Genomic DNA, 72,089 nt, shown 5'->3' on the forward strand with positions numbered 1-72,089 from the left:
TTCTTCTTAAGGCAAATTCTGAGAAACAAATACTGAGTTAAACATGGGACCTTTTTTAAAGCTCTTCTGCCAAGCCTGGTTTGCCTGAAAGACATGGTGAGAAAAACTGCTTAACATCTCATGATGTTTTGTAGGCTAGGATGCGCCTACGAGTTTAAAGGACTGTGGCCTGGCTGACACCTTTCAGAGTTCGACTCCAGAACTGAGAAACATTGAGTTTGTTCTCTGTGTTTTGATATAACAATGTCTGCAATGTCTGTCTGTTGTTGGGCATTTCAACTTTGGGCATTTAAAAAAACTTAATGTATGTATCTATCTTACCACATTCACAAGCATTTTCACGGGATTCATTCCTAGATTATAAAGTTTCTGAACATTTAAGACCCTCAGGGTTTGGGATTGCATTAAGTTGCCTCAATATTATAATATTCTCTCCAATATTTTGTAAGAAACTATTTTGACAAGTAGACTTTGTGGATTTGTTTGTTTTGAGACAGGGTCTCGCTCAATAGTACAGGCTGGCCCTGAACTTTCAACCATTTTCCTGCATCAGCCTCTGAAAGGCTTGGAGGAGAGGTGTGTCATCAGGCCTGACTTTTGTGTTATTTTGTACACTGGCTTACGTGGGGTCTGGGGAATTGACCCTGGTCCTTAGGCTCCCCATGTGCGAGCCTTAACTGCTAGGCCCTCTCTCTACCCCTTGTGTTGGTTCTTAATCACCACCCAATCAACCATGATGTCCACACAAAGATCTACCAAAGTGAGCTGCAAAGAATATTACAGGCTCAGATACTAAAAAGATTCAATTTAGTTTCCATGTTTCTAGGTTAATCTGGCTGGGAAGAGGGGACAGTTACATACTGTGTCCAAGAACACACTCAGACAAACCAGTCACAGTGGAAATAAATACCAGCTTTATTAACACTCAAAGTGCCATTCGTTTCTATTCGTTCTATGTCCAGGTTAGAGTGAGCCTCTGCACAACTTTCCAAAGAAGGAACTTGTAAGAGACAGTGTGTGTCACTATGCTAGTGACCGCAGGCCCTCATGCATTAACTCTAAACAAAGATGTGTCAACAACTTACACATGGCCACATAAACAAAGTCATTGAGCACTAACAAAACATGAACATGGTTTCTTTTATATTAATTTTTTTAAAAAGCCATTTACCAGCAAGAAAAAAAAAACCAAGTACATAGAAATTGTAAAACTCAGGAATTTTATACATTTTTTTACAAGCACAATTTTGAAAGAACACCACAAACTCAAAATGTGTGTGAAATATGGCACCAACCACACTGTGTCTGGCTTCTGGTAAAGTCTAATCGCACGGGTTCCTCTCAACATAATAAGCTTAGTGATTATTCACTTCAACAGTGGACTTTATTCCTAACACAAATAATTTTACATGATACCACATATTCAAAACAAAATTTTCATTAAGTACAGTAACACTGTCACATTGGAAACCTAATTTCCAATTTTTTTTCTGCCAGTTGCTTAAAACACATAGTACAGTGCAAAGACACAACAGTGTATGTTTGGACAGTCCTAACCCAATTCAGAGTCAATGACAGAGAATCACACAATATGCCAATGTGTTTTTTTGTAAACCCAGTCTGATTGTACCCCAAGGAAAAAACTAAAATTTGAAACTTCTGTGGTAAAGGAATCAAAAACAGTATTAGGACAGGCCAAAAGCAACTGGAGATATAAAAGTCTCTACATTTCTTCAAGACAATTCAATTTTTTATAGCTCTGAGAAGTCAAAGGCCATGTTTAGTGGACAGTGTGTTTTACTACTGCTTTAAATCTCCCCCCTTTCCTCTTCAATGTTTTTTCTTGCACAAGTGATTTTAATTGTATAATAAGTAAAATCTGCATCCAATTCTGGAAATACAAATGCATCTTGAATGGTTAAAACAAAATTAAAAAAATAATTTTGATCAGCCAGCTGAAAATATATCCAATATAGTAAATAACCTCTCAGAAAACTTTTATATATATTTAATTATCTTAACTAAATAGTACCCTTATAAAACAAGTTCGTAAAAGTATAGAAATGAAATGGAAATAAGAATTTACTTGGATATATACATGTTCCTACAGACAGAAGACATCACACAACAGACATCCTTTGATACACACAGTAACAAAGAATACTTTCAACTTAGTGACTGACTTCAGAATACATTACAAAATCAGAAAGCAGTATTGAACTCCTGAGTTCTCCAACAAAGACGGAACTATAGACAGGTAACTGTAAAAGCAAGAAGATCCATTTAGGTCAGTCGCAGCAGTGCAGTCCCCAAGGGCTGCACCTGGAACGAAGCTCACACAGAGACACAGACAGTAGCTCAATGCACACATTCACAATGCTCATACACTCAACAGTTACTGGTCAGAGTAAATCAGTGTACAAATCAATCATTTCCAAAAATGTGCAAAAAAGTCAACCTCAATAGGAAACAAAAAACTATCTTTGTACATAATTATAAACTGCCCAGCATTCAACTGAGATTAAAAACATTTACTGAGAGAAACCAATATGTTAAATATAAAGAATTTAATGGCTACATTTAAAATGTACATTAAAAGGTAAATTTACAAACTGGTAATCATAGTTTGCAAGTTAAAAGTTTATTTTCAAATTTATCCAAGTTTATTTTTATTTACAGTGAATAAAAACAACCACATGAAATATAAGATGTCAGACATTAAAAGTATTTTTGGTATTAACTCATTTAGGATATTTCAGAATGCAGGGTAGCAAATTTTAAAACCAACAGCAATAGAAGAAATGTAAACCTTTTACTTACTAGTCATTAAAACAACTGTCTTTAAAGAAGTATTCTCATCTCTAGACACTACTTCTAATTGACAAGAGTATAACTTCAGGGTTCTGGCCCACTTTCTTTTGCCCATAAGCCTTTCCACAACCCCACTCTCTTTATTCCAGGTGGAAAAAGTCTTTGGAATATTGAGAACATTTCAAATCCATTCTGGAGCTAAGTAATAGCGTTTAACATGTAATTACTTATCCCTCCCTTGCAAATAATGCAATGCTAAAATTATCACTAGTTACACAAGTGTTTTTTTTATTTAAAAAAGTTCTAAAAAAATATAAATAAATGAACACAAAAGTGCTTCTTCAGGACAGTCATAAACTTTCTTCTTCTCAATTGGTGTTAAAAGATTCAAAAATCCTTAGCTGGGGCACATTCTGCATGTTTAAAACTAACAGTGGATGCTTCCTTCGGTTCCAAACTGTGTACGGCACAAGGCAGACATCAGCCCGTAGCCTACATTTCTTCACAGCATTGTTGAAATGCCCCTCAAGTCAAACACAAGCTCATAACTGTTAAGACACTAGGAGAAAATATGTCGACCTGAGGCATCAGACGTCAGTATGAACCCACATCCATCAATGGTCAAGTGGGTGTAATAAGATTGGCACACACACAAGCTTAAGTCTATAATATCTATGTAGCTCCATAACAGCTGCAGTAATTCTGCATGTCTCAATGCAAACACTGAGCACCTGTCTTTTTCCTTGAAAGATAGATGGGGATATAAATTTTACTAGTTACCTGCTTTACCATTTATACACTAAGAGCTTACAAGTGGGCAGATGTAATAGGGCTAATCATTTTGGCTATGTGTGAAGGGAATATAAAAGCTTTGGTTTGAAGTGACTGAGAATACAGACTGTGATACAGACAAAAAGTCAATGGACAGAGGGACTAAGAGCATTTAGATGTTTAATGCCTTTGCTGCTATCGATAAAAATACCATGACTGTCAATTAAAATACACAATATGAAAAACAACAAAACTTATCTGAAACTGTATACAGGCAACAGATATATTTATTCTTTTCTTCACTATAGCTATGACTCCTCCCTTGACCACTCGCACCACTTCTGAGAAGAAAAGATCTCAAGGCTCCTTGGAGCTCTGAAAGATCAGAATGGAGAGAAGGACAACCCCAGTCCTGCTCATACCTGTTAGGGAATCCTGTCCCAACCGTGGCAGAAGTCAAAGCAGCATTAAAGATGACCATGACATAGAAACGGTGGCTTTACAGCACACCTTCCCCAGCCAACCAAAAGAGGTATAAGAGAATTTCCTTCTGAATACTTGGTAAGCTAAGGAAGCTTGTTTTAGATGATGTCTGGCAGAATTTCTATTCCAAAAAGTTCACGAAGAAATATCTAAGATCAATTATTTCCTATTTAAGAATTATATCTAAGCTCATTATTATACACACAAGCACACAAATTTTCATCTACTTTTAGCAACTAAGCGCTTGGCAATTCACAATAAATACCATTATTAATAATCATGTGCACTAGCTACTCAGGGAAATGTCCTTGTGTCCTACTTGAGGAGGATTACTCTATCCCACATCAGTAGGTCACAGGGTTTTCAGTTGTTCTTCAAGAACAGAAACTGATCTACTTAGACAACACAGCTTTCTTCCCCTGCCCCGACTCCAAACACACACACACACACACACACACACACACTCTCTCTCTCCCTCTCTCTCTCTCTCTCTCTCTCTCTCTCTCTCTCTCTCTCTCTCTCACTTCACAGAACAGTAAGCTAGAGTATTAGTCAAAATGTTAGCTAAAAACTAAAGATTAGAATTCTCTTCACTTGTCACTGTGTTTCTTGCTCATTGCCCTAAGTCTTATTACCTCAACAATGGCAAACCATCTAAAAGACCTCTTTAGGGCAAAAGCTACCACACCAGCTCGCTATGGAAATCATAACTGAACTGTGATACACCAAGAACTTGGGACAGTACCAGTGAACTTGAAAATCAAGTAATTGACCCAGAAAACAATTTACTGTATGTTTTAGAATGAAAATAACTTTCTATGCTCATTTTAAGAATTCATGTTTAGTGGAGACTACAGCTTATCACAGATAAATGCTCATGTTTCTCTCCCAATGGTTAAAAAAAAAAGAGGTAGAAATGGTAGGAAGAGGAAGCAAGCATTAGGAGACAAGTAAGACCAAACGAACTCTTGAAGCCTACTAGTTTTGGAAAAAAATTTTCATTTTTGTTTGATAACTTGAATTAGAAATATAAAATAAAATTAAGGCATACAGAGAAAAAGGCACTACTAAAAATAACAAATTGCTTTCATTGACATTTAACCAATGTTAAAATTCAAATAAATATGAATACTACATTTAAAACAAATGCCAAATTTAATGATAAAATAATATGGCCTCAATAAATTGTCCTGATCTTAGTATAAATAACATTTGGTAGAGTTTAACTTCTAAAAAGCATTTTGTTTTGGGTATTTTGATACCTTAAACCAAAAGAAGTATTTTTTTTCTTTAAAAGAAATAGCTGGGTTGGGAGGAAACCTATGACACTGTGCTTTCTCATTAAAAAAAAAAAATTCTAAGATTTCAAACATCATTGCTGCATGTTTAGATTAGAATTTGTTATGAATTATCTGTTTGCACATATTCCTACTAGACTTGACTTGCTGAAGGAGGGTCATTTAGCATCTGACAAAGTTACAATTACTGAATAAGCAAATGAAAACTATTCACCCTTTTTTTTTTTTAAAAAAAAGGGTAAACTGGGTGTGATGGCACATGACTGTTCTCCCATCACTTGGGAGGTATAGGCAGGAACAATTCAAGTTTCAGGCCAACCTAGAACAGATAGTGAGACCATGACTCAAAAAAAAATTTTTTTTAAAGAAAACAGATTTGTCTGACTCCAGCTTAACTAGTATCAAGCTTCATATGAGTTCCTAGACCCCAAATGAACTGGTCAGCATGAATTCTGCCATGGGCCAAGGAGTATGCATCAGGTTGGATGAGCATGCCAACCTTCAGAGCTAATTAGAAGTACAGATCAGCCCTGACCTACGTCAAAGCTCAGGGGTAGAAAGCTACTCTAAAAATGTACTTTCACCCTTTCTATGTAATTTCTACTGGGCATTAAGGTAATGAACTCTAATTTAATTTATTCTGAATAAAAGTTTGATTTTTCTCTTTTGTAGCCCAGCATGTGCATTGATATTTAATCTACTTTAATATATTATATATGAATGACTGTGCCTTAAAAGTTTTTCTAAGACTAAGTCATTCTTAAATTTGCCTTAAGTAATTCTTAGTTAGAAACATGTTTTGTAAACAAGGAAAAGTATTGAAAATTTCAAGATATTCATTCTGAAATTTTCAGTCTGCATACCTTTAAATACAGTTTAAAGAATTAACAATCCATCAAAATTTCCATTAGTCATTATATTTATCAACCCTTCCATCCAACATACTTCTGTGTTTGCCATATTGGAGGTTTTCTAAGGTCATGCCACTTTGAGTCTCTCAAGACCTGGGTGGAAAGCTATTTCCTGAAAAGCACATGTAAGACTGCTAGTGAATCTTCTCCAGCACCAAGTCTGCCACTGCCCAAGCAGAATGCATATGAAAGGCACAAAGTCAGCAGTCTGGCCACTTTCCAGCCTCAGGAGAAAAAAAAAAAAATTACAGTATCAAATAGTTGTGCATTTAAACAAAGCACATTTAGAGTCATTTTCATTTGTTGAATCATACCACTACTAGAAAGAAAAATGGAATATACTACTTAATTTCATTTAATAATAGCTCTCAAAGATTTCTTTTTAAATTTACTTTTTGTCTTCACTGTCCCATGCTTCCAAATCTTCAAGCTTTTTTGTTCTAGTAGTTTTTGTTTTTTTTTTACATCAATTGTTTTTTGTGGTTTTGGTACCTTCACAACCCGTTTGAAATAAATTCACATCACTTTCTATATAATAGTTCTGTAAATTATTAGCCTATCTTAAAAGTGTTAACATAAAAAAAAACTTTCCTGTAGCTAACTGTATTTTTCTTATAAGAAAAGGTGTTCTTCAGCAGTGTTTAAAGAGTAGTTGTTTTCAGATGTCTTCTTTCTCTATAGAATTTAGGAAAGAAAAAAGGAGACTGAAAAGGCTAACAGTTTGCTCTGGGTGCTGGTCTCTGCAGAGCATGACTCCTGTTCTGCACTGCTGGCTACCCTGACAGACCAAACATGAGCCACAGGGAAATCACAACCATGCAAGATGAAGAAATGAAGGAAAGGCCCACTGGTCCAGATACCATGATCCTAGGGAGCTCAAGTAGAAGAGAGGTCCTCACTCATGAGAGAGTCAAACCATTAGAACAGACCCACACACTGGCGCTGGAGGATTTTGTTTCTAGTGTAGACTAAGCAGCTGGCCTGACACAGTGGAAGTGTTCTTTGCCCAGGGCTTCATTTTCAGAATATGGGAGAAGCATTAATTCATTTTATGCTCTGACTCCCAGACTAGCTAGTGGAATTGCAAACATTCAGGGAATACCAAGTAAGACCTTGCTAGTAAACCCAGATCTACATAGCTTCAGAAACAAAGAACCTGAAGGGTCCCTAAATAAACATACATTATAGCAAACAGCAAGACTATCTCACATTTAGGGCCTCCAGGAAGCCTATATTTCCTAGACCTTCTAAATATTTAGCACTTGGTTTAATATGCTGAAAAAGTTTCAAGTGGCCACATTGCTGGCATCCTCATGTTTTTCAGTAGCATAATTCTACTGGAAACAATGTGGGATCTTTCCCAGGTATGTCTTCCCATTAACAACCTTGCTCTTAGTAGCTACACTACATGGATACTTGGCAGTGTTTAACCATCTTGCTGGTAGTAAACACTTTGTTTTGATATGCTTTTTGACCCACAGTGATGAGCTAATATTTAAGGAAAGAACATACATAGATGCTGAGTTCAAAAGACCTGCACCTGATAAAGAACTATTACTTGCTGTGTGTTGAGATAATTCACCCAGTGCTGCATGTTAAAGAAACCCTCCTCTGAAGTACACCTTTTCTGAAATTTCCTTCTGCATTTATTGCTTTGTAAGTGCTCTTACTTTATATTTCAGACCAGCCTTTACCAGGGTTTCTCAACCTAGGCACTTTTGAAATTTAGGCAGGATAATTCTCTGAGGATGGTTCTGGTGAACTAAAGTCTACTAAGCAGCGCAGAGGCTTCTACCCTCTAGATTCTAGAAGTACCTTCCCAGTTGTAATGCAGGCACTGTCACACGCCAAGTGAAGTGCGTCATCACCACCACTGATAGCCGCACTGTCTGGCATGATGCTCTGCTTTGGTGCCTGAGTATGCTAGGGTCCCAGGAATAGGGCTTCATACTATGACACTGGCTTTAAAGCTCCTAAAGACTGCTGAGGAAAAGTTATGGGTGAGAAATAGGAAGATAGTATACACAATTTTTATTATTTCTTAATTCCCTTAGTTTCTGGACTTTCCCCCTCAAATAAAGAACATCATTTAAATACTCTAACATTTGGGTTGCTTTTTTCCCCCATTATTTATGTTTACTGGCAAATGTGGTCTCTTCTATTGCTACACATGTGATGACAGCAGTCTCCTTTTGTCTTTTAGTTGCATTTACTCATTGATTTCCCATATTTGCTTCCAAATACATTATTTTTTTAAGCAGAAAGCTATTCCTCAAGGTTCATAGATTCCAGTAACACATCTATTATAGTGTATTCCTTATTATACTGCTTAAGATTAACAAATAAACATACCTCTTAGAGATTCATATTTTTTATCCAAGATTCCTACTGAACAACAAAAGCTTGGTAGACAGAGGTTAGGATCTAAAGAATACAGATATAAGAAGGAACCTATATTCTTTAAGATGAGTACCTACCCTAAACTCAAGTTTAGGGCTTAACCCCACAAATGAGGATCTATTTAAATACTATCACTGAGAACTACAAATTATACATCATTTTCTTATCTTCCATGTCTCCCCATCATCACCACTATGTCAGTGATACAGGGAAGGACTACAATCTTTATGTATTTCAAATGATTTGTTTTTACTAAAAAGAGTGACTATGTACTAAAGTGCTTTATCTCTCTGAACCACATCAGCACATTATAAAAATTAAAAAAAAGTTGTTTCAAGTTCTTGTAAGGAAGAAGGATTAAATATAAAAAATTTAGGTTATTATTATTATTAAACAAACTTAACCAAGAATCAAGAGAAATAATTTCCCTCTTGTCTTTTTCTCGCCATCTCTCTTTTTATACAAAAGGAAAGTGCAGTCAGAGAGAAGGTGAACTAGCGGCCAGAGCTGCTAGAGGCACAGGAGAGGCTCGCCGCTAGTGGTAATGCACAAACAGGTGCCGCAAGAGTTCATCAGCCGAAGGCCTCAGCTTGGCCTCTACAAAAATCCGTTTGAGGAAGTCTCGAGTATGGTCTGAGATATGAGGTGGCAGCTTTGGGTTTGTTGGCTGAGTAGCAATCTTAAAGATGGCAGCCATGGCTTCAAATTCAGCCCACGGTGGCTTTTCAGTTAGCATTTCTACCACAGTACATGCTACACTCCTAAAAAGAAATAAAAAGAAGCACATTACATAAGCAGTAACACCAGGAAAGCAAGCTGGTTAGCCAAAAAAAAAAAAAAAAAAAGAGTAATTGAAGCCCACACAGTTAAATATTACTTAATGTTTTTGTTTTGTTTGTTTTTCAAGGTAGAGACTCGCTCTAGCCCAGGCTGATCTCAAACTCACAGCAATCCTCCTACCTCTGCCTCCCTAGTGGTGGGATTAAAGGCATGTGCCATCACACCTGGCACTTAGTGTGGATTTAAAGTTTCAGTATATAAACTTTGAAGGGCAAAGGATGCAGGCTAGTGGTAGAACACCTGCCTAGTATGTGTAAAGGGCTTGGGTCCCATTCCCAATAAAACACACACACAGTGAAAACAGACCACACACAATTGAACTACTGTCACAACTTACATGGTTAGGTGAAAAATATGATTTTTGTGTCATTTTCTAACTTAATATAAATGCTTTGTGTCTTGATCTTACACAAAAAACAAAAATTGTAAAACTGTTTGTCTTCAAGTACCTAAAATGAATGCCTACTATAATTTCTTTTCTCTGGAAGTAGGAAATGACCCTTTTATGTTTTAAATTAAAATTATTAAGCAATATATGAACTCATGAATACACAGCCCCTTCTATGGCAGGGCTCCCCCAGAGCCACAGACACCAGCTCAATGTCTGCTTCTTCTTACCTAGAAGGCTCTAGCACCTTCAATCATTCAGAATCCAACCATGTAGTCTCCAAATGAGAGTAAGAGCGCCAAAAGACAATAGAGCTAATCATATGTGAAACCCCAAGAACACCAGGAAGTAGTGCTGTGCCCCAACTGGACCTCACACTAACAGTCTTTTTAAAAATCATTTTTATTTATTTGAGAGAAAGGAGAATGGGCACCCCAAGGCCTCCTGCCGACATCTGCTTTTATGTGGGTACCAGGCAACAGAACCCAGTCCAGCAGGCTTTGTAAGCAAGTGCCTTTAACCACTGAGCCATCACCCCAAACCCGTCTTTACTTTTGTATAGTAATTAACAACATATGTATAAATACTTAAACATTTGAGATTCAAGATCCTTGGAAAATCCAATATTGCACTTAAAACACATGTGAGCTACTGTGGAAAATAAAAGGTCTTTAAAACACATAAATCTCTAAATATGATGAACCATTTAGGACTGCAATACTTCACTGCATGGATTTAATGAATTACTTTACATCAATTTCCCTGCTTGAGGTAAGGTTTGTGCATGCGTGTGCATGTGCACACATACACAGGTGTGCACACATTGGTACTAAGTGGCTGGAGTCAGTGGTGATGAATTAACTTTCTCAGCTGGATCTCACAATCATTTGTACACCAACATTATGTGCAGCCTCAATAATGACTCATACATGTAGCCACTATCTCTTCAGATACATTTATATACCTTTGTGATTAAAAATACCTGTTCATAAAAAAAAAATTGAGAACCAAGAGTACTTTTAAAGTTCTTCAGGGAAGTAAGACCATTTCCTAATGTTGAGGTTTGCTTAAAATAAAATTCCTCCCAAAGAAGGAGGATGGGTATAGAGATTCAAATATTTAGTCAATTAAAAAAAATTTTTTAGACTGATTGAGATGGGGAGGGGATATGATGGAGAATGGAATTTCAAGGGGGAAAGTGTGTGTGGGGAGGGTATTACCATGGGATTTTTTTTTATGATCATGGAAAATGTTAATAAAAATTGAGAAAAAACTTTTAATACAAAATAATTTAAAAAAAAATTTCATAGCTTTTTTTTATGAGAGAGAGCAAGCGGGGGAGAACTGGCATGTCAGGGCTTCCAGCCACTGCAGCCAAACTCCAGACGCATGCAACACCTTGTGTGCTTGTGTCACCTTGAGCATCTGGCTTACGTGGGACCTGGAGAGCTGAACATGGGTCCTTAGGCTTCACAGGCAAGCACCTTAACTGCTAAGCCATCTCTCCAGCCCCATTTACTCAATTTTAAGCCTTATCACAGTAAAATTAAAATGGCACTAATCCTTACAATTTATACATCCTATTTCAAAAGTACAAAAGGCAATTCAAATCTAGCTCAGCTCAGTACATTCAAACATTAATAAAAATATTAAGTTTAGGGTCTTGAGCAATGACTTAGTGGTTAAGGTGCTTGCCTGTGAAGCCTAAGGACCCATGTTCAACTCTCCAGATCCCACATTAGCCAGATGCACAAAGGTAAGCAAGCACCAAGGTCGCCCATGCCCACTAGGTGGCACAAGCGTCTGGAGTTCGATTGCAACGGCTGAGATCCTGACATGCCAATTCTCTCATTCTCTCTGTCTCTCCCTCTCACTCTCTCTAAAAAAAATTTTTAAATAAAAAATTTAAATATTAACTTGACAGGCAAATCTCAAAAGCAAAACCTACCAGATATCTGCTTTTCTGCCATAGCCTTCTCCACTGATGACTTCAGGGCTCATCCAGTATGGTGTGCCTGTGACAGATTTCATCCCTGTGCCTGAGAGACAGATGGTCTGAAGCCGTTTACTGGCCCCAAAATCTCCTAGTTTGACATTGCCTGTTGAGTCCCGCAAGATATTTGCTCCTGAAAATAAGAAATAGGCTTATTTCATTGATTTCACTGGCAATATAGAATACAGTATAAAAGGCAAGTGACACAGAATTACTTAGTAGACGCTAATCTGTCTGCCAAATTAGGCTACTCTCAGCAGGCCCCGGCATCCCATCAGTCACAGTCGGGCCATTCCATTTGATTTCATGAAGGATTTGCTACGTGAACATTAGTCAGCTGTGTATGCTTCAGGCTTCTATGAGGTCCTCCCACAGTAAAGGGCAGAGGCAGGGGCAGGTGAGGTGGAAAAAGGAGAGTGGGGGACTAGGCATGAAGACTGGCAAAGCACCAAGCTTTATGGTTCCATTCTTTGTCATAAAGAACAAACCCATGACTAGAGATTATTTCCCTGAGAAGCTGATTTATCCTCAGAAACATCCAGAAGTTTCATAATTAAACTTTGTTTAAGTTTTAATTTACCTAATAATGTACAGACAGATTCTTATTATGTAGCCTAGGCTCAAACTTGTGTTCTTTCTTTCAGTCTAGAAAAGCCTCTTGAGTGTTGAAATTACAGGCATGTGCCACCACACTCAGCTAATGATTTTTTTTTATTTATTTTATTTTTTTTAATTTGAGAGCGACAGACACAGAGAGGACAGATAGAGAGAGAGAGAAAATGGGCGTGCCAGGGCTTCCAGCCTCTGTAAACGAACTCCAGACACGTGCGCCCCCTTGAGCATCTGGCTAACGTGGGACCTGGGGAACCGAGCCTCGAACCGGGGTCCTTAGGCTTCACAGGCAAGCGCTTAACCGCTAAGCCATCTCTCCAGCCCAGCTACTGATTTTTTATTTTATTTTACTTTTTGGTTTTTTGAGGTAGGGTCTCACTCTAGCCCAAGCTGACCTGGAACTCACTATGTAGTCTCACGGTGATCCTTCTACCTCTGCCCGACAAGTGCTGGGATTAAAGGCGTGCGCCACCACGCACGGCTTAGTTTGTTTTTTGAGGTAGGGTCTTACTCTAGCCCAAGCTGACGTGGAATTCACAATGTAGTCTCAGGCTGGCCTAAAATTAATGACAATCCTCCTACCTCTACCTCCCTCGTGCTGCAGTTAAAGGCATGCACCACCACGCCCAGCTAATCTACGTAGCCCAGGCTGGCCTCAAACTCCTAATACTCCTGCTCCCACCCCTCTAGCAATTTCTTACAGGCTAATTCTTTTACATTCTGTTTGCCTCAAATTAATTTTACTTCTCAATTTCTCTTGCACATGGGGGGATGCCAGCGTCTCTTGCTATTATAAATGAATGCCAGAGGCTCACACCACTTCTTCTACCTGACTTTATGTGGGTCCTGGGGACTTAAGCCCAGTCCACCAGGCTTTGCAAGTAATCGCCTTTAGCACTGAGCCATCTCCACAGCCTCACTTCTCAATTTCTTTTTTTTTTTTTCCCCTCGAGGTAGGGTTTCTAGCACAGGCAGACCTGGAATTCACACTATATTCTCAGGGTGGTCTCGAACTCATGGCAATCCTACTTCTGCCTCCCAAGTGCTGGGATTAAAGGCATACACCACCACGCCCAGCTCTCAATTTCTATCTTTTAAATAAGCTTTGAACTTAAAAAAAATTGTTTATTTGCATGTTTCGGCACGCCTCAGTCTCTTGCTGCTATAAATGAATGGATGCCCATCTGGCTTTATGGAGTGGCTAGGGGAGTCTACCCAGGTAGGCAGACTGTGTAAGCACCTTTAACACGAGTTGTCTTCCCAACCCTGCTTTGGCTTGTGGCCTGTTTTCAAATTTCATTTACCTGTATTTTACATGCATAGGGGAGGGTGATTTAAGATAGTCCCACTACATGGCCCAGGCTGGCCTCAAGCTAGCCTCTTCTTCTACTTCCCAAATGCTGGGATTACAGTGTTTATTACCATGATCGATGCTTAATTTACATTTTTTGGTAGTTCTGTATTGAACAGAGCCTTGTGCAAGCTAGGCATGCACTCTACTACTAAGTTCCATCTCCAGCTTCTTCATATGCTTTTATCAGCTTTTTTTTTAAAAAGAATCATCTTTTTAAAAATATTTTTTATTATTTTTATTTATTAGAGAAAGAAAGAAAGACGCCGAGGGGGAGACAGAGAGAGGCAGACACATGCACCACCTTGTGCATCTAGCTTATGTGGGTCCTAGGGAATTTAACCTAGAGACTTTGGTTTTGTAGGCAAACGCCTTAACCACTAAGCCATCTCTCCAGCCCCTTTTACAACCTTTTAATGGACAGCTTGGGGCATACAGAATTCCTGTATGGATACAAAAGCTCCCAGCATTCTACTTACTCTCCACAGTGGTGACATCATACATTAAGCTAAATCAGAACAGAGCAGCACACCTGTAATCCTAACACACAGGACGCTGAAGCAGAAGGATCAGCACTGTGACGCCTTTTGAGTTATCCCAGAGGCCTGGCCAACTTAACAAGTTCAAGGCCATCCTGAGCTTGTCATAATTAATGGACAAATATTGACACACTGCTATTAACTAAAGCACAGACTTTGTTCATGTTCTCTATTTTCTCCTAATATCTTTTATCTGTTCTGGGATGCTATACTCCATTTAGTCTACGCATCTCCTCAGATCCTCTTACATTTAACAGTTTCTCAGACTCCCCCATCCCCATGCCTTTTTTGGCATGTGTATGTGGATGATGTGCATGCATATATGTTTGCATGCTCATGTATGTGTGTACATGTCTGCACACAGAAGCCAGAGGTTCATATCACTCAATCACTATTCACTCTTCACCTTATACAACATGTATCACGGAACCCACAGCTGACTGGCTGGGCTGGATTAGCTAGCCAGCAAGCCTAGGGCTCCTCCTATTTCTACCTCCCCAGGGCTGGGATTGCAGGTGCACACTCCCACATCCCAGATCACAAAGCACTTTTTTTTAAAAAAAGTTTTTATTTATTTGAAAGAGAGAAAGAAGCAGAGAGAGAGAGAAACAGAGACAGACAGAGAGAGAATGGGCACAACAGGGCCTACAGTCACTGCAAACGAATTCCAGACCCATGCGCCGCCTTGTGCATCTGGCTATGTGGGTTCTGGGGAATCAAACCTAGGTCCTTTCGCTTTGCAGGCAAGTACCTTAACCACTAAACCATTTCTCCAGCCCTCACAAAGCCCTTTAAGCTATCAGATACTGTATTTAACAACTAAGATCTACCTGATATGGGTCAATCAAGAGCCATGTTCCCATCCTCTCATATTCATGAATAAACTCAAACTTAAGTCATATGATCGGTCTCAGGAACTCTGCAGATCAGAATTTTATCATCAGACACCAATCAGCAATACTCTTCTTGGCCTAAAATGGACAGAGCCAAGATGCGCCACACCTCAAGGAAGAAACAAACAGCATGCAAGCTATAAAGTAAGACCCTAATGCTGAAGACTCCACATGCTTGGGCTGCAAGGTCACTAAGAAATCCTACTGGAGCTGAGCTAAAAACCTTCTTCGTGTGGACTAGCCGACAGAAATCTGGGAAAAGCTTTGCTGCATGCAGCTCCATGGGAGAGAGAGAAGTCATCAGTGGAGATAAACAACAGTGGACAATGCAAGCCTTAAGTTTGGCCAGCAAAGCCAAATGAGCCACCAGGTACAACAGTGGTAGGTCTGTTATGGGGAAAACCAACTACTCTCTAATTGGACTGGAGGCCCACTCCATGGGAAGGAACACATGCCTAATACTGAAAACCTATGACAGGGGAAGCCATGAGTTCTAGGGTTATAATGCCCGCTGGTGTCTGACTAAATACATATATTATCCTCACCAAGCTGCCTGGTAAGCACCTCTCTTAATGCTCATACCCATATACTAATGCCACTCTCACTTCTGGTTAGAGAAGCTTCTATTTTCAGATGGCAGTGACCTGTGGGATGACTCAAAAGGCATCACAGTGCTGAGCAGAAGTGACAGAGGAGTGCTCAGCACTGAAACATCTCTATCAGAACTTCCAAGGCTCAAGGTCCACTGTGGCAAAAAGAATATAAGAGCCAAAGGAAGAGTAGGACGCCTTACAATACAATCACACAAACACAAAATGGCCTGGATATCCATGACCTCACAGTGCCTGATACTTCCTACACAAGACCATCAATAATAGGAAGAAAAGATGATGACATCAAAATAAGAGAGAGACTGGTTGAGAGGGGGAGAGAATATGATGGAGGATGAAGCTGAGAAGTGGAAAGTGTGTGAGGGGGAGGATTACCATGTTTATTATCTATTAATTATGGAAATTGCCAATAATAAAAAGAAATAAAAACAGAAGACACAAAAAAAAGCATGGAAGCTTCTAAGAGTGCCAAGGCAGACCAATGAGTAATACATTTATACATATATACTTAACATGTCTTTATCTATTTTTTTTCTTTTGTTTTTTTTAAGGTTCAGATCTCACTCTAGCCCAGGCCAACCTGGAATTCACTATGTAGTCTCAGGCTGGCCTCAGATTCACAACAATCTTATCTCTGCCTCCCAAGTACTGAGATTAAAGGTGTGAGCCATCACACCTAGTTTAAAGTTGTTTCTAAATGTGAGGTCACAACCCAGTTTTTATAGACTCAGACCTCCAAGTAGGCTCCACAGCACATAGTTTTAACACTCTTCAACTGAACACTTCCCTCTGCTTGCCTTCTTCATGTCCTTACTTACTGATCCCTGAAAACAGCTGAGTTTTTTAGTTTAGATAGTGAGTTTACCCAAGCTGGAGTTCATCAAAGTTCAGTCTTGGGCTCTTTCCTTCCCTCCTCTCTTAATTCCCTAAATAATGACATCTGTCCCATAAATTTAAATACAATCTCAACATAAAATAGCTAATGTTTTGAGTGCTTTCTAAGCACCAGGCTTGGCTTTTAAGCATACTGAATACATCAACACATGTAATCCTTGTAAGAGACCTGCAAGTTAGAATCTATCAACACTCTCATTTAAAAATAAGGAACTCAGGGGCTGGAGAGATGGCTTAGCTGTTAAGCTCTTGCCTGTGAAGCCTAAGGACCCTGGTTCAAGGCTCGACTCCCCAAGACCCACATAAGCCAGATGCACAAGGTGGTGCATCTAGAGTTTGTTTGCAGTGGCTGGAGGCCTTGATGCGCTCATTCATTCATATTCTCTCTCTTTGCCTCTTTCTCTGTCATTCTCAAATAAATAAAAACAAACAAAAAACTTAAAAAAAATAAGGAACTCAGAGGACAGCAGTTGTGGCTCTGTGGCAGGGGCGACCTAACATGTGCAGGTCCCTGGGCTCCATCTCCAGAATTGTAGAAACAAATGAAACAAAAATAAGGAAAGAGCCAGGTGTGGTGGCACACACCTTTAATCCCAGGACTTGGGAGGCAGAAGTAGGAGGATCACCGTGAGTTTTGAGGCCACCCTGAGACTACATAGTGAGTTACAGGTCAGCCTGGGCTAGAGTAAAACCCTACTTTGAAAAACAATAATAATAATAATAATAGTAATAATAAAAATAAGGAAAGTAGGAAAAGAAAGGAGAAGAAGGGAAAGGGGAGGAAAAACAGGAAAAAATAAAGGGACAAAAGTATTGAACAATTAAGGAATTTGTCCAAAGTCAGTCAGTGGCAGAAGAAGCTAGAATGTGAATCCAGCTGCTTGGTAGCAGAGCCTACTCTCACTCACTCTACTCTACGGCCCGTGCACGACAGAGGAAAACATGGTCTAACTTACATCATCTTTGAACATCTACTGTGAACCCTCACAGTGGAGCTACTCCTTCCTGAAGGCCTGAATACCATGACAGCTCTAATAGGACACTGACTGAATCCATGAGAAAGCTGGAGAACTGTCTCCCTGGGGGACTTTGGAGGTACTTTATTAACTTAAATGTGCAATGATTTCACCATATCACTTGTTTCAATCCATTCACAAAACTTACCTTTGATATCTCTATGGACAATCATATTACTGTGCAAATAATGGACACCCTCCAGAATCTGACGGGTATATTTCCTAGTCACATTCTCAGTAAGAGCCCCGTATGCTTTTAATTGGTCCTTAATTGAACCCTAGGGAAAAAGAAAAAAGAAAAAAAACTACAGTCTGAACATTTTTTAAATTTTTTATTATTTATTTGAGAGAGAGAGAGAGAGAGAGAAAGGGGGTCAGATAGAGAAGGGGTGTGCCAAAACCTTCAGCAGCTACAAATGAACGCCAGACACATGCACCACCTTGTGCATCTGGCTTTTCGTGGGTCCTGAGGAAGTGAACCTGGGTCCTTTGGCTTTGCAGGCAAGTGCCTTAACTGCTAAGCTATCTCTCCAGCCCCAAATCTACAGTTTGAAATAAAAGCTGCTATTGAATCTTTAAGAAAGTCTTAGTTCATAAGTAGGAGGCTGTAACTGGGGAGGATAAGAATTCTCAGAAAGGTCACTAATATTCCCCTTTGCTATCACAGATAATAGTTACATAAATATACAGTTTCTACTCTTTCAGATTACTTCTGCAGAAAAAACTTCTGTAAGACTACCAAGTCATAAGGCTTCAGTATTTTAGGACCTTTACTGCATCCCTCAATTTGGCTTCAAAAAAAGAATGTTTAAAGCTAACATAAATTGAGAAGAGAATCTTTGAAAATATGGAAGTGGTAAGTAAAGCCAGTGAGTGAGAAATGGTGTTGCTATAAACAATTATTCCCTAAGGTAAGAAAGTCTCAGTCAGGATAACACATATATTTTCAAGATGCCATTTAAGATGAGATGTGTGTGTGTGTGTATGTGTGTATTTTTTCAAGGTAGGGTTTCACCCTAGGACCAGGCTGACCTGGAATTCACTATATAGTCTCAGGCTGGCCTCAAACTCATAGTGATCCCCTTATCTCTGCCTCCCAAGTGCTGGGATTAAAAGTATGAATGACTACTCCCAGCTCTGTTTTATTTACTTATTTATTTGAGAGCGACAGACAGAGAGAAAGAGGCAGAGAGAGAGAGAGAATGGGCATGCCAGGGCCTCCAACCACTGCAAGCAAACTCCAGATGCATGCGCCCCCTTGTGCATCTGGCTAACGTGGGTCCTAGGGAATCGAGCCTCAAACTGGGGTCCTTATGCTTCACAGGCAAGCGCTTAATCACTAAGCCATCTCTCCCATGCTCTGTTTTATTTTTTTTGAGACAGGGTAATATCATGGACCATAGGAAAACTGGTGACCTTTCATCTTTTGCTTACTGAGTACAGGGATTACAATAGTGCTGTACTGCATCTGGTACCAGTTATTCTGATCTAAATATATTAAATTTTTTGTTACAAATACATTGCCTTTTTTTCCTACTTCCAAGGAACTTAATTTTACCACTAAATTTGTTCTGTAAATTCTTTTTTGTAAGTTCCCTTCTTCATGTGATTGTGATGAACACACTCTCAGGTACTGGCGCACACATGACATACAACCCGTATCTTCTCTATATAACTTCAGTCAGCTGTGCATAGAAAGACCCAGAAATCAAAAACTCCTTTTTCTTTTGCATGTGTAAATGTGGGTTAAGCGTATGGGTATACATGTGTGCAGGTGCATGCATGGAGGCCAGAGGCTGATGTCAGGTGTCTTTCTTAATAGTTCACCACTTTATTTACTGATGCAGGATCTCCCATTTGACTCCAGGGCTTGCTTGTTCAGCTATTCTCGCTAGCCATCCTGTCTGAGGAATCCTATCTCTGCCTCCTAAGCACACTTTTACATCAGTGCTGGGAATCCAAACTCCATTTCCCAAGATTGTGAAGCAAGTACTTTATCCACTGAGCCTCTCCCCAGCCCGCAAACTCATTTTTCTAACATATGCTATTAAGTTACGAGAATACATCTATTTTTTTCTAGATCGTTTATCATGTTGTCTAGACTGACCTTAAGCTTGCAATCCTCCTGCCTTTACTTCTTGAGTGCTGGGATGACAGATGTGTACCCACACCCAGCTGAATGCAAGTATCTTTTCTTTTTTTAATATATTTTTATTTATTTGAGACAGAGAGAGAGAATGGGCATACCAAGGACTCCAGCCACTGCAAATGAATTCCAGATCCATGCGTCTCCTTGTGCATCTGACTTAAACTGGTCCTGGGTAATTGAACTGGGATCCTTTGGCTTTTCAGGCAAAGGCCTTAAATACTAAGCCATCTTTCCAGCTCAGAATGCAAGTATCTTTAAGTGAGTAATTACACCAACCACTATCATGAAAATCATTATAATTAAAATGTACAAGCAATAAATAAATAAATAAGAAAGAGAAGGGGAGAGAGGGAGAGAAAGAAGGGAGGGAGGGAGGGAGGAAGAGAGAAAGGAATGAAGAAAGGGAGCCAGCCAGCCAGGTGTGGTAGCACGCCTTTAATCTCAGTACTTAGGAGGCAGAGAAAGGAGAATTGCCATGAAGTTCGAGGCCACCCTGAGACTACACAGTGAATTGCAGGAGGTCAGCCTGGGCTACAGCAAAAACCTACCTCAAAAAAACAAAAATAAATAAATAAATAAATAAATAAATAAAATGTACTCTATCAACCCAAGACATTATATATTAAAAAGTCATAAATTTTATCTTGACCCTCCAAATAAAATCGCTAGCTCTAGCCACAACTATACTTAAAAATATTAGGTGCGGGCTGGAGAGATGGCTTAGCGGTTAAGCGCTTGCCTGTGAAGCCTAAGGACCTCGGTTCAAGGCTTGGTTCCCCAGGTCCCACGTTAGCCAGATGCACAAGGGGGCGCACGCGTCTGGAGTTCGTTTGCAGAGGCTGGAAGCCCTGGCACGCCCATTCTCTCTCTCTCCCTCTATCTGTCTTTCTCTCTGTGTCTGTCGCTCTCAAATAAAAAAATAAAAAAATATATATAATCCTGAAAAAAAAAATATTAGGTGCATGGTTGAAAAGGAACTTAATATTCATTTGTGCCATGTTGATCTGATTATTTTCTGGTCTGCAAGAAAAGCCAAAACTTTATTAGGACATAGTCATCCTAATCTTCAGGCAATCTTAGCATTGCCAGAGTGGAATAACCAGAAACCCCAATCTCCTGATGCAAGCCAACACAAAGCACAAAGCTTCATCTACAATGCAGCAGATAAAAAAGGGTGAACACGAATGTGGTTTTGAGTTAAGATCTAACTTGGAGTTTCCAAATATAAAATGTACATATAGTACATAAATATAAAATATAAAATAAAGGGCTAGAGGCTGGGGAGATGGCTCAGCTGTTAAAGGAACATGCTTGCAAAGCCTGTCAGCCCAAGTTCAATTCCCCAACTACCCACATAGAGCCAGATGCACAAAGTGGTGCAAACACCTGGAGTTCAGTTGCAGTTGCAAGAGACCCTGGTGTATTCATACACACACTCAATTTAAAAAAAAAAAAAATTTAAGGGTTAAAACAACAAATTAAATAAAATCCCATGAGGATCCAAGTAGAAAAATCTATGAGTTAAGACTGTTAGCAGAACAAGTATCTTGGTTTCTTACCATGTATAAATGAACAAAAAGGAGCTGGGCGCAGTGGTGCACGTCTTTAATCCCAGCACTCGGGAAGCAGAGGTAGGTGGATCACCATGAGTTCAGACCACCCTGAGACTACATAGCGAATTCCAGGTCAGCCTGGGCTAGAGTGAGACCCTACCTCAAAAAACCAAAAAAAGGAAAAGCCTAAAAAAAAATAAAATAAATGAACAAAAAGAGAATTTAGTGATATAACTATGATATATGTCCTTAGGCTGGATCCTTGTTTGGATAAATCAGCTACAATGAACATTTACAGCATCTAGGAAAATCTGATAATGCATTGCTATGATCTGTAACCTACTTCACAATACATCAGCATTAATGAATTCAAAGCCAGATGACAGATGAAAAACAGAGAAAAATTATTACCCAGCTCTAGTTTAAAGCTCTTTAAAAATGCTCATAGCTCGGGTTCATATTTTGTAACCAAAGTTTACTGTTGCTCTTCTTTCCTCAACTGCCTTTTTAAGTCATATGCCTCCTTCAAAAAGATGGGTCAACTTACCCCTGGCATATATTCCATAAAGATGGAAAGGGTTTTCTCCTGGGGATCCCTCAAGCAGCCATAATACTGAACAATCCTCTCATGCAGCAAGTTCTTCAACAACTGAATTTCACACTCAAGTGCATTCACTTCCTGAAAGATACAACTCTGCATAAACCCTTCATAGCACTCTAGTCAAAACAGAACGTTCTTACCTCATGGACTAGCAAGGTGACTTCCTTCTAAAATATTTATTGCCTGGGGAGCATTTTTAAATTTATAACCTGAGCTCACTCTGTAACTCAAGCAGACCTCACACTCATGGAGGTCACATGGAGACCACAGCTTCCCAAAAGCTAGGATTAAAGGCACGCACCACTGCCAGGTAAAATGAATAACTTTTTTGATAGTCTCTAATAGTATGTTAAAACAACATTAGGTCAGACTAGGAATATAACTGAAACACTAAAAAGTAAAAATCCTGGACTGAAGAGATGGCTTCATGGTTAAGGCGCTTGCCTGCAAAGCCTGAAGACCCATGTTTGGCTATCCAGATCCCAGGTAAGCCAGAAGCACAAAGGTGAGGCAAGTGTAAGGTCACACATGCCCACTAGGTGGCACAAGCATATGGTGTTTGATTTAGTGGCTGAGGTCCTGGTACACCAATTCTCTCTCTTAAAAAAAAAAAGTAAAAATCCTCTGTATAAAGTAGATTCACTTATCTAATCATCAAGTATGTTATTTTTTCCTTTTCTTTTAAAGTAAAAAAAGTTTCTGTATAGAGTGATTTTTACCTTGCTGGTCTCCGGGCTATCAGGGTCAAACTGAACTTGCTTAACAGCCAATTCTCTTCCAGTATCAACATCATAACAAAGGTAAACTCTACCAAAAGCTCCTTGGCCAAGCAGTTTGCCCAATCTCCAATTGGTTGGAGCTCGTGGTGCTGAAAAAAAAGAACAACACTTTCTTAAAGCAGAATACTCAGATGGTATATGAACTCTTAAGGAATGAGCCTGCTGTGCAGTAACATCCTAAATTGAACATTCTTAGACATAAGGGAAATCATGACCATTCACAATCACCACTATCTTTCTTGGTCTAGTCAATTTTCTAAGAATTCTAAACTCAAAATTATCTCTCATTACTAATTTTTCTTAGAGATTTTTCCCAACTACAAATATGACAGCACCTTTCCTTCAATCTAATATCCCACCAAATATAAAATGCACTATTTTCTTTTTGTTTGAGTTTGGGTCTCACTCTACCCCATGCTCACCTGGAACTCACTCTGTCGTTACAAGGCTAGGCTTGGACTTACAGTGATTCTCCTACCTTCTATTTCCTGAGTGCTGGGATTAAAGGTGTGTACCACCATGCCTGGCTAACATGCACTATTTTCTAACCTTTTAATTTATTTATTTGCACACATATGCACCAGGTTCTCTTGCTGTTGCAAATGACAGACACATGTGCCATTCTGCACACAGCTTTCTATGGGCACTTGAGAATTGAATCTGGGCCAACATGGTTTGCAATCAAGTGCCTTTAATCACTGAACTACCTCTTGAACCTCTACATTCAGATTTTTACTGCAGCAAGAGCATCAATCCCATCCCCTTAAAGTTTGTTTGAGACAGGATCTCACTAAGAAGCTACCCTGACTGCCCTGGAACTTTCTACGTAAACTAGGCTAGCCTCAACTTGTGACACTCCTCCTGCTTCTTATGTTCCTGAGTACTGGGATTACAGGCATGCACTGCCACACCTGCCCAAAACTAAAAATCCTTTTCAAAAACATGGCAGGTACCCAAGCATCCTGAAATCTAAGGAGAGACAGGTAACAAGAGATGGTAGAGCACAAAGACCCACTCCCACAGGTGAAGAACACTAAGCTCCACTGTGAGCAAGCGTGGGCTGACACCACAGCACTGAACATAGGGAAATCCAGGTGCACATGGAATCAAACCTACTCAGCTTCTTTCCTGTGGACTATCGTTGCCCTCATCACAGCCTAGACCAGAGTCTTCTCTGATGAGCAAGCTTAGAGAAGGAAATGGCCTTGTAGAACCTCCCAATCCTTTCCCCTAAGAAATAAGAGCCTTAGGGTTGGGGAGATGGCTCAGTGCTTAAAGACACTTCCTTGCAAAAGCCTGCTGGCCCAGGTGCTATTCCCTAGTGCCCACAGAAAGCCAGATGTACAAAGTAGTGCATTCATCTGGAGTTTGTTTACAATGACAAGAGGCCCTGGCACACTCACTCCCCTCTCCCCCTTACTGCTTGAAAAATAAATTATACACACCCACACACACACATTGGAGAGATGGTTTAGCGATTAAGGTGCTTGCCTGCGAAGCCTAAGGACCCAGGCTCGATTTCCCAGGACCCACATAAGCCAGATGCACAAGGTGGTGCATGCATAGGTAGTTCGTCTGCAAACAAACATGAAGGAGCTGGAGATATGCTATGGCTCTGACCATTGAGTTTTTTCTGCTCTACGAAAATGGATAGGATCAATGAGAAAGCCCATCTCTGAAAACTGTAGAGACAGCCTGTCCAAGACTGAAGGTAGGCCAGGAGAGAACCTCTATTCCGTCTCCCCTAACCTGAGCTAAAAGGAGCAGAAAGGAGTAGAGTGAGAACAAAGAAACTCTCCCAAATAAATAAAAATTTCAAAAGGGATCTAGAGATGTGGCTCGCTGGTTAAAGGCACTTGCTTTCAATCTAATCTTTGATGGCTAGGATTAGATTCCCCAGTATCTACATAAAACCAGTGGCACATGTGTCTAGAGTTTGTTTGTAGTGGCAGGAGATCCTGCTGTGCCAATTCCTTACTCTCCTCCTCCACCAAATGTATGTATGTGTGTGTGTGTATATTATAATATATTCAATACATGAATAATATATGTATGTATAATATATGTAATACGTGTGTAATGTGTGTGGATGTGGTTTTTGTGTGCCACGTGGTGAGCACACAAGGAAGGCCAAAAGCTAAAGGCAGAGCGGCACCGAGACTTCTTCTCTCTCAGAGTAGTTCTAGAGGAACGTGAAACGTGAAGTGTATGGTATACAGGGAGCACTGTAACAACAAAATGCAAAGCCAGTTTACCTGTGAACTACTCTGACTCAATCCTCCACAAGAAGAGTCTAAGCAAAAGAGCTGAGCATGGGCTGGAGAGATGGCTTAGCAGTTAAGGTGCTTGCCTGCAAAGCTAAAGGACCTTGGTTCCATTACCCAAGACCCACATTAGCCAGGTGCACAGGATGGTACATGCATCTGGAGTTCATTTGCAAGTGGTTAGAGGCCCTGGAGAGTGCCCACTCTCTCTCTCTCTCTCTCTGTGTGTGTGTGTGTGTGTGTGTGTGTGTGTGTGTGTGTGTGTCTCTCTCTCTCTCTCTCTCTCTCTCTCTCTCAAGTAAGTAAAACTAAAAAGAACTGAGCCTATTTCCAGTCATAAATTCTATTCATCTCATTCTCCATGATCCTATACATGATGTCTGGCACTCTGTAAAATTGTAAGACACCCATCAGTGGACCGTATATGTAAAACCATACTGAAATGAGGCCATGTCAGCATATGTGAAGACAATCCAGTTTAAATTACATGAAAGCTATGGTAATCCCTTAAGAGTTGTTACTAAGCCTCCACATAAAATTACTGAAGCACATAATAGGATGGTATTGCATATATGTAAATAGAATAACAGATTAATGGGGATGAATCAGCCTAAGTGAGGTCAGGGAAAGAGACTGAGTAGAGGAAAGGTGGAGGGAGGGCCAATCAAAATCTAAGAGGATATAAGTAAGTCATATGGAAACTACATTTTTGGACAATGAAACACACAGGATTGTTACTGAAGATTTTCAGTGCCAGGGATGGGATACTTTCTGGTGAGTTGTTGGCCAGGGAGGTATCTGATATCCCCAAAACATGCAGGCCATTGCTGATGCCCTTGGTCTCCCACCAGGAATTGATGGTAAGACCCTATTACTGAAGACTCCACATACTTGGACTGCAAGGCCACTGAGAAATCCTGCTGGAACTGAGCTGATAACCTCCTCCATGTAGACCAGCTGACAGAAAGCTGGAAGAAGCCATTCTACATGTAGTTCAATGGGAGAAAGAGAAATCACTAGTGGAGATACTCAACAGTGGACACTGCAAGCCTTAAATTAGGCCAAATGAGCCAATGGGTAAAATAGTGGCATGTATGTTATAGGGAAAACCGACCATTCTCTAATTGGACTGGAGGCCCACACCATGGGAGGGAATACATCCCTAATCCTGAAAACCTACAACAGAGGTAGCCATGAGCCCCAGGGGTATAATGTCTGCTGGTATCTGGCTAAATGTATATATTGTGCTTATCAATCTACCCAGTAAGCACTTCTCTTAATGTTCATACCAATATATTAATGCTACTCTCACTTTTGGTTACACAGAACCTCCTCTTTTCAGATGGCAGTGACATTAGGATGACTCAGAAGGCACCATTATGCTGAGAAGAAGTGACAGAGAAGTGCTCAGCACTGAAACATCTTTCAAGGCTCAGGATCCATTGTGGAAGAGGTGGCGGAAAGAATGTAAGAGCCAAAGGAAGGGCAGGACTCCTTACAACATGTTCCTCCAGATACAAAACAGCCTGGATATCCATGACCTCACAGTGCCTGACACTACCTTCACAAAACCATCATAATGAGAAGAAAAGATCATGACATCAAAATAGAGACTGATTGAGAGGGGGAGTGGATATGATGGAGAGTGGAGTTTCAAAGGGGAAAGTGGGGAGAGGGAGGGAATTACCATGGAATATTGTTTACAATTATGGAAGTTGTCAATAAAATGAAATAATCATCAAAATATTTTTCATTGGCCCTAATGAAAGACCAGTCACCCTGTATTATTTATTAGAACTGTTCTCAGACACCAATGCCATGCTGGAGAAAAAGATAGTGGTTTCAGAGTTCTATGATGAAATGATGCTTCAAGACCCAACAGCAATGATGCAACAGTTATTAACAACATCTTGTCAGCTAACATTAGGAACCTATAAGCATGAAACAGAATTTGAGAAGTTGAAGTGAAAACCAGAGAAAAACTAGAAGCTGCCAAGAGAAAAAAAATAAAAATAAAAAAAAATAAACAAGCTTTGAAATTGCAGAACTTAAGGAAAGATTAAAAGCAAGTCGTGAAACTATAAATTGTTTAAAAAATGAAATTAGAAAACTTGAAGATGATGATTAGACAAAAGGCATATAAACAGTGTTGAAGAGAGCTTGGCAATAAAGCAGTCTGGAAATAAGGTGACTTTAATGGAGGAATGAACTGAATGAAAAAACTGATGCTTCTTGGAAGAACTGCATAAATAGTTGTTGACCATGGATTTCTCAGCAGTGAAATCCAAGTATTCATACTACTTAAGCAATCATTGGGAGAAAATATATGGATGTCCTAAGAGTGGCTGCTATATGGGCGTTCTGCCAACCTACTTTATAGAAATTCCCTGTGTTGAGCACAATTTCTTACAATTTTATTGGAGTATATGTGTAGCTTATTTTCCTTTAGAAAGGTATCAACATTTCACTACAAAGTATAACATGCAAATTTTGTTCTTCTCTTCTAGTTAGAATTAATGATAAGCTTGGTGCGTATATTTAATTTTGCAAGTACCTGTCTTCCCCATTCTACCACTTTTGTATAATTATGTACCCAATAAGTAAGTGTAGCTTACTGATCCTGAAAATAAATAAATAAAAGTTAAAAGGGCTGGAGAGATGGCTTAGTGGTTAAGGTGCTTGTCTACAAAGTCTAAGGACCCATGTTCTACTCTCCAGATCCCACATTAGCCAGACTCACAAAGGTGCAGCAAGCACAAGGTCGCACATGCCCACTAGGTGGCGTAAGCATCTGGAGTTCGATTGCAGCAGCTGAAGCCCTGGTGCATCAATTGTCTGTCTCTTTCTCCCCCTCTCTAAAAATAAAATAAATAAATAAATGAAGGAGAAGTAAAGGCCTTTCAAATGGTGAAAGAATTTATTACTAGCAGACTTGTGTTACAAGAAAGATTAATTATTCAAGGAAAAAGAACTCAATACCTGACTGAAATGTGGGTTCATATAAAGTTCCACAGAAACACATAAACTGAAGATATGTACAAAAAACATATAAAAGATTTTCCTGAGGCTGGAGAGATGGCTCAGCAGCATTTTGCCTACAAAGCCAAAAGACCCCAGTTTGATTCCTTAGGACCCACGTAAGCCAGATGCACAAGGGGGAGCACACATCTGGAGTTCATTTGCAGTGGCTGGAGGCCCTGGCGCACCCATATTCATTCCCTCTCTCACAAGTAAATACATATGTAAAAATATTTTTAAAAAGATTTTCCTTTCTTATTTTCGATCAGATAGCAGCCAAGAGCAAAAACAGTAATGCAGAGTAGGGTTATCAAGGCAACACTAAAGTATGACAACATGAGCACAAAAAAGAGTTCATTATCATACAAATTCTGCTACCATAATTTTTTTGCCATGAATATCTGAAGGTACTGTTTATATGATAAAGTTCAAACTGTGCAATCTACCATCATTTACCACTATAATTTCCTATAACTATCATTTCACATTAAGAGCCCCACCTCAGCAAAAACGAACTATTTCCCATTTCAGAATGTACAATGATCTCTTGAATACACTGCCTACTTTAATGGTTATCATCAACTTGTTAAGAACTATTAAGGCAGGACTAGAGAGTGGTTAAGGTACTTGCCTGTGAAGCCTAGGGAACCAGGTTCTATTCCCCATGACCCACATAAGCCAGATGCACAAGGTGGTGCATGCATTCGGAGTTCATTTGCAGTGGCTAGAGGCCCTCGTGAGCCCATTCTTTCTATCTGCTTCCTTCCTTCCTCCCTCCCTTCCTTTTTTTTTTCTCTCTCTCTCAAATAAATAAAAATGAAATGAAATATGTAAAATAAAAATAATAAAAATTTTAAAGGGATAAGGCAAAACCCATGGATGTGTCTGTAAGGGTGTTCCCGACAGGCGTAACTGAAGAGGGAAGACTCACCCTGAATTTGAGTGCCACCAGCCAATGGATTAGGGCCCCAGACAGAATAAAAAGGAAAAAGACAGCTGAGCCTCAGCACTCAACTCTATACTTCCTGATTGTAGATACAATACCCTCTGTAGATTGAAGATACACTCTGCCTTATGCTCTCATTCACATTAAGAATGCACATCTTCCAGCCATGAATCCAAATAAATTCTTTATTATTTTGTCACAGCACAGAAAAGTAACTGATGCATCTCCTTAACTAGTGTTGTGCTTTGAATACGAAGAACTTGCCCATGTATTGTCAAATACTTGAACCCCAGCTGGTGGTACTATTTGTGGAGATTCTGGAAACCTTAGTAGCCTAACCAGAGGAAGTAGGTGACTAGAGGTGTGCCCATGTAAGCCATGTCTTCAGTCTCTTTTTCTCTTTCTGTTCACCATGAGATTAAGTGCTCTCTACCACATGCTCCCACCACTATGATTTTCTGCCTTACCAGACCCAGGGACTATGGACTATGGACCTCTGAAACCATGAGCCAGAAGTAAGTCCCTCCTCCCTTAAGCTGTACTGTAACAGTCTTATGAAAAAAGAAGAAAAAAAAATAGAACCACACTTATACCTGATACCTAGCCACCTTTTAAAACACACCTATAATCTTTTTATTTTGTTTTACAGAGGTAAGGTTTCACTCTAGCCCAGGCTAACATGAAATTCACTCCGTAGTCCCAGGATGGCCTTGAATCCACAGTATCTTCCTACCTCTGCCTTCTGGGTGCTGAGATTAAAGGCATGCGCCACCATGCCCAACCCTATAACCTTTTTTTTTTGTTGTTGTTTTTAACGTAGGGTCTCACTCTAGCCCAGGCTGACTTGAAATTCACTATGTAGTCTCAGGGTGGCCTCGAACTCAGGGCGATCCTCCTACCTTTGCCTCCCAAGTGCTGGGATTAAAGGTGTGCACCACCACGCCTGGCTATATTATAACCTCTTTTGAGAAACCTGTCTCTTCCTGAAAATTGACTATCCATGTTCCTGCTAACATTATAAAATTCTGCAAAGATTCTGCTATTCATTTGACTACTTACAACGGCTGGGTGGGCTGATGTCCATTACAGTCAAAGTAGGATTGTCTATGTCACTTCCCCTTCTTCTTACGCGACTGTCCTCGTACTCTGGGGTAAAGATACTGCTTCCACTACTAGTACTTAAGGAGTGATCAGTAGGACTAAAACTCACAGGAGACCGGAAGCTGGTGCCTTGGGTTCTTCTGGCTCTTGGAAAAGTTTTACGACCTACAAAATGCAAATAGAATTACATTATTCCTGTTATTAATGTGCTGTACTTTTAAAGACACCTAAACATTGGGATATATGGAACAGGTATTTGCCCTGCAAGTCAGCCAAAAGCCTGAAGTAATAATGACTATGTGCAGGGTGGTGGGGGGGGGGCAAATTAAATACAAATTCAAACCGTCTCCTACGATAAATTACACATACATGCACGTGTACTTGAAACCACAGGAAAAACACTTTGATGATGGATAAAAAGAACAAAAATGCCTTCTTGGGCCTAGAGATGGCTCAGCAGGTAAGGCTCTTGTCTATAAAGTCTAACAATCCAAGTTCGCTTCCTCAGTACCCATGTAAAACCAGATGCACAAAGAAGCGCATCCAGAGTTCATTTGCAATGGATAGAGGCCTGAGGTCAGCCTGAAACTACATAGTGAATTCCAGATCAGCCTAAGGCTAGAACAGGACCCTACCTCAAAAAAAAAAAAGTATTATAATAAATATATTTTATGCATATATATGAATAGATATATAAATAATATGTATTATATAATCTAATATATATATTACATATATGTATTATACATAATTTTCTCATTTCCAATAACAATTTCAAAATAAACATAAAATTGGCAAGTTATTGGTATCAGTTTTATAAAGGGATAACTCAAGTATGATTTCATCATTGGGGAATAATTTTCGTTTTCCTTTTTCTTTGTGTGTGTGTGTGTGTGTGTGTGTGTGTGTAGTGTATCCATGTGTGTGCAGATACAAGTACTCCATGCACATACATGTAGTGGACAGAGAACATGGGTGTCCTTTATCACTCATCCTTAAGATGGAATCTCTCACTGAACCTGGAGTTGCCACTTTCCATCAGACTAGCTGATAAGCAAGTCCCAGAGAGTCTCCTGTCTCACCTCCTCTTTACAGGCAGATGTGGCCACGCCCAGCACTTTTTTTTACCTGAGTTCAGGAGGTCAAACTCAGGGCAATTCAGGCCCTCAGGCCCTCATGACTGCACAGCGAGGGGACTTAGCCACAGAGCTTTCTCTCCAGGCCCTTAGAGAATAATTTTCTAAATAATATCATTAACAATTATTCCTGTGGAGGGAAAGTTAAATATTATAAAGTGACATAGGTCTGCAATATTATTTTAGTTTAGTTTTCTAAAAAGTTTGATATTTTGGGGGTGCCAGTTTAACTCAAGGTCTTACATATGACAGGCAAGTGTTCTCCCAATGAGGTACAACCCCAGCAAAAAGGTTTTATGGTGGTGGTTTTTTTTGTTGTTGTTGTTTATTTGTTTTTGGTATTTCAAGGTAGGGTATTGCTCTAGCCTAGGCTGACCTGGAATTCATTATGTAGTCTCAGGGTGGCCTCAAACTCATGGCGATCCTCCTAACTCTGCCTTCTGAGTGCTGAGACTAAAGGCATGTGCCACCATGCCCAGAGTTTTTTTTTTAAACAAGTTTTAGAAAATGAAATGACGTAAGAACAAATTTTTGTAATACCACCATATTAATATGCAATTTCAATAAACTGAATTTATTTAAAATATTTTGTGATTGCACATGGACATGCATGTGTGAGGGTTCCATAGTATACACATGTGTAAAGGTAAGAGGCCACCCTAAAATGTTAACCCTTGCTTTCCACCTTGAGGCAGGGTCTTTCATTCACTGTGACTGCCAGGCTCGCCAGCTCATGAGCTTCTAGGAAATTCTCCTGTCTCTGCTCCTATGTCGCCATTGGTGTGCACTGCAATCACAAATGCTCATAGTGCTGCACCTGGCTTTACATGGGTTCTGTGGATCAGAACTTAAGTACTCATGCCTGCACAGCAAGTGCTTTACCTGCTAAGCCATTACCCCAGCCCAAAATTTGTACTAACTTTTATTATTTTTGATATTGTTAATCTGTCATTGTCCCAATTGCCAGAAACTGACCATCATTATACTCTTGGTGATGATATGAAACATGGTATCTTCTTGGGTATGTGCCTCCTTTTCCGAATTTCTCAAAGATAGGGTTATCATAGTCTGTTAACAAATGGAAGAAATTATGTTACAAAAATGTCAAATACTTTCAATAAAAAAAGCAAGTAATATTTATAAAGTTCTATTAATCTTGCCCTCCCATTCCTAGCCAAAGCATTAACCTATGACATAGCATTCAAGCATGTAGAATTTATAGACTAACCCGAAAACTCCTGATGATTATCTGGGTAGCTCTGGGCCCTTGGCATTCGTGATTTTGGATAGCTTTCTCTATAAATAGAAAATGTAACATTAAATTGAGAGGTTATGTAATAAATATACATGTATGTGTGTCCATAACAGAACCTACTCAAATATTAACATGACTTAAAAAAAAAAAAAAAAAAAAAGCTTTGCCGGGCATGGTGGTGCACGCTTTTAATCCCAGCACTTGGGAGGAAGAGGTAGGAGGATCACCATGAGTTCAAGGCCACCCTGAGACTATATAGTGAATTCTAGGTCAGCCTGGACTAGAATAAGACCCTACCTCGAAAAACCAAAACAAAAAACAAAAACATGCTTTTTTTGAAACACCTCAAGATATAGACAAAGGGCCTGATTGTAAAAGTTAACCAAATATAGTCTGGAGTCACAAGTGTTTAGAAGCACCTATTTTTCAGTCTAAGCTACGTGTAATATTGGCAAAGGATACTCCTGAGACTGTTTCTGCATCTATTCAAAGGACATAATAATTCTGACTCATCTAATGTACATAAGTTCTGGGATAGTGTGCTACAAAGTTTCTCTTTTTTTAAATTTTTTGTTTATTTTTTATTTGAGAGAGACAGAGAGAGAAAGAGGCAGAGAGAGGGGAGAGGGAGAGAATGGGCATGCCAGGGCTTCTAGCCACTGCAAATGAACTCCAGATGTATATGCCCCCTTGTACATCTGGCTAACATGGGTCCTGGGGAAGACAGTCTCAAACCGGGGTCCTTGGGCTTCATAGGCAAGCACTTAATCACTAAGCCATCTCTCCAGCCCAAGTTTCTCTTTTTTTTTATATTTTATTTTTATTTATTTATTTGACAGAGAAAGAGGGAGGGAGAGAATGGGCAAGCTAGGGCCTCCAGCCACCACAAATGAACTCCAGACACATGTGTCCCCTTGTGCATCTGGCTAACATGGGTCCTGGGGAATAGGACCAGGGTCCTTTGACTTTGCAGGCAAACGCCTTAATTGCTAAGATATCCCTCCAGCCCCAAGGTTTCTTTTTTTAATGGAGGGGTTTCACATATACAGATGAGAGGAAAGTAAATGTGAATTCCCAAATACTATTAGTTTCTTTTCAGAATTTGTTTTCATAAAGCAATCCCTGGGTAGACTAAACATGTGAAGATGTTCACATTTACTTTGTGTTATAAGGTAACTACCAAGATTAAGATCCTACTGAAAACCCAAGGGTGCACGTGCAACAAGGTCTTGCTGAGAACACAAGGGTGTGCATGCAACACGCAGGTGGTAACTTCCTACTGCTCACTCCACAAAAGAAAAGTACTTAAAATTCTGAAATGTCAGCGAACACACAAAATTACCAAGAATATAAGTAATTCCCAATGCAGTTCCAGAATGAAAATAATCCCAAGCAGAGCAACTCAAGGAAGCTCTACCCAAGTGTGGTGTCTCACAGCTATAATTTAATTTTCTGAATGCGAAGTCAGGAGGATGCAGAGTTTAAGACCAGTCTAGGAGATGGAAATATATATAATCTGATATATTACCAGGCAGGCTGGACTAAGTTGCAAGACCTTGTCTTAAAGAATAGAACACAGCTAGACAGGTGGCTTAGCGGTTAAGGCGCTTGCCTGTGAAGACTAAGTACCTCATGTTTGACTCTCTAGGTCCCACATAAGCCAGACGCACAATGACAAAAGCGCACAAGGGGTACATGTGTCTAGAGTTCAATTGCAGTGGCTAGAGGCCCTGGTATGTCAATTCTCTCTCACACTCTCTTGCATTAAAAAAAAAAAAAAAAAAAGCCAGGCATGGTGGCACACACCTTTAATCCCAGCACTTGGGAGGCAGAGGTAGGAGGATCATTATGAGTTTGAGGCCACCCTGAGACTACATAGTGAATTCCAGGTCAGCCTGAGCTAGAGTGAGACCCTACCTCAAAAAACAAAAACAAGGGCTGGAGAGATGGCTTAGTGGTTAAGCACTTGCCTGTCAAGACTAAGGACCCGGTTCAAGGCTTGATTCCCCAGGACTTACATTAGCCAGATGCATAAGGGGGCACACGCACCTGGAGGTCTTTTGCAGTGGCTGGAGGCCCTGGCATGCCCATTCTCTATCTATCTGCCTCTTTCTCTCTCTGTCTGTTGCTCTCAAATAAATAAATAAAAAACAAAACCAAAAACAAAAAAAGGCAAGTCTGTTGGGCTTGCCTCAAAAAAAGAACAAAACAGAAAAGGAGCAAGCCATAAGAAAAATGGGGGTGCTGGCTGGAGAGATGGTTTAGCAGTTAAGGTGCATGCCTGTGATGCCTAAGGCCCCAAGTTCGATTCTCCAGGTCCTGTGTAAGCCAGATGCACATGGTGGCACATGCATCTGAAGTTCATTTGCAGTGGCTAGAGGCCCTAGCGTGCTTTCTCTCTCTCTAATAAATAAATAAAAATAAAATCTTTTTTAAAAAAGAAAAGGAACAAGCCAAAACCAAATATACTAATAAAAAATTTGATGTTCTAATTTTGCATTTTCCTCCAAATAAACAATTTTGGTAAGCAGAAATACTCAAAACACCATAACAAGCCATCATCTTAATAAGGATACTGAGTCCCATGAGGTAAGATTTATTCAAACTATGAGAAACATCATTTGTCATCAGTAGAGAGAACTAACCATTACATTCTTCTGAGTGTAGCATGCAATTATTGGTAACTATACATGTGATATGTGCTTATCGATGCACATGTACTAAAAATGAAAGCTGTAATCAACATTACCCATCCAAAGGACTATCAAGTGATGGACAACTTCCTGAGCCAGAATTCTCAGGGCTGCTTAAAGATAATGGATCCAGCATCTAGGAAAACAGAGGGTTCCACTGTGATTCAATCTGATAGCAAACAAAAGTTATTTACAAAACCACTTGAGACATATTTGTATAACATAAGCTTCATCAAGTTGAAGTGCACAGATCTATTAATAGCTCTTGGTATATTCAGAGACATACATAACCCCCACACTTTTAGAACACTTTCAGTGTTAAAATTTCTAAAGAGCCACATGTGGTGGTACACACCTTTAACCCCAGCACTCAGGAGATAGAGGTAGGATTGCCAAGAGTTTGAGGCCACCCTGAGACTACATACTAAATTTCCAGGTCAGCCTAAGCTACACAGCAAGACCCTACCTCAAAAAAAAAAAAAAAAAAAAAATCCAAAGAAACTCCACACCCAATAGCAGTGACTTTCCAGAGTTACAAATTTTTTAGCATGGGTGTACATGTGTGTTTGTGTAAGCACATGTGTACCATGTGTGGGTAGAGGCCAGGGGAGAACTTCGAGTATTCTTTTTTATTGCTCATCTGTGTACTTCCTTGAGACAGGGTCTCTCCCTTAACCCAGAGCAAGCCCTAGTGAGTCTCCTGGTTACAGATATACCTGCCCATGCCTAGTTTTTGTGTTGTTTTGTTTTTAATATATTTTACTTTTTTATTTATTTGAGGGGGAGAAAGAGACAAAGAGAGAAAGACCAAGTGAGAGAATGGGCACGCCAGGGCCTCCAGCCACTGCAAAGGCCTCCAGACACATACACCCCCTTGTGCATCTGGCTTACATGGGTCCTGGAGAACTGAACTGGGATCCTTTGGCTTTGCAAGCAAACGCCTTAACCGCTAAGCCATCTCTCCAGCCCCACACCTAGTTTTTAACATGGGTTCTGGGAAATTGAACTCAGTTTTCTCAGGCCTTCCAGCCCCCATCCTTAAGCAGAAAGCCCTCACCACTCCCTGAATCATCTTCCCAGTTCCAGAGTTAACCATTTTTAATTTTATTCATTTTATTTGAGAGAGAGAAAAGGCAGAGAGTGTGAGAGACAGAATGGGCACTCCAAGGCCTCCAGCTGCTGCAAACTCCAGACACATGCACCACCTTGTGTATCTATCTGGCTTACATGGGTTCTGGGAAATCAAACCTGGGTTTTTAAGCTACACAGCAAGCACCTTACCTGCTAAACCATCTCTCCAGCCTAAAAATCTAAGTTAGATTCCCCAGTACCTGCATAAAGCCAGATATACAAAGTGGCACATGCATCTGGAGTTAGTTTGCAGTGGCTGGAAGCCCTGGTGCTTCACTCTGTCTGTATCTGTCTTCTCTCTCTCTTTGCTTGCAAACAAACAAGCAAACAAAATATTTTTAAAAGGTTGGAGAAATTGCTCAGTAGTTAAGGCACTTGCCCACAAAGCCTAAAGACCAAGGTTCAATTCCCCATTATCTACACAAAGCCAGATGCACTAGATAGCATATGCATCTGGAGTTTGTTTGTAGTGGCTAGAGGCCCTGGCATGCCCATTTTTCTCTGTCTCAAATAAATAAATGAAATATTTTTGTAAAGTTTAAAAAAGAAAAAGTCTAAGTAATAAGACTGAAAATATTGCACATACTTTTGTTTCCTGAAATCTGGACAATGAGCCCACTCAATTGAGATAAATGATTAAGTTACTACTGCATTACACAATGTAAGCTACTATACTCTGGTGAGCATGCAATGCAGTGTAAGCATCTAACAGCAACTCCATTACTTTTAAAAAAAATATTTTTATTATATTTTTATGAGAGAGAGAGACAGACAGACCTGACACACCAGGGCCTCCAGCCACTGAAATCCAACTCCAGACACATGTGCCATCTGGTGTGCATGTGCAACCCTGCACGCTTTTGTCACTTTGTGCATCTGGCTTACATGGGACTTGGAGAGTCAAGCATGATTCCTTAGGCTTCACAGGCAAGCACTTCAACCACTAAGCCATCTCTACAGTCACATAAAAATATCTTACTGGCCAGGTGTGGTGTTGCAAGCCTTTAATCCCAGCACTCGGGAGGCAGAGGTAGGAGTATTGCCGTGAGTTTGAGGCCACCCTGAGATTACACAGTAAGTTCCAGGTCAGCCTGAGCTACAGTGAAATCCTACCTCGAAAAACTGAAGGAAAAAAAAAAAATTACTGCTATAAAGCTGAAGCATTTGTTAAAAGGTTATAGACTCTTATCTTCCCATGTTAATTAAAAAAAAAAAAATATGGGCTGGGAAGATGGTCCAGGTGGTAAACTGCTTGTCTTGCAAGCATGAGAACCTGAATTTGATTTCCAGAACCCACATAAAAATGTTGGGTGCTTCTCTAAACTAATAATGGTTATCCCAGTGAACCTGTGCTCACTTCACTCTCTGCTGGAGTTTCTGCTTCTCTTTTTCAGATGGAAGCAGGACCTAAGGAGATAAGAACCCACTGTACTTCGCCACAGCCCCAGCCGAAACTATAGAGGAACTGTAGAAATGAGCAAGAATGCTGCTTTCTCGGTGCACCTGGTGTCAACATAAGGGTGAAGGAGGTAAAACACTGAGGACACTCAACAACTACCAAACCAGAGATCCAGAGGCTCCTAAGAGCTCATCACTGAAATATACTTAAAATGAACCCAACATGGCTCAGGGAATTTTGTGGAAGAGTGGGTGGAAAGACTGGAAGAGCCACAAGTTGGGACATTATGCACTGAGACATTACCTCTTCCCCCATAACTGACAGCTGCCCCACAATGCCTGACCTACAATCCCCTTGGAGATGAACTGTATCCCCAATGAGGAGGGCCCTTTGGAAAAGGGGAAAGGGATGAAGGAAAGGATGGTACCAACATATGCTGCTTACATACTAAGTATGTCCACAGCTAATTTTAAAAAATGCTAGGTGTGGTGATGAATGCTTGTAATTCCACTGTTAGGAGGCAGAGAAAGGAGGACCCTTGCAGCTTGCTGGGGAACCAATTTAGCCTAACTGGTAAGCTCCTGGCTAATGAGAAAGCCTGTCTTAAAAACGAAGGAAGGGAGGGAGGGGAAGGAAGAAAGGGAAAGAAGGAAGGGGAGGAAGGGAGGAGGGGAGGGGAGAAAATGGAAGGAGGGAGGGAGGGAGGGAGGGAAGAAGAACAAGATGGGGAGTGGTGGCTCACACCTTTAATCCCAGGCAGAAGTAGGAGGATCACTCACTATGACTTTGAAGCCACCCTAAGACTAAGACTACATAGTAAATTCCAGGTCAGCCTGGGCTAGAGACCCTACCTTGGTTAACAAAAAGGTGGGGAGAGAGGGGTGTACTTACGGGAATGGTATTGTATATACGCAAGAGGATGAATAGATTACTGCCAGTGAAATGGCCTAAGTGAGGTAAGGAGAAGAGATTGAGTAAAAGAAGGATAGGAGGGTGGTTAATCAAATTTCAGTATATTATGAATAAGCCATATCTGATAACCTACTTTATTGGATAATGGCAAACCCAGAGGCCATAGATTGTTACTAGAAAAATTTCAGTGCCAGGGATGGGATACCTTCCAGTAGTTTTAGCCAGAGAGGTCCCTGATGTCTCCAAACATTATAGGCCATTGCCTAGGCTTTTGGTTTCCCACCAGGAATAGATGATAAGACCCTATTGTTGAATATTCCACATGCCTGGGCTGCAAGGTCACCAAGAAATCAAACTGGGGCTGAGCTGAAAACCTCCTCCCTGCAAACCAGCTGACAGAAAACTTAAAAAGCTACACTGCATGTAGCCCTATAAGAGATTGAAGCCATCAGTGGTGAAAACAGTGGACATTGCAAGCCTCAAGTTTGGCCAGCCAGGCCAAATGAGCCAACGGGTGGATTAGTGCCATGTCTGTTATGGGGAAAACCAACTGCTCTCTAATTAGATCAGAGGCTCACTCTATGGAAGGGAATACATGCCTGGTACTGAAAACCTAATCAAAAGCCTATGGTGGGAGAGGTCATGAGCCTTAGGAGTGTAACACCTGCTCATTAAAAAGCAGGAAAGAAAACCAGGCATGGTGGCACACACTTTTAATCCCAGCACTCAGGAGGCAGAGGTAGGAGGAGCGGTGTGAATTCGAGACCACCCTGAGAATAGAGTGAATTCCAGGTCAGCCTGGGCTAGAATGAGATCCTAAGTCAAAAAAACAACAGAGAGGGAAGAGGAGGGAGGGAAGGATGGAGGGAGGAAGGAAAGAAAAAAAAAAACAAACAAACAAGGTAGTTGGTACCAGAGAGCCTCAGGTTATCCTACACACATGTGTGTACACACATGCATAGAAAATCTGAATATCAATCCTATGATTACAAAACAAATGTATTCATTCATTTGTGGATAAGAAATATATAAAGCAATATAAAAACTGATGGGTGTTTCCAAGTTTTTAAAACTACTCTTTTTTCACTGAAGGAAGATATGAGATTGGAGAAGAGGTCAGACACCCCTCCAGCACACACAAACATGCACAAACCCCACCTCAGGTGCCAGATCACACTGATCCTTACCCAAATATCTTCAAATAAAATGAAAAACAACATTCAACTTTGTCTTACTTGGTCCATGCTTTCTGGAATGAATTCTCCTTCACTGTTGATGCTAGTGAATGACCCATTCCGGGCAACCTGGTGTAGTTCATCTGGAATGTATCCTGGGGGAGGGGAACTTCTATCTCTATGAGTGGGACCTCAGGAGAAAAATTACACAATTTTATCAATGTCAATAAAGAAATTAATTTTATTAAGCTGGGTATATTTATAAACTATATTAAAATAACTTTGGCAAATCAAATTCAGTGTTAATAATAATTTTATCTATACATTCAACTTCAAATGTTTTTACAGCCTTCCTAAACACCCATTCTACAAGATTTTTAACCTCTTCTAATCCTAATTTATACTCATTGTGCTTATCTTTTTTAAAAAAATGTATTTTATTTATTTATTTACTTAAGAAAGAGATGGAGAGTATGGGTGCATCAGGGCTTCTAGCCACTGCAAACAAACTCCAGATGCATGCACTCCTTTATGCATCTGGCTTATGTGGGTCCTGGAGAGTCGAACTGGGATCCTTTGGCTTTGCAGGCACATGCTTTAACTGCTAAGCCGTCTCTCCAGCCCTCACTATGCTTTTCTGACTGCTGACAACTGCATCATGGACTGATAATACACTAAAGCCTCTTCAATCAGTTCCAATGCTTATGAACAGTGATAACTTACACATATTGGCTTATAACATCATTTGTGGCTGGCATCATGATGTAATAAAGAATAGGGCTCTGTAGTCAGGGCTCAGTTTAAATCCCAGTTCAAACTACTTACCACCTGAATGCCTTTGGCAGTTAACCAATCATCATGAACCTCTTCTCCCACCTGAGAATATGGGATCAAACACCTTTCTATAAAGATGCTGTGGTGCACTTCTCTTCATGTTCATACCCATATACTAATGCTACTCTCACTTTTGGATAGAGAAGCTTCTCTTTTCAGATGGCAATGACCTTGGGATGACTCAGAAGGCACCATGGTGGTGAGAAGTGACAGAGGAGTGCTCAGCACTGAAATATCTCTATCACATTTTCCACGGCTCAGGGTCCATTGTGGAAGAGGTGGTAGAAAGAATGCAAGAGCCAAAGGAAGGGTAGGATTCCTTACAACGTGATCCTCCAGATACAAAATGGCCTGGCTATCCATGACCTCACAGGGCCTGATACTACCTACACAAGACCATCATAATAGGAGGAAAAGATCATGACATCAAAATAAAAGAAACACTGATTAAGAGGGGGCAGGGATATGATGGAGAGTGGAGTTTCAAAGGGGGAAGTGAGGATAGGGATGGAATTACCATAGGATATTGTTTACAATTATGGAAGCTGTCAAAAAAAAAAAAAAAAAAAAAAAGATCTAACCAGGCGTGGTGGTGCACGCCTTTATATCCCAGCACTTGGGAGGCAGAGGTAGGAGGATCGCCATGAGTTTGAGGCCACCCTGAGACTCCATAGTGAATTCCAGGTCAGCCTGGGCTAGAGTGAAACCTTACCTCGAAAAACCAAAAAAAAAAAAGATGCTGTGGTGGTAAAACCATTCACCATGAACATATACTATGTTCATCGGATTCCGTGACCTTTTTTTTTTGGTTTTTCAAGGTAGGGTCTCACTGTAGCCCAGGCTCACCTGGAATTTACTATGGAGTCTCAGGCTGTCCTCGAACTCAAGATGATCCTCCTACCTCTACCTCCTGAACACTGGGATTAAAGGCGTGCACCACCACACCCGGCTAATTCCATGACATTGTTTTCTATTCCTTTTCTTCAGTATTTAGAACCCTAAAGTGAAATTACTTCTTAGTCATTTACCTCTACTATGAGATTTTACATTTAGAGCTCTGGAGCTTATTTAGGATACTCGAATGGGCTCTATGTCAACTTAAATTCTTAAAATTTAAATTTCCTCATAATTTAAAAAAAAAGGAAGGGTGTAACTATGGCTAGGCAGTTAAGGTACTTGTTCATAAGGCCTGACAACCTGAGTTCAATTTCCTAGTACCCTCATAAAGCCAGAGGGACAGTGGTACATGCATTTGGAGTTTGTAGTGGCTGGAGGCCCTGGTAGGAGGAACACTGTGAATTCGGGGCAAGCCTGAGACTAATTCCAGGTCAGTGCAGGCTAGGGCAAGATCCTTCCTTGGAAAAAATAACAGTAAAGTCTGATATTTACTTTATTAGTCACAACTCTTTTCTCCCCTTTTTGCATATTCATATGTGCAGTGAATGAATGTGTTGGTGCAGGTGCACATGCCCAGGCGTGAACATCTGACGGCCAAAGGAAAAGGCCAAGTGTGCCTCTTCGTAATTCCTGTGTGTTTTCCTGAGATTGAGACTCTCACTGATTCTCAAATTTGCCATTTTGAGAGCCCCCAAAATGATTCTCCAGTCTCTGCTCCTGCCCTCAGCTGTTTACATGGGTGCTAGGGAACTGAACTCAAGCAGTCTCAGGGTCTCATGTTTAAACAAAAAGCATTCTTACCCTCTGACCTATCTCTTTAGTCCCTACTTGTCACAATTCTCATGAGACAATAATCTGCTTTATTTATTGATTAATTGATTTTGGTTTTTCAAGGTAGGGTCTCTCTCTGGTCCAGGCTGACCTGAAATTAACTATGTAGTCTCAGGGCGGCCTCCAACTCATGGAGATCCATCTACCTCGGCCTCCGGAGTGCTGGGATTAAAGGCATGCACCATCACGCCCGGCTTTGCTTTATTTTTACCTGGTTCTCTGAAAAGATTTTACTAAAGTTATTCTCTTCCTATAATTTTTTTTTTTATGATAGAATATAGGTACACCAGGGCCTCCAGCCTCTACAATCAACCTCCAGACACATGTGCCACCTTGTGCCCATGTATGACCTTACACGCTTGCATCACCTTGTACACCTGGCTCACGTGGAACCTGGAGAGTCAAACATGGGTCCTAAGGCTTTGCAGGCAAGCCCCTTAACTGCTAAGCCATCTCTCCAGCCCTCTTCTTGTAATTTTAATTTAATTTAAAGCAAAAAATCTTTAGCTTTTATATATGCTACTACTTTTTAGATAGGAAGAAAGTGAAAAATGACTAAGAGATGCACAGATTTCATCACTGACAAGTCTAGAAAAGGACTGGGGTTGGACTTTGAGTTGACTTTCTTAGGGCTCTGTAAAAACTACAGCCACAATGATCATAAGGTCCCTGATATTTTTATCTTTTCTGTATACCCTTACTAATAAAAGATCAAGAGATTCGACTACTGAGACAGGGAAGAAAGAAGGATGTGAAAATTTCTTTCTTCAACCATTACACTCTTTTCTTAATTCACAGTTCAACAAGCTTGTTAACACACTCAAGGTAATTCTATACAATATCTACTTTTTTCTTATCCTAGTAACAAACTCAAACAAGAATTGTTCATTGGTTAATATTGAGGTATTCAGCACAGTTTTAATGCAAATGAATTAAAAAGGTCAGTTTAAGTAGTGCTTTTAACTTTTTCTGTCTAATGAAACTGACATGAATTGACTGTTATTATTTTATAATGATAGGGTCTGTAAAGGAGGGGATGTAATGTTAATAGTCATTGTACTGGTCTTATGTTGTGAGTCAGAATTTGAATTCAACTATTTCAAATGTTTACCTCAGTTATAACTGAGGCCATTTTTATTTTGTGTCTCGTTTCTGTTGCCCTCATTTCTAGTACTCTGAAACAAAAAGTAGGATTTATGAAAGACAAGGAACTTTCAAAAAATGGTCATAAAATAACTTCTGCTGGGAACCAAAGAAGAAGAACAATTGTTTTGGTTACTTCTCATAGTAGGATCTCGTCTATTAACTTTTATTTTTTGTAAGTGAAGAGAAAACGAGCAGGCCAGGGCCTCTACCTTCATGCAATCCAACTCCAGATGCATATGCCACTTGGTGCATGTGTGTCACCTTGTGCATCTGGCTTATGTGGGTTCTGGGAAGCCATACTTGAGTCCTTAAGCTTTGCAGGCAAGTGCCTTCACTGCTAAGCCATCTCTCCAGCCCTGGTCTATAAATTTTAATGTCCTAAAATTACTTAATGTCTCCTCTCCATTCTATTTGTAGAATTAAAATTGCTTCAAGTGGGGCACGGTGGCACAAACTTTAATCCCAGCACTTGGGAGGTAGAGGTAGGCGGATTACTATGAGTTTGAGGCCAGCCTGAAACTTCATAGTGAATTCCAGGTCAGCCTGGGTACAGTGAGATCCTACTTTGGCAGTTGGGGTGGAAGGATGAACTGCTCTAAGGTTGACTTTGAACTTCTTAAACAGTAAGATACTCAGTGTTTATGCAAAGAATTTAAACTTAGTAATACTAATCCTACAATATGTGAAATTAATTTCCCAGGGACATAGGATACCACAAAGTAGTTAGCTAAGAAACATTATAGAGCACAAGGAGCCAGGGTTCTACCTCAGGGACATGCTATATTAAAAGATAAAGGAAGAAATAAAGAAGTCATCTATTTCATATTTTAGATGTAAGCTTTCTCACCTACTACTGACAGCTGTTTTTTCCCCTCTGCTCCAAATACTGTATTATCCAAATCTTCTAATGATGGCAATGGTTCTAAATTAGTAGCCTACAAAAGAAAAAGACAATTAATTCTATTCTTCCTATTCAGGGCTTTAAAAAAAACTCCTTGCCTTTACAAGAAACAACCTATTTATTCTAAAGTGTTACTGGGCCTTATCAAATCTACTCTTAGAAATCTTAATCCTGCCAGAAGCAGGGTCACACTTCTATCTTCTCAGCTTCTTAGAAGATTAATGCAGGAGGAGAACCACATGAGCCCAGGAATAAAGTAAAATAAAGACATTTTAATCCTAATGTAACTCCTCCCAAATTTCCAGTCTCTATTTTTGTATGTATAAAGATATTCTTATTTATAATTATGGCAATGTGGTTTTAAGGAGAAAGAATATTAAGCTGTAGCAAATATAAATACAGGGATGGAAAGATGGCTCAGTGATTAAGGCATTTGCCTGCAAAGCCTAACAACCTGAGTCTGATTCCCTGGTTCCCAAATTAACCCAGATGCACAAAGTGCCAGATGCATCTGGAATCTGCTTGCAGAAGCAGGAGGCCCTGATGGGCTCGTTCTGTCTGTCTGTCTCTCCTCCCTCCCTCCCTCCCTCCCTCCCTCCCTCCCTCCCTCCCTCCCTCCCTCCCTCCCTCCCTCCCCCCCCTCTCTCTCTCTCTTTCTCTCTGCTTACAAATAAATTTAAAAAAAATAAGAATATAAATATACACCCAACTATAATGAAAATACATGAATGACTATAGAATATATCTGGTTCAAACACTGACTTTTACAAGGCGAGTCTTATAGCTCTTAAGAACACAAAGCCCAATCCTTACCGGTGTACTTCCATTTATGACAAGTAGTATCTTGAGGCTCTTCATGTGAATACTACGGTCCAGCAGCTCCACAGCTTTGTCCAAGTCATCCTGGGTAGTTAATGGAATCACCAACTAGACAAAAAGAAAACGAGGATTCATGCAAGTTCTCACCAAGTCAAGTTCTTCCATGATCTCTATATTACTAGAGAATTACAAATCTCAAAAGATTTTGTTAGCTGGGCATGGTGACGCATGCCTTTAATCCCAGCACTCGAGAGGCAAAGGCAGGAGGATCACCATGAGTTCAAGGCCACCCTGAGACTACATAGTGAATTGTAGGTCAGCCTGGGCTAGAGCGAGACCCTACCAAAAAAAAAAAAAAAGAAAAAGATTTTGTTCTTTATTACTAACATGGAAGTCTTCAGAGTGGTAATACATATCTACACATGATTTCCCTATCCTGGGTTCTCTGGCTTTGCAGACAAGTGCCTTAACCACTAAGGCATCTCCCCAGCCCTAAAAATTAATTTTCTATAGTATTTTCATAATACTATTAAATTTAAGATAGAGTATATTCACCCCAACACAGCACAAAAGAATATACACAAAAACGTTATGTCAAGCCAGGCAGGGTGGCACACGCCTTAACCAGCACTTGAGAGGCAGAGGTAGGAGGATCACCATGAGTTCCAGGCCACCCTGAGACTACATAGTGAATTCCAGGTCAGCCTGGACTAGAGTGAAACCCTACCTCAAAAAAAACAAAAAAGAAAAGAAAACAGTTAAGGTACTACTTTTCATCCGTATAAACAAAACTTAGCTCCTTTTCTAGCAGTAACCACAGATTTACTCTCTCATCTGGTGTGTTTATCAATCACTGGTGACAGCTACATGGAAAGGTACCACTAACAACACACCCGCTACAGTTCACCTGGCATTCGTCTCTGGTCTTGGTGACCTGATTACTGTAAGAGTCAGTTAACCTGTAGGAAATCTTGAATGTGCAATCTGCTTTCAGTAGTCCTCTCAAATATAAGTGTTAAAAGGGACAAAACAAAGCCTGATGACCCAGGTTCAATTCACCAATACCCACATAAAGCCAGATGCACATAGTGCTGCAAGGGTCTGGAGTTCACTTACAGTGGCAAGAGGCCTTGGTATGCCCATCCCCCATCTCTCTCCTTGCAAATAAATAAAAAAACTATTTTTTTTAGAGCTGGAAGGATAGCTTAGCAGTTAAGGGGTTTGCCTGCAAAGCCAAAGGACACAGATTCGATTCCCCATATGTGTCTGGAGCTCGTTTGCAGTGGATGGAGGCCCTGGTGTGCCCTTTCTCTTTCTCTCTCTCTCTCTCTCTCTCTCTCTGTCTCTGTCTCTGTCTCTGTCTCTCCCTTTTTCTCTGTCAAATAAATAATTAAATATTTAATAAAAAAATTAATTTTAGGTTTTTTTATAACCAGAACCATAAGAATAATTATAATAAAAGGTGTCATCAGCCTCCCAGTATAAAACTGCAGCCTTTGGAGATGACCTAAAACATCACATTCCAGGGCCCAGAGCTGCCTTGTGCAGAGGGGAGGCTGGTGGGGGGGCCTCATAAAAGAACACACAAAAAGCAACTTAGACAGGAAAGTACCAGTATATTTTGTATGTATTTTTATTTGCTCCAGGTGGGGATTTTAGTCTCACTCCCTAATTTTAGTTTTTTAAAGTCATCTTTTCAGCCTAAGAAGACTCTGCTAATAATAATATATTTCATTTCACTGGAAGAGGGACAGAGTAAAAGTGAACATATGCCACACATGTTAACCAGCTCTATTGTGCAAACAAAGCATATGAAACATTTACACGTAAGGTCCTCTGTACTATAAACCCCTCTGAGAAAAGAACCCCCACTCCTGAAGGGTGCAGCAAAAACCAGGCCCACAGAGTAAGCACTAGATTGCACCCCAATTAACATACACACTCTCTGTGGAGATCTTTATGAAGAAATCTTGTTTCAAGGAAGGTGGGCCAGGTATGATAACACACACCTTTGATCCCAGTCCTTGGGAGGCAGAGGTAGGAGGATCGAGGATCACTGTGAGTTCAAAGTCAGCCTGGGACCAAAAAGTGAGTTCTAGGTCAGGCTGGGTTACAGTGAGACTCTACGGGGGGGGGGGGGGTATGGAAGCAAGAAGATTGCCACAAGTTTAAGGCCATCCTAGGTTACATAATGAGTATCAGGCCAGCCAGGGCTACATGGCGAGGCCCCATCTTCAAAACAGATAAATAATAATAATAAAGAAAAGCTGCTAAATACGTATGTAAGCCAGGCATGATTTAAATTCCACATATATTCTACTTACATTTACTTAAAACTCCTAACTTCTATTTGTAGCTAATTTATTACAAGTTATCCTCTAACTTGTTTCCTTTTTACTCTATGAGGTTTTCTATAAAAGAAAAATTAACTTTGACAGAATGAGTAAGCCTTAACTATCAATCCATTTAGTTAAATACCTTTCAGTTCATTATCACTTACATACCATATTAAAACATTTTGCTCTTTCCTATCTTCACTATTCTACTTGCTACAGTTCTGATGTAACCCCTCCCAATTCTTCCAGATCTACTTACTATAAACTGTAAAATGAAGAAAGCCACAAACAAGTCCCTGCCCTTCTAACTTCTACTAAATAAACCACAGAATATCTTTCTGGATGGTAAGTTTATTTCAATCTCCTTCATAAAACCTTTTTCTCTCTTATTTTTGGTAAATTAATTATATATAAATAAATCCTTCCTAGAAAGGATATTAAAATTGAGTGTAAGAACTTAAAGAATTTTTATTTTTATGCATTTATTTATTTGAGAGAGAGAGAGAAGGAGAAGAGGAGGCAGATAGAGAGAGAATGGGTGTGTCAGGGCCTCTAGCCACTTCAGACTAACTCCAGATGCATGTACCACCCTGTGCATTTGACTTACATGGATCCTGGAGAATTGAACCTGGGCCCATTGCATTTGCAGGCAAGTGCCTTAACAACTAAGCCATCTCTTCAGCCCAAGATTTTCAATTTTTTTAAACTTATTTTTATTTATCACTTATTTATTTATTTACTTACTTTGTTTTTTTTGAGGTAGGGTCTCACTCTAGCTCAAGCTGACCTAGAATTTACTATGTAGTCAAGTCTCAGGATGGCCTCAAACTCATGGTAATCCTCCTACCTCTGCCTCCCAAGTGCTGGGATTAAAGGCATGTGCCACCATGGCCAGCTTTTTAAATTTTTTTTATTTTCGAGGTAGGGTCTCACTCTAGCCCAGGCTGACCTGAAATTCACTATGTAGTCTCAGGGTGGCCTCAAACTCACAGTGATCCTCCTACCTCTGCCTCCCAAGTGCTGGGATTAAAAGCGTGCGCCACCACGCCCGGCCCGGCCTTCAATTTTTATAAAATGGAAAATTACTGACACTACAGGATCAGTCCTCAAATTCCAGCTTCCCTCCTCCAAAAATCATAAAAAAGAAAAAGAACTAGTAATTCTAGGATTTAGAACAGGTACATGCACAAATGTACCTGTGGTCAAACTAACCTCATTTTTCTTGACAGACCTACAAGACAACACTGTAGTTTTATTTTGGACAGAGTCTCACTCTGTAGTCCAGGCTGGCCTTGAGCTCAAGTTCCTCTCCTGCTTAAGCCTCCAAAACGCTGAGATCATAGAACTGAGCCACCATTCCCAGTGATAATACGGTAGTCTTTTTATTTTTTTTGCGTGTGTGTATATGTTCGCATGTGTATGGGCACACGTTTGGGGGTGAGCATGCACATGTATGTGTGCATGTGGAGACCTCCATTGCATTTTATTGAAACAAGGTCTTTCACTGAATCTGGAGCACACCAACTCTGCCAGACCAGATGGCCAGCAAGCCCCAGAAATCTGTGTGCCACAGCTTTCCCAGTGCTGGGATTACAGGAACATACCATCACACCAGTCTTTTACAGAGGTACTGTGGATCTGACCATGGGTCCTCATGCTTAAGCAGCAAGCACTTTACCACCTAATCCATCTCCTTAGCCCAACACTGTAGTTTTTTGTTTGCTTGTTTGTTTTTTGGTTTTTCGAGGTTTCACTCTAGCTCAGGTTGACCTGGAATTTACTATGTAATCTCAGAGTGGCCTTGAACACTGTACTTTTAAAAAATCTTGGCATTGCAAAATTTTAAAAGATGGGATGGTCAAAGTGTCTTGATTACTTTAGAATCATACTATGTGATAAAGATTCAAGGTCAAGTTGTTTTGTATATAAAAGTGTTCTAGGAAACAGTGGTAAAGGAGTGAGAAGGATGAAGAATGAAGGGAAAGAAGCCCAAAAAAGGAATATTATACAACAAGCTACCACTTTAAGCTAGCTGAGTTTATCAATCCCTCTAAGCACTTGGGTCTCTGGGGCCATACCTCTAGAAAATCCTGGAAATCCCAGAGCCTGGCAACTGAAAGTCTGGTAGGAAATATATAAATAAAGTGCTAAGATAGGACTAGTCAAGATGTCCTAATAAGTAAATGAAAATCCAAATATTAGTTGGGTGTGGTGGCATATGCCTTTAATCCCAGCACTTGGGAGGCAGAGGTAAGTGGATCAACATGAGTTCAAGGCCACCCTGAGACTACGTAGTGAATTCCAAGTCAGCCTGAGCTAGTGAGACCCTACCTTGGAAAATATATCCAAATATTAGCCAGGCATGATGGTGTGCACACCTTTAATCCTAGCATTTGGGAGGCTAAGGTAGGAGGATCACTGTGCGTTGAGGCCAGCCTGAGACTACACAGTGAATTCCAGGTAAGCCCAGACTGAAGCAAGACCCTATCTCAAAATAAAAAAAAATAATAATTAAAAAAAAAACACCACAAGCAGGGTGTGGTGGCACACGCCTTTAATCCTAGCTCTCCAGAGGCAGAGGTAGGAGGATCACCATGAATTCAATGCCACCCTGAGACTACATAGTGAATTCCAGGTCAGCCTGAGCTAGAGTGAGACCCTACCTTGAAGAAAAAAAAAAAAATCCAAAAATTATTTGAAAAATAAAATTTGAAGATATTAATGTGGCACGGTACCCATCACTTTGCTTAGAGACACTGTCAGGTTCTTAAATCTAACATTGTTTAGGACATAAAGTCTGTCAAAATATTTCTATCTGGGGTCTAAGCAGGTTCTATGGATAGGCACTGCTTGCTTGATACACTGGCATTTAATTTGGCTTTAAATTAACTCATTTGAAATCAGGTGTTCAAATGTTTTATCTGCACAATGCCAAGCACTTTAACATTTTTTTTTAAGTAAACAAATGAGAATTACTGAAAAAAACAAAAAAGCCCAGAGTATTGGGGCAAGTATGCTTAGGATTTTGGCCAGGATCCAAAGAAGAGATAGAAAGGAAAAAAGTGAGACCTAGTTAGAATTCAGAGAAGTGGGCAGGCTTAAGTGAAATTCTGCAAACAACTGCCACATGTTTTCTTACATGAAATTTTACTATGTTTTCACTGTCATTCCACCTCCATCAGCCCCTTTTCTATTCCTGAGACCTCCACGTCTTTTCTGTCTTAGGGTCTCAGTTCTCTCTACGTTCAAGGTGCTCTGTCTTCCAGCAATGTTCCTCTCCTGACACTCTGTAAGGCCAGCTTCTCACCCTGAAATTTTGGCATCAGGGTCAGCATCACCTGCTCCCTAGTTCTTCCTAAACATTACAAGCAGAACACTTACTGTCCCCTTTCCTTTATCCATTACCACACACTGTATGCTTTGCCTTCAAGGAACTCTATGTATTTCAAGAACTTATTTACTGTCTGCTTCTTCTACAAACCTAGCATGCCTACCCCATGAGAAGCTATAACTCATAAATCATAATATTAAGCCCGAAAAAGTATATTTTAAAAATAAAAAAAATTAAATTGGGGAAAGCCTGGAGAAGATTCAGCAAGTAAAGGCACTTGCTTGCAAAGCCTGATGGTCTGGGTTTGATTTCCCCAGGACCCATGCAAAGCCAAATAAACAAAGTGACACATAGGTTTGGAGATTGTTTACAGTGGTAAGAGGCCCTGGCATGCCCATACTCATTCATTCATATTCTATCTCTTTGCAAATCAATAAAAACATTTTTAAAATAATAAATTGTCCTTGAAATTTCTAAGCTCTCACAAACTGTAATATGTAACATTAATATGTAATGAAGTTACAGAAGATTAACAGGGGTTTCTCAAGCACACAGAGCTCCTCAGTGAGCCCTCATAATCACGTAAACTTGAGAATCTAACACTAGCCAATAAGCACTACTAAAATGTCTAAAGTTCTACTGACTGTAGTCAAGTACAACATGAAAGGAAAATAAAAGTTAATCAGCAAACTTCCAAGTCCTGCCTCTTGTCCTCAGCGCAGTTTCTTACTATTTGTGCAACAGCAGCTGCTATCGTTTTCTACAAGGAGACAACCCCATTTTAATCAAGTTACAAGCTTACCTGTGGCATCTTATTCATTTGACACACCATATTCTTACTAATCACTAAATAAAAACGCAATGCTCCTAAGACAGTCTCTTATCTCAACACACCAACTTTCCAAATAAGGACAAGTACAAGTGACAGTGGGCGTGCTTACCTCGTTGTTGGTGTAATGTAGATCCATCGACTGTCCAAAGGCAGTTTTAGCCTTAGACCTCAGATCTTCTAGTGTAACTGGTCTAGTGAACTGAAGAATTCTAGATAGGCAGAATTTTAAAATATTTTATTGACTATGGCATAAACAATACACTTATTCTTCTTGTTAGATACAATGAAGTAAAGTTGTGTGTGTATATGTATGTATGTATATGTGTATGTGTGTATATGTATATATATATGTATATGTATATGTATATTCATTTACTTATTACAGCTTATTTTTTATTAAGTATACAAAATTTTCATTTCAAAATTCAAAATCTCTGGTTTATTCTGTTTTAAAACTTTTAAAAAGGCTGGGCATAGTGGCACACACCTTTAATCCTAGCACTTGGAAGGCAGAGATGGAAGGATCACCAAGAGTTTGAGGCCATCATAAGACCACATAGTGAATTCCAGGTCAGATTCGGCTACCTCAAACCTCCTTCCCACCACCACCAAAAAAAAAAAAAAGAAACAAAGAAAATTCTCACACTGCTCTGCGTTTTTAGTTTGCACTAAAAATGTCCTGCAAATATAAAAGACCAATGTAAAACATTTACTAAGGAAAGTGAATAAATCTAACAGTGATATAAGCACAACAAAATGTAACATAAGTTTTAAAAGAACAAAGTTTTGGGCTGAGGAGATGGCTTAGTGGTTAAGGTGCATCCTGTGAAGCCTAAGGACCCATGTGCAATTCTCCAGGTCCCACATAAGCCAGAGGCACAAGGTGGCACATGTGTCTGAAATGTGTTTGCAGTGGCTAAGAGGTCCTATAGCTTGACCATTCTCTCCCTCCCTCTCCTCCTCAAATAAAAATAAATTAATAAATTAAAAATTAAAAGAACAAAGTTATTCTCTGGAGATTCAAATTTTAACTCTGTATCCTTATCAATTTAATATTTTAAACAAGTATACCTCCAAGATTTTTTTTTTTTTTTTGAGGTAGGGTACATTCTAATCCAGGCTTACCTGAATTGCAGTCTCAGGCTGCTCTCAAACTCACAGTGATCCTCTTACCTCTGTCTCCCAAATGCTAGGATTAAAGGCATGCCACCACCACACCCAGCCTCCAAGATATTTTTAAAGTTATTAAAATGAAATTAAATTATTTTTTTTCTTCCTACATCTACATTTTCTTCCAGCCTGCACTCAAACTTCAGCTTGAGGAGTATCATGTTTGACTCTTAAGCTCCACATGAGAGGACCCACTTCTACTTGGCTCACTTTATGCCTCAGGGCCAGGCAGAGAAGTCCTCAATAGGCTTTGCAAGCAAGCACCTTTACAGCTGAGCCATTGCTCCAGCTCTGTAAGTTTAATTTTCTTGAATCTTAAGTCTAAGCATATGTCACACATTACCAAGAACTACTCCATTTTAAATTTGTAAACCACAAAACATCCTTCAAATCTGGAAAAAAAAAAATTTTTAAATAGCTTAATTAGAATACACATTTTTTCATTAAAAAACTTAACATGGAATGTTTCTGTGCTTACCTTTTTTCTCCTCTATGTTCAAATTTGACTCGGACATCATTCTAATAAGATAACAAATCAGGCATATAATCATTCAGAGGACAGATAAAATTCTAGAATTTCTAAATCATATTTTCTTAGTCACTCATTTAATACAGCAGACGGAAAAGGGACTTCATTTTGTGCAGTGCAATTCCAGCCAACTGATGGTTTCTTTTTTTTTTTGAAGTAGGGTCTCACTCTAACCCAGACTGACCTGGAATTCACTATGTGATCAAAGGTGGCCTCAAACTCACGTCGATCCTTCTACCTCTGCCTCTTGAATGCTGGGATTTAAGGGTGTGCGCCACCATGCCTGGCTGGTGCCTACCTTTTAAAAGCCAGAACAGCAGATTCATCTCTCTGTTTCCTGACTCCAGCTGTCTCGTGCTCCTGCCGCCATGCCTTTCCTGATATAATGGCCTATATTCTCAAACTTGAGCCAAAATAAATCTTTCCGTCCTTAGGTTGTCTTTGTCACAACAATGAAAAAAGTAACTAATACAAGGAGCAGATGGTTCTATGTTTCTGCTTTTCATGCTTTCTGTAACATCTTTTACAGGAATCAAAAAATCACACTCATTTGTAACCCAGAACAGCCTACTTTGGGAAAACGAAACAAACAGCTAGCTATCTTAAGTGTGTGATGCATAGACAAAATATTAGCAAGTATTATCACATAAAATAAAATTATACCTTTTGATAAATGCAAACTCTTGTGGGAAAAATATATTAAGTAGAATACATGATAAAGCCAAAGATCTTTAAAGTCCCCTATAAATCAGGATATCAGCTGGATGTGGTGTCACACATTTTTAATCCCAGCACTCAGGAGGCTGAAGTAGGAAGATATCACTGTGAGTTCAAGGCCACCCAGTGACTGCATAGTGAATGACAAATCAGCCTGGGCTAAAGTGAGACTCTACCTTGAAAATTTTAATTTAAATTTAAAAAGATCAGGGTATCAAAAGACATTCACAGAACATCAAAATATATCTATTAAAATATTACTGAAAAATACCTGCTTTTTTGGTGATGATGACTTTGCTTTTCTGGCTTCCTGTAAGGATAATACAGGCCTGCTGGCCTTATGAAGGACAGCCAAGTCCTGCATGATTGAGTTCAAGGCTTGCTGATCATCTAGGCATTTTTAAAAGAACACATAACACAAAGCTTTAATTTTAACATTTTTATCAGATACCAAGAAAAATTTATTATGGCATTTAATGTAACGATATATCAAGTAAATGCATCTGTGAAAGATTTTCTCTCTTGGTGGAACTAGAGATTGAACCCCAGGCCTAGCAAATATCCCAGCCCTGAAAATCCTGTTAATAAACAAAATAAATATAAATAATAACTACATAAATCTACATCAAAATTTTTGAAGCTTTTTATTGATAGCTTTCAAACATGTACATAAATGTGTTTTGATCATAATCCCTTCCCAAAAGCTTCTGAACCCCCTTCCCTGTTCCTCTTCCACAAAAACACTTCTTGAAAAAAAGTCTTCATAAAAAAGGTTTATCACAACACAGAGGAAAATTTTCTCTCACATCCTTTTTTTTTTTTTTCCTTCAAGGTAGGGTTTCACTTTAGCCCAGGCTGACCTGGAAATCACTATATAGTCTCAGGATGGCCATGAGTTCATGGTGATCCTCCTACCTCTGTCTGCCTCCCATGTGCTGGGATTAAAGGCATGAGCCACCACACCTGGCTCACCCTGTTCTTTTCAAAGTATTTCATTTAGTTATTAATTTATTGGAAAAAAAAAGAAGCCCATAGAGAGAATACACATGCCAGGGTCTGCAGCCACTGCAAAGGAACCCCAGACACGTGCGCTACCATCAGTACCTGGCTTATGTGGGTACTGGGAAATTGAAACTGGCAAGTGCCTTAACCACTAAACCATCTCTACAGGCCTCATCTTATTCGTTAATTATAATACAAAATTGCTTAGTTTGAACTCACCCATTATGGCAACCAGCTCAACAATTTGAAAGTTAGGAAACTGGTTCTCCCATTAGCATTCTTTGCCTAAAGAAGAAAAAGAAAACCACATTAATAATAAAAACAGAAGTAGCACCTACAGAAAGAACAAAATTTCAAAAATAACAGTAATGAGAAATACATATACCACAAATATTTCATACATTTGGAAGTGCTTTACAGTAGGAACTGCTCATATTGACACACACAAAAAATTCCAGATTCCCACAAGAAAAGCAGGTGTCTAGCACCAATCATGTGTTTGTATAGGCAGTGTAGGTACAATGAGCCATTATCAGCTGTCATTTAGGAAGGCTAGAATCCTGAATCTAAGTTCTCAGGAGTCTTACAAAGGCTAATTTTGTTAAAAGGCCATTTGAAAAATAAGTAGTTAGCCAGGCGTGGTGGTTCGAGGCCACCCTGAGACTACATAGTGAATTCCAGGTCAGCCTGAGCTAGAGTGAGACCTTACCTCGAAAAAACAAACAAACAAACAAAAAAAGAAAAATAAGCAGTCTGCCTGCCATACTAATTCTTTCCTAAAGAAGCAGCAACAGGAAACTAATACACGAATGTAAAGAATATTACATAATGAATAATTATAACTGGGCCAGAGAGATGGCTTAGCAGTTAAGGCGCTTGCCTGCAAAGCCAAAGGACCTGGGCTGGATTTCCCAGAACCCATGTAAGCCAAATGTACAAGGTGGCGCATACCTATGGAGTTCATTTGCAGTGGCTGGAGGCCCTGGTGTACCCATTCATATTTGTATTCTCTCTCTGTGCCTCTTTCCTTCTCTCAAAGATATAAATAATTTAAAAATAATTATAACTATTTCTAGACATCCAATATAATTATTTGTACAATAGTAAGAAAAAAGAGACAGCTATGATAATATATAATGGTGCTAGAGATATGGCTTAGTGGTTAAAGGGACTTGCTTGCAAAGCCTACCTGCCTTGGTTCAAGTCCCAAGCCACATAAAGCTAGACACAAAAGTGGCACACAAGTCTGGTGTTGATTTGCAGCAAGAGACCCTGGCACACCCATATACACACATGCACGTGCAAATAAATATTCTAAAAAAAAATAAAAGCAAAGGTTATCAGACATTAAAAACATAATCAGGGGCTGGAGAGATGGCTTAACAGTTAAGAACTTGCCTGTGAAGCCTAAGGACCCCAGTTCGAGGATCAATTCCCCAGGACCCACGCCAGATGCACTAGGGGGCTCACATGTATGGAGTTCATTTGCAGTGGCTGGAAGCCCTGGTACGCCCATTCTCTCTCTATCTGCCTCTTTCTCTGTCTGTTGCTCTCAAATAAATAAATAAAAATAAACCAAAAAAAAACAATTAAAAAAAACATAATCAGGGCTAGAGAGATAGCTTGGCAATTAAGGCACTTGCCTGCAAGGTCAAAGGACCCAGGTTCAATTCCCCCAGGACCCACATATAAGCCAGATCCACAAGGTGGCACATGTATCTGGACTTTGCAGCAGCTGGAGGCCCTGGCACACTCATTTTCTCTCTTTCTCTCTCTAATAAATAAATAAAAGTAAATATTAAAAAATGTAAACTATCTCTTATCTACACAAGTCACATTTTAGACTCAAAGGCAAATAGGTACTAGAAGGATGGAAAAATATTTACTGTTAACAGTAGCTAAAAGAAGCCTGGAGTGACTATATTAGTATCAGACTAAAGTCATGATACAAAAGTTACTGGTGTCAGGTATGGTGGTATACACTTTTAATCCCAGCATTCAGGAGGCAGACACAGGAGGATCACTATGAGTTCAAGGCCAGCCTGACACTGCAGAATAAGTTCTAGGTCAGCCTGGGCTAGAGTGAGAACCTACTTGGAAAATCAAACCGAAACAAAAGCTACCTTATGTAAGGACAAAATTGGTTGCAACAAAAAGCATAAAAATGGGCTGGAGAGATGGCTCAGCAGCTATGGTGTTTGCCCGCAAAACCTAACAACCTGAGTTCAATTCCCCTGCACCCCACGTAAAGCCAGATACACAGTAGCATATACATCTGGAGTTCATTTACACTGGCAGGAAGCCCTGGTATGCCCATTTTCCCTATCTCTCTTTCTGCTTGCAAATAAATAAAATAAAGAAAGAAAAAAGCACAAAATACACAACAGTCTGAAAATGCGGTGTCTTTTTTTTTTTTTTTTTTTGAGGCAGGGTCTCACTGTAGACCAGGCTGGCTCTGAATGTATGATGATCCTTCCACCTAGCCGCCCAAGTGCTAGTATTAAAAGTGTGCACACCAGGCTGCCATATCTTTGTCTTTAATATTTTATTTTTATTTATTTATTTGAGAGAGAGAAAGAAGCAGAGAGGAGAGAGAGAATGGGAGCCGCATAGCATCCAGCCACTGCAAAGGAACTCCAGACTCATGTGCCACCTTGTGCATCTGGCTTATATGGGTCCTGAGGAATCAAACCAAGGTCCTTTGACTTTGCAGGCAAACACATTAACCAATAAGCCATCTCGCCAACCCTCTTTTTTTTTTTTTCAAGGTAGGATCTCACTCTGGTCCTGGAATTAACTATGTAGTCTCAGGATGTCCTCGAATTCAGGGCAATCCTTCTACCTCTGCCTCCCAAGTGTTGGGATTAAAGATGTGCACCACAACGCCTGCCTTCTCCAGCCCTCTTTTAAATGTTTTAATTAATTAACTAAACTACTGGGGCTTCAGAAAGACAAATGTCTCCCTCATATGTGAATCCTCGCTACAAATGTTTAGATTTGTATGTGAGTTGGAGTAAAACATCAATAGCAGAGGCCAGTAAGCTAAAAGGGGCTATAAGGAAGGGAGAAGGGAGGACTTAAAGAGAGGGTAATGTATATATATAAGTAAATGAACAGATTACTTACTGGGCATCTAATGGCCTAAGTGAGGTTAGGGGAAGGGACTGAGTAAAGGAAGGGTGGGAGGAGGGTTATGCAAAATTTAAGATGTGATGAATTAGGTGTATGGAAACCTGCTTCTTTGAGTAACATCACACCCAGAAGCGATAGATTTTACCAGAAAAATTTCAGGGCCAAGGATAGGATACCTTTCAGTGAATTGTTGACCAGGGTGGTCCCTGATGTCCCCAAAATATTACAAGCCATTGTCAAGGCTCTTAGTTTCCCACCAGTACTACATAGTAAGACCCTAGTGCTGAAAACTCCACATTCTTGGGTTGCAAAGTCAGTGAGAAATCAGGCTGGAGCAGAGCTAAAAAATCTCCTCCCTGTAGACCAGCTGACAGAAAGCTGGAAAAAGCTATATTGCATGCAGCCCTATAGGGCAGAGAAGTCATCAGTGGTGATAAACAGCAGTGGATACTGCAAGCCTTAAGATTGGCCAGCCAGGCCCAATGAACCAGCAAGTACAATAGTGGCATATCTGATATGGGGGAAACAACCACTTTCTAATTGGACTAGAAGTCCACTCCACAGGAGGGAATACATGCCTAGTACTGAAGACCTAGTCAAAAACCTATGGCAGGGGAGATCATGTGCCGTAGGGGTGAAACACCTGCTGGTGTCTGGCTAAATGCATACACTGTGCTCACCAAATTGTCCTGTAAGTCCTCCTGCTTTTTTTTTTTTTTTTTTTTTTTTGGTTTGTCGAAGTAAGGTCTCACTCTGGTCCAGGCTGACCTGGAATTAACTCTGTAGTCTCAGGGTGGCCTTGAACTCATGGCAATCCTACCTCTGCCTCCCGAGTGCTGGGATTAAAGGCGTGCGCCACCATGCGTGGCTCTAAGTATTCTTCTTAATTGTTCCTACTCATATTAATGCTACTCTCATTTTTGGTCAGAGAAGTTTCTCTTTTCAGATGGTGGTGACCTCTAGGAAGACTCAAAAGGCAACATAGTGCTGAGAAGTAATAGTGGAGTGTTCAGCACTAAGATATCTTGTTGCAGTCAGGCTCGCATTGCTGGCAGAAATCACCCAGCCAAGAGCAGCTCCTGGGAAAAAGGTTTATTTTGGCTTACAGACTCAAGGAGAAGCTCTATCACAGCAGGGAAAAATAAGCAGAGGGTGGACATCAACCCCTGGCCAACATAAGGTGGACAATAGCAACAGAAGAGTGTGCCAAACACTGGTATGGGGAAAATGGCCATCATAAGCCTGCCCCCAACTATACACTGCCTCCAGGAGGCATTAATTCCCAAATCTTCATCAGCTGGGAACCTACCATTCAGAACACCTAAGTTTATGGGGGACACCTGAATCAAACCACCACACATCTCTATTACAACTTCCAAGGCTCAGGGTCCTTTGTGGAAGAAGTAGTGAAAAGAATGTAAGAGACAACCAAAGAGTAGGACTGCTTACAATGCAATTTTCAGACACAAAATGGACCAGATATGCATGGTCCCACAGTGCCTGGCAATACCTACACAAGACCCACTAACAGCAGGAAAAGATGATAACATCAAAATTAAAGAGACAGAGAGGGAGAGGATATGATGGAGAGGGTAGATTCATAAGGGGAGAAGTAGAAAAGGGGAGGGAATTATCATGGCTTATTGTCTGTAATTATGGAAGCTATCAGTAAACAAAAAGTATTTTGGGGACTGGAGGGATGGCTTAGCAGTTAAGGCGTTTGCAAAACCAAAGGACCCAGGTTAGATTCCCCAGGACCCACGTAAACAAGATGCACAACAGGGTGCACATGTCTGGAGTTTGCAGTGGCTGGCGCCCTGGCACACCCATTCTCTCTCTCCCTCTCTTTCTCCCTCTTTCTCACTGTCAAATAAATAAATAAATAAATAAATAAAAATAAAATATTTACTTTTAAAAAACTTTTAAGAAAATTTTTTTGTTTTTTGTTTTTCCGAAGTAGGGTTTCACTCTAGCTCAGGCTGACCTGAAATTCACTATGTAGTCTCAGGGTGGGCTCCAACTCTCTGCAATTCTCCTACCTCTGCCTCCCGAGTGCTGGGATTAAAGTTGTGCCATCATGCCCAGCAATAAAAAAGTTTCTACAAATACCTGACCTTGAATCTAAGCTTCCTACATTTTAGATAAGTGCTTTACCATTGCACTACATTCTAAACCTCATGCACTATTTTCAAACAACCCCTGAATGCTATTCAAGGTTAATCACATCCCACCTGAAGGGGGAAAGGGAACCAGAAAAAGAGGAAGACAGAAGGACAACAGTGTGAGATTGCAAATAAGACCAAAAAAAAAAAAAAGGTACATATATGGGAAAATAAAGTCACAATGTAACTAAAAATAAATATTTTAAAAGATCAATCATATATGTGTACTAGAACAAGAATATAGTCTAAAGCCAGGCACTTGAAGATTAAAACTCTTTTCTGGTAAAATGCTTTTACTTATGCTACCATACAATTAATTTCCAAAATAGCAATATAAGCATCTTTTTAAAAAGTCAGGGAATGTTAATGTTCTTTCTCTACTCAGAATCTAGAGTGGTTTTCCATCACATCTTGAATATACTCAAAACTTCTTGCCATGGGGCACTTACTTCATATAGTCTTATCTTCTCTAACCCTTGAAATTATGTCCTGCTACAGTAAAGGATTACTAGAGAAAAACTGCTACTGTGACCTCCACCAAGATTAACAAATTAAAAGATTATCTGAGAACTGGCTGTGGTGGTGCACACTTTTATTCCTAGCACTTGGGAGGCAGAAGTAGGAGGATTATCATTTGTTTGAGGCCACCCTGAGACTACATAATGAATTCCAGGTTAGCCTGAGCTAGAGTGAGATCCCACCTCAAAAAACCAAAAATATAAATTATCTGAGCTGGAGAGATTGCTCAATGGTTAAGAAAAGCTCTTACTTGCAAAGCCTGATGTCCTGGTTCAAATGCCCAGTACTCATGTAAAGACAGATATACAAAGTGGTGCATGCATCTGGAGTTCACTAGCAGTAACAGTACATCCATTCCCTCTTTTCCCCCTTCTCTCCTCTCTCTGCTTGCAAATAAATAAATGCAAATATTCTTTAAGATGATTTATTAGCTAATAGCTAATCTATTAGCATTATAATCACTCTTTACAAAGAATGAGGGGTTAAAAGTTGACAGCTGATTTTTAAGTATATCCATCCTTGGCCACATGCAGAGGATAATGTGTCCATGAAGACTTCCTTAAGTCTCTAGATTGATTGTATGGGGAAAGAATTTCATCTCTCATTTGTTACACACTGGAAAATACCCATGACATAATAATATACTGGGAAGATGAGGCTGAGTTACACTCCCTGACTCTCTTTTTAAAACTTTTTTTAGACAAAGCAAGATAGAGAATTGGCATGCCAAGGCTTCAGCCACTGTAATCCAACTCCAGATGCTTGCACCACCTAGTGGGCATGTTCAACCATGTGATGGCTCACCTTTATGCATCTAGTTTATATGGTATGGTAGTTTGCATAGATGGCCCCCAAAATATTCAGTGTTTTATTAGTTTGTAGTTTGCATCTGCAGCTACCTGGCTGGATGCAGTGTCACTGGGAGGATCTTACAGTCCAGCCCTAAGGTGTGTTGGTGGGTTTGAGATTCCAAGCTAAACATATGCAAAGTGTACCTAGCTGGAGTTCCTGAAGTTGCTGTGCTGTGTGGCTTTTGGCTTGTGGCTTTTCTTTCTGTGTTTAGTCCAGTGAAAGCAGGCCAACTTCTTCTGCCAATATGGAACTTCGCCTGGATCTGTAAGCTTCAATAAATATTCCTTCCTCCATCACTGTGCCTGGTTTGGAAGTTCATCTCAGCAAACCTGAAGCTGTCTGCTACACATGGGATTTGGAGAGTTGAAGATGGGTGCTTGGGCTTTGCAGGCAAGCACACCTTAACTGTTGAGCCAATTCTTCAGCCCAGATTTTCTCTCTTAAACACACAGGATTTCCTCACAAGATTATCAGGCTGTCGGAAGATATCCTCACCATTCACAAGAGACACTGGGTTGAGTGCTCAGAAGCAGTTGATCTCAACAGTGACAAATGTTTTGTGCTGAACTAAATAGATGCTGCTCTATATCTACCTAACAATGCTAAAACTTTTTGTACAGGAACAATATCAATGATGCAACAGCAGAATTAGTTCACTCATTAATAATACCATGTCAGCTGTATTCCCATGCTCACAGTGGTAGAAAAGCTAAGTGGCTTGGAAGTTTTATTTATTTATTTTTTTTCTTATTTTCCTCTACTAAAGATTAGCGCTAGGGTCTCATGCAGGCTAAGTAAGCCTCTACCACTGAGCTATATCCTCAGTGCTGAAAAAATTTAATGGAATTTTTTATAAATGAAAAATATGCCTAAGATGAGAAATACACTGGATGAGATTAACAACAGTGTATCAAACTAGAGAAAAACTGTATTTTTAAACTTATTTGTTGAGATAGAATGGGAAAAAATGAGCATGCCAGGGCCTCCAGCCACTGAAAATGTACTCTAGATGCATGTGCCACCTTGTGGATCTAGTTTATGTGGGTGCTGGGGAATCAAACCTGGATCCTTTGGCTTTTCAGGCATGCACCTTAACTGCTAAGCCATCTCTCCAGCCTGAGAAAAACTATTTTTAAAATAAAACAAATCAATAACTAAAAGTACAGTGAACAGAACAATAGTCTTAGAGCATTAGTTCTCTGAGACAACTTAAGCAACCTAATAAATGTGTAACTAAAATATGCAAATGAGGAGGGCAAGACACAGGCCATATTCAGCATTGTTCCAAGTATGATGGAAAACATAAGCCCACATATCTAAAAAGCTCAATGAACTCCAAACACAAGATATAGGAACACTTTACCAGGGTACATCACACATAGAAGACATTATATATACATATGTGTGTGTGTGTGTGTATACATAAGCATGATAACAAGGTGACAGCAGAGTTTTCATGAACAATGTGAGCTAGAGAACAAGAAACATCTTTAAAGTACCATTGGGGGAGATTGTGGGCTGGAGAGAAGGCTTGGCAATTAAGGCACTTGCCTAAGGCGAAGCCTAAGGACCTAGGTTCAATTTCTCAGTACCCACGTAAGCCAGATGCACAAGTTGGCACATGCATCTGAGTTTGTTTGCAGTGGCTAGAGGCACTACTGCACCCATTCTCTCTGCCTCGCTATCTGCACTACTCCTCAAATAACTATTTTTTAAAAACTGTCAACTTAACAGTTCCAGAACCTAGAAATATATATTTCAAAAATAAGAGCAAAATACCTTTTAAAAATAAAGAAGAGGGGCTGGAAAGATAGATCAGCACTTAAGGTGTTTGCTTGACAAACCTAAGGACATGGGTTCGATTCCGTAACACCCACATAAAGCCAAGTACACAAAATGGTGCACGAGTCTGGAGTTCATTTGCAGTGGCTGGAGCCCCTGGAGGGCCCATTCTCTCTGTCTGCCTCTATTCTATCTCTCTCCCTCTTCTTGCAAATAAATAAAGAAAAAAAGACAACAACTTTTCTAAATACAAGAAAAGAAAAACAAAAGTAAAGAAAATCATGACCGAAGACCTGTAATGAAGAACCAAAAGAATCAGATTCACTCAAGCACAAGGAAAGCTGCAACATGAATCTACCACAGCCGGGCGTGGTGGCGCACACTTACCTTTCTCATACAGACTTATCAAAGTTTTGTAGTTAATGTTTTATTATTTGATGTTTCAGAAGGACATGCAGGGATGGAGAAGATGGCTCTAATGGATAGCATTTGCTGCACAAAATTGAACATTGTGTGTGGCTGGAGGGGGGGATGGAGAAGGGTGGTCCTTTAATCACAGTGTGCCTACCTACAGAAAAATGGGGGGTGTAAACTGGAGAATTTCCCAGAAGTTCACAAGCCAGTAGCCTGACAAACACAGATAAACAATGAGAAACCCAGCTTCAAACTAAGTGGAAGGACTGTCCTGAGGCTGTAGTCTAACCTCCAAACATGCACCATGGTACTTGCATGTCTGTGCGCGCGCGCGCACACACACACACACACACACACACACACACACACACGGGGAGAGAGAGAGAGAGAGAGAGAGAACATGCGATAACTTGGCAAATCAAATGTGATACATTTCCTTAGGAAGCAGAGGATTATCAGAGAACACTTTAGGGGCTTCAAAATATGGCAGTAAACCGGGTGTGGTGACACACATCTTTAACCCCAGCACATGGGGGGCAGAGGTAGGAGGATCACATGAGTTCGAGGCCACCGTGAGACTACACAGTGAATTCCAGGTCAGCGTGAGCTGCAATGAAACCCTATCTTGAAAAACAAAAAAACAAAACAAAACAAATATGGCAGTTAAGTCTGCGTGTAGTGTTCTACACCTGTAATCCCAACACTTGGGCTATTAAGGCAACAGGATCCTGAATTTAAAGCCAGCCTGGGCTCCACAGCAGCTCCAGGCCAGTCTAAAAAACAGGGCGACTGTCTCAAACCAAACCAGCTTGGCACTAGTTGTAATTCTGGCTACTAAAAACCTATGTCTTGGAGCAGTGGTGTCTTGTAGTGGTGGTGCATGCCTTTAACAGCAACACTTGGGAGGTTGAGGGAGGAGGATTGCTGTGAGTTTGAGGCCAGCCTGAGACTCCATAGTGAATTACAGGCCAGCCTGGGGTATAGCAAGCCTCTACCACAAAGAAAAAAAAAAATTCACAAAAAATGGGCTGGACAGATGGCTTAGTTAAGGCACTTGCCTGCAAAGCCAAAGACCCAGGTTCAATCCCCCAGAATCCATGTAAGCCAGAAACACAAGGAAGTGTATGTATCTGGAGTTCGATTACAGAGGCTAAAGGCCCAGGTGTGCCCATTCATTCTCTCTCTAATAAAGAAAATTAAAATTTTTTTTAAAAACGATGTCTTAGGGCTAAAGAAAGAACTCAGCCACTAAGGTATTTGCCTACAAAGCCTAATGGCCACAGTTCAATTCCACTGGACCCATGTAAAGCCAGATATACAAAGTGGTGCATGCATCTGGAGTTCATTTGCAGCAGCTGAAGGCCCTGGAGCACCCATTCTTGCTATCTCTCCTTCCTCACTCACTCATTCACCCTCCCTCCCTCTCTCTCTGCTTGCAAATAAATAAAAAAAAATTTTAAACACCGTGTGTCTTATATACAAAAAGAAGGTACAAGAAATTATATTGTAGGTTTGCTTTTTTTAAAATTTTTATTTATTTGAGAGAGAGAGAGAGAGAACAGGTGTGTCAGGGCCTCCAGCCACTGCAAATAAACTTCAGACACATGTGCTACCCTGGGCAGGCATGTGGCTTACATGGATCCTGGGCATTGAACCTGAGTCCTTTGGCTCTGCAGGCAAGTACCTTAACTACTAAGCCAACTCTCCAACCTATATGTTGTAAGTTTGCTATCCTGAATACATGCATACAAACATGAGCACATACTCAATAAGGAGATTTCTGTGCCTAATAAATGTCAGTTCCCTTCTCTTTCTCTAAATAGCTCAGGGTTAAACTCTAGCAAATTCTGTTTGTCTTCTTTTTTAGGTATTATAATTGAAACAGGTTTTCACTCCATTAGGTACAAACTGGCATTCAGGTGCCAATCCTCCTGCCTTAGCCTCCCAAGTGCTGGTACTAGCTCATATTTTTAATTTGTAATACTCACTCTTACTCCCTCTCTCAGTGGGCAAGAGCCTACAAAAATAAAGATAGCAAGCAAAGAACTTAAGAGTGCAAACACCTGCACCTGGCATTTGACAAGCGATCTTAGGAGAATGACTTACTATCTCTTTGTTTAGTTTCCTTACTTGTAATAAAGATTTATGGTATAACAGCATCTCCAGATTGCTACGGGAATGAAACAAGTAAATGTTTGCAAAGTGCTTAGAAGAAGCCTGACATGGCATATTAATTATGCAAATGCTTTTTAAGCAAAATTAAACTGGCATACTGCTATGGTCTGTGTCCTCAACAAAGCATGTGAGTGAAACTTAAACCTAATGCAACAATGTTAAAGATGGAACCTTTGAGAGATGACTAAGTCAGGAGGTTCTCAGTCTTCATGCATCGACTACAGCTGATAATAGAAAGGCCAGAGGCTATAAATTCAATCTCGTGCTTTACTCTCCCATAAAACGCATTCCACCATGTTATGACCCAGCAAAAATAGCCCTCATCAGCTGTAATACCTGTTATCTCTGGTTTCCCAGCCTTGAGAACTGTACATAAATCTGGGGTTTTTTTTGTTTTTGTTTTTTGGTGGATGGTATTGTTTGTTACAAATGCACAAAAACAGCTAAGGCATTATGTACTTGGGAACTCATCTTACTTTTATTCTTGAAAAAAGTATTTTAAGCACATTTGAATTTGTTTTAGTAAGAATTCTGTTTTGGGCTGGAGAGATGGCTTAGCAGTTAAGGCGCTTGCCTGCGAAGACTAAGGACCCATATTTGATTCTCCAGATCCCATGTTAGCCAGATGTACAAAGGTGAGGCAAGGGCACATGCGCTCTCTCTCTCTTAAAAAAAAAAAAAAAATCTGCCAGGGGTGGTGCATGCCTTTAACCCCAGCACTCTGGAGGCAGAGGTAGGAGGAATGGCATGACTTTGAGGCCACCCTGAGACTACAGTGAATTCCAGATCAGCCCAGGTTAGAGCAAGACCCTTTCAGGAAAAAAAAAAAAAAGAGACTTCCCCCCTCCAAAAAAAGAATTTTATTTTATGGATACATGTTTTAAAAGCTCTGGTTCCCAACTGCTAGGGTTAAAGGAATCTGCCACCATGCCCAGCTACATGTTGAAATTTTGTAAAGATTTTCTTAAATGAACTCCAGATGCATGAGCCACCTTGTGCATCTGGCTTACATAGGTCCTGGGTAATATAACCTGGGTCCTTTGGCTTTGCAGGCATATGCTTTAACTGCTAAACCATCTCTCCAACCCTGATTTCTTGTTTGTTTGTTTTTGTTTTTCAAAGGTAGAGTTTTACTCTAGCCCAGGCTGACCTAGAATTTGCTATGTAATCTCATGGCAATCCTCCTTCAAGAGAGAAGGAAAATAGCTGGTGGTTCCACAGTGTGCTGTTATTTAATTAACAAAGGAAGAACTGTAAATAAACAGATATAAAAATTACCATAAATCCCATGAACTTAAATCTGTGATTCATTGCCTTAATAAAACTTTCTCTCTTTGAACTTCCACATATGTCTGTATGTGTGTATACATTTTTTGTTTTGTTTTGGTTTGGTTTTTCAAGGCAGGGTCTCTCACTAGCCCAGGCTGACCTGGAATTCACTCAGGGTAGTCTCAGGGTCTCAGGGTAGCCTCAAACTCACAGTGATCCTCCTACCTAGATAAAAGGTGTGTGCTATCACACCCAGCTATGAAAATGTTTTCTTTAAAATATTTCTATTTATTTATTTATACATTGGTGTGGAAGTGGAAGGTAGAACCGTGTGCTCACAAGGGTCTCTTGCTGCTGCAAATGGGCACCAGCTGTTTGCACCACTTTTTGCATCTGGCTTCACATGGGGGGTTGGGGATTTAACCTGGGCCTGCCTGCAGGCTTTCCAAGCAAGCATCATTAATTCATTAGCCCTCTCCCCAGCCCCTTGTTTTTGTTCTTAAACCATATGCTATAGAACTTAATGTCTATAAATCTTGTATTTTATATATTTTATGAGATAATCCTAAAGGAGATTTTTTTAAAAAAGTAACAATAGGGCTGGAGAGATGGCTTAAGGTTAAGGCACTTGCCTGCAAAACCAAAGGACCCAGGTTCGATTCCCCAAGACCCATGTAAGACAGATGCACAAGAGGACACACACATCTGGAGTTCGTATGCAGTGGCTGGAAGCCCTGGCACACCCATTTTCTCTCTCCCCCCCTGCCCATTTCTCTCTTTCAATAAATAAATAAAAATAGAACTTTTTATTAAAAAGTAATAACAAATTTAGGCTTTTGTTAAAACTCTCACATTACTTTAAACAAAAGCATATCATTATGAACCCTAACTGTTCTTCCAGGTTATTTCTATGAGGCACTGAAAAAGAAACAATTAATCATTAGTTTACCAAGAAGATTAGTCAGTGTTCATTGATGGTAATTACAGCAACTGTATCTATTTTATGGCTGCTGTAAACTAGTAAAGGAAATATTGTTTGTAAAGCATTTAACATAACAGAACATATACAAAAGTTTAGCAAGTATTAAGTTCAGCATTTCAACTCAACCTTGTTTGAGATCATTAACCTCCATACCCACACACACAAGTAATACTTCCACCTTAAGACTAGTATTATAAAACAATGACCAGGGTTACCATCAAAATAGGGTTTTATTGAGCATGCTCATATTCTGCTAGGAGGAGGTTAACACTTTGTTAGTTAGAAAAGGCAGTACCATTCAATCAGAAGTCAGGACATGATGCCAAAACCTCAAATTCCAGCCAAAATCTCAAGGCTAGCAAGTCTCATCAACTCAATTCCCACAATCCTTTTCAATTCGTGCTTTATAAAAAGCTTATCTTTATCCTGGCTACTTTCCTTAACCATGCTCTTTAACTGCAGGAAACATACTATATGTACATCTTTATATTCCTAACAGGACCTAAGAACACTAGGTACATAAGCAGCCTATTAACACCTGAAATAAGCAAACCTCAACTTTTACTCTTGTTAGAACCACTGCACAAAACTCCACCCCTCCCCACAAAGGATTTGCTAGATTCTACTTTCCTGAGCCAAAGTCTCTAACATCTACAGTGTCCATCATATCCTCCTTCATTACATGTATCTTAAAACAACTTATGCAAGAATGGTTTTCCTGCATGTGAGAAAAAATATGTAATATTTGTCTTTCCAAATTGGGTTTAATTTGCTTAATATGATGATCTCCAGTTTCGTCCATTTTCTGCAAATGATAATTCTGTTCTTTATGAATTACTAAAAACTCCATTGTGCATACACACACACACACACAAAAAGAAGAAACTAAAGTTTCCAATTAGTTTTATTGCCACTCTGAGCACTTCAACATCCTACATTAGGGCCAGGTCTCTCACCTGTCCAATTTTCAATTTACTTTTGGCCAAACTGAGGATTTTGCCTATTGACATTTTGTTTTCTTTCATTAAGTGAGCTGATGTCTAAGTATGCAGCATTCTGACAAGGCCAATCCTACTACCACCACTACTTAAGAGCTTTTGTTTGTGTGTAGGTGTATATGCATACTTAAAATTTTGTGTTTTGTATGAGTGTTTAGAAATATAGTAATTTACGGGCTGGAGGGATGGCTTAGTGGTTAGGTGATTTGCCTGCAAAGCCAAAGGACCCAGGCTCAAGTCCCCAGGACCCACATTAGCCAGATGCACAAGGGGGCACACGCGTCTGGAGTTTGTTTGCAGTGGTTGGAGGCCCTGGCATGCCTGTTCGCGCGCTCTCTCTCTCTCTCCCCCCCTCCCTTTTTCTTTGTCAGATAAATTAAAAAAATAAATATTTTTACAAAGAAATATTGTATGAAATATTCCCATGGCACTTTGTGAATATTTCACTATATCACTTCTTATTTTCTTTTGAGATAGGGCATCACTCTTAGCGCAGGCTGATCTAGAACTCACTCTATAGTCCAGAGGAGCCTCAAACTCCTAACCATCCTCCTACTTCAGCTTCTGGGGAGTGCTAGAATTAAGGCATGAGCACCAAACTCTGCTATATTCTTTTTGTTTTTGTTTTTGGTGTTTCGAGGTAGGGTCTCATACTAATCCAGGCTGACCTGGAATTCACTATGTAGTCTCAGGGTGGCCTTGAACTCATGGTGATCCTCCTACCTCTGCGCCACCATGCCCAGCTCTATATTCATTTTTATATGTGCACAGAGAACCATACATAAAAGTTTGCTAAGGGCAGTTCCAATTTGTGTTAAGTAAGGATCATTTTTAACCACTTTATTGCGGCATGACTAGTATGCAAAAAGCTGTACATATTCAACACCTACAATATGATAAATTGGGAGGTAAGTAGACATCTGTGAAGCCATCTATTCAATAGTGCCCCAGATAATTAGTAAATCAATCTCCACTCACCCTTAGAAAAGTGTTCCAGGATTGGAGAATGACTCAGAGGGTAAGGAGTTTACAGCTAGTATGAGAACCTGAGTTTGGATCCCTAGCACCTACATAAATGCTGGGTAGGTCTGTGGTTCCAGTACTCAGGACACAGAGACACGTAATCCTCAAGGCAAGCTGACTAGTTAGATTAGCTCAATCAGCAAGCTCTAGGTCCAAGTAAGAGATCTTGTTTCAATAAATGTAGTGAAGAATAATCCAGGAAAACTCCCAAGGACCTCTGGCCTACCTACACACACACACACACACACACACACACACACACAAATGCACACCAAAATTAAAAAAAGCATGTGATTTTGGCTAATCAGTTATATGGTCATTCTAGTATGTCTGTTTTCTCTACCAGAATGAAGCTCTACGATTACAGAAACAGTAATGAGGGCAGAAGAGATGGCTTAGCAGTTAAGGCACTTGTGTGGAAAGTCAAAAGGATCCAGGTTTGATTCCCCAGGACCCATATAAACCAGACATACAAAGTGGTACATATGTCTGGAGTTCATTTGCACTGGCTGGAGGCCCTGGTGTGCCCATTCTCTTTCTCCCCTCTTTCAAATAAATAAATATTAAAAAAAAAAAAAGAAACAGTAACTAACTTATCTGTTTAACCTCAGTATAAGTTAGGGAAGGTAATAAAACATTTTGGAAATACTTAGGCAATGGAAAAACTAAAACTGGATTACAAATTGCATAAAGACTTATTTTACTTATACTCTAATATTCTACAAGATTTTCAATAAATGAACAGCAAGTGAAATAGGAACATTGCATGGTAGTACAAACATACAATCCCAACACTTGGGAGGAGGATCTAAGTTCAAAGCCAGCTTGTATACAGTAAGCTCCAAGGCAGCCTAGACTATATAGTGAAACTCTGCCACTTATACATATTCCTAAAAAACAACAAAGAAACTGGTAAATGTGGTAAGCTTAAGCAAATATAAATGGTATGGAACAAGAAAAAAAATGTTTAATTTGGGGGCTGGAAGGATGACTTAGTGGTTAAGGCACTTGCCTCCAAAGCCAAAGGACCCAGGTTCAATTCCCCAGGACCCATGTAAACCAGATACACAAGGTGGCGCATGCAACTGGAGTTCGTTTGCAGTGGTGGGAGGCCCAGTTGCACCCTTTCTTTCTCTCTCTCTGCTAAGTAAATAAAAATAAAATATATTTTTAAAATATTTAATGTGGGAAACTGATAGGAACAGAGTAGAACTATAATAATGAACAAATATAGCACATAAAAGGGAGTGACTGCATTATTTATCCACAGTAAATACTGTTTCCAAAAACTCCCTTCTTCTACAAACTATCCTTCCTAGAAACCTCCAGCCACTCACTTGAATAGAATGCCAAACTAGTGCAACGTGGGGCCACACTCTCAGCCCCTGGCAATAACTGACACTCAAAGGTGGGCAACTCTGCAAAACCACCTAGGGCAAAGCATAAACAATCTTCACCAAATACAAACAGATAACCAAAGAGGCAAAGAAAGTGGAGGCCCCGTAGGGTACTG

The 72,089-nt window shown here is 40.0% G+C and overlaps 1 protein-coding gene across 1 annotated transcript; it reads right to left on the minus strand.

The window, feature by feature from the left end:
* Positions 1-891: 891 nt before the first annotated feature.
* On the minus strand, positions 892-55,553 carry Map3k2 (mitogen-activated protein kinase kinase kinase 2). The gene is made up of 16 exons (XM_045148884.1): positions 55,488-55,553; positions 54,538-54,656; positions 53,499-53,539; positions 51,960-52,059; positions 45,346-45,459; positions 44,479-44,566; positions 39,984-40,114; positions 35,363-35,442; positions 32,587-32,654; positions 32,334-32,426; positions 30,181-30,387; positions 22,834-22,982; positions 22,061-22,192; positions 17,960-18,089; positions 11,851-12,028; positions 892-9,435 (listed from the first exon to the last, which is right to left on the minus strand). The coding sequence occupies exons 1-16, from the start codon at positions 55,489-55,491 to the stop codon at positions 9,210-9,212; spliced, it is 1,860 nt and encodes a 619-aa protein (XP_045004819.1). The 5' UTR covers positions 55,492-55,553; the 3' UTR covers positions 892-9,209.
* Positions 55,554-72,089: the final 16,536 nt, after the last annotated feature.

Source organism: Jaculus jaculus, chromosome 5 (genome assembly GCF_020740685.1).
Source record: "Jaculus jaculus isolate mJacJac1 chromosome 5, mJacJac1.mat.Y.cur, whole genome shotgun sequence".
Classification (NCBI taxonomy): domain Eukaryota; kingdom Metazoa; phylum Chordata; class Mammalia; order Rodentia; family Dipodidae; genus Jaculus; species Jaculus jaculus.

Bases quoted from the DNA above. Each gene is read 5' to 3' on its own strand.
- Map3k2 (XM_045148884.1), bottom strand. The intron at 45,460-51,959 runs GTAAGCACGCCC...CTTTTTGTCTAG, and splicing joins TACATTACACCAACAACGAG to TTGGTGATTCCATTAACTAC. The intron at 32,427-32,586 runs GTTAGTCTATAA...ATTTGTTAACAG, and splicing joins TAATCATCAGGAGTTTTCGG to ACTATGATAACCCTATCTTT.